Source organism: Semicossyphus pulcher, unplaced genomic scaffold (assembly GCF_022749685.1).
Source record: "Semicossyphus pulcher isolate SPU_LCO1_2020_fin unplaced genomic scaffold, fSemPul1.0.p SCAF_28, whole genome shotgun sequence".
In the NCBI taxonomy this organism is placed as follows: Eukaryota; Metazoa; Chordata; class Actinopteri; order Labriformes; family Labridae; genus Semicossyphus; species Semicossyphus pulcher.
The window spans coordinates 3,903,746-3,975,684 of record NW_027211702.1 but is presented as its reverse complement, the minus strand read 5'-3'; the positions used below and the strand labels follow the sequence as shown (position 1 = coordinate 3,975,684).

At 41.0% G+C, this 71,939-nt stretch overlaps 3 protein-coding genes across 4 annotated transcripts; 2 read left to right on the top strand and 1 right to left on the bottom strand.

Annotated features, from left to right (window-relative positions):
* Positions 1-22,518: 22,518 nt before the first annotated feature.
* LOC138605167 (oocyte zinc finger protein XlCOF6-like) lies at positions 22,519-27,677 on the bottom strand. The gene is made up of 5 exons (XM_069677282.1): positions 27,405-27,677; positions 26,613-26,799; positions 26,430-26,510; positions 26,206-26,250; positions 22,519-24,849 (listed from the first exon to the last, which is right to left on the bottom strand). The coding sequence occupies exons 1-5, from the start codon at positions 27,633-27,635 to the stop codon at positions 23,546-23,548; spliced, it is 1,848 nt and encodes a 615-aa protein (XP_069533383.1). The 5' UTR covers positions 27,636-27,677; the 3' UTR covers positions 22,519-23,545.
* Positions 27,678-42,450: 14,773 nt separating this feature from the next.
* LOC138605033 (angiopoietin-related protein 3-like) lies at positions 42,451-46,548 on the top strand. The gene is made up of 4 exons (XM_069677101.1): positions 42,451-42,732; positions 44,305-44,505; positions 44,745-44,855; positions 46,335-46,548. The coding sequence occupies exons 1-4, from the start codon at positions 42,451-42,453 to the stop codon at positions 46,389-46,391; spliced, it is 651 nt and encodes a 216-aa protein (XP_069533202.1). The 3' UTR covers positions 46,392-46,548.
* A 7,093-nt stretch (positions 46,549-53,641) lies between these two features.
* Positions 53,642-70,146, top strand: pip5k1ba (phosphatidylinositol-4-phosphate 5-kinase, type I, beta a). Of its 2 annotated transcripts, none has more exons than XM_069677174.1 (14): positions 53,642-53,732; positions 56,539-56,774; positions 57,462-57,592; positions 58,289-58,406; positions 58,517-58,669; positions 60,793-61,089; positions 63,811-63,995; positions 64,400-64,480; positions 65,057-65,105; positions 65,226-65,310; positions 65,398-65,538; positions 65,641-65,731; positions 66,357-66,453; positions 69,187-70,146. In XM_069677174.1, exons 2-14 carry the CDS (start codon positions 56,700-56,702, stop codon positions 69,223-69,225), a joined length of 1,542 nt encoding a protein of 513 aa, XP_069533275.1. In that variant the 5' UTR covers positions 53,642-53,732; positions 56,539-56,699; the 3' UTR covers positions 69,226-70,146. The 2 variants fall into 2 exon arrangements, with proteins under 2 accessions (XP_069533275.1, XP_069533276.1); XM_069677175.1 differs by lacking the exon at positions 69,187-70,146 and adding an exon at positions 67,036-67,164.
* Positions 70,147-71,939: the final 1,793 nt, after the last annotated feature.

The following is a 71,939-nucleotide window of genomic DNA, read 5'->3' as shown; positions in this document are numbered from 1 at the left end:
CATGTGCATTAATGCTTTTCAATATTAGGCTATATTATGCTCATTTCCATGTGCAATATCTCCATCAATATCAGGGGCTTTATTTATACTGTATTCATAAGATGCACTATTATGTGCAATACCACCACTTATTTATTAGTACTTCAACTTTCACATTTCTTGTGCAATATAACTTTTCATAATGATCATGTACTATTACTTTTTGGCTGACCATCGGGGTCAACCATACACATGTGTCTGTATATGACTGATTGAGTAACTGAGTGAGTGAGTGAGTGTGCGAGTGAGTGAGGGTACTTTCAAACTGTAGAGAGAGAGAGTTGTGACCTCCACTGACGCGACTCTCTGCCTATACGGCTCTGGATACTTTGTTCGGGGAGTAGGCGGGGCTGCTCCTCCGTCCCGTCCACTGTCCTCACCTACGTCCACAGCGCGCAATTGCTTCCAAACACGTTGTCATCGGCCTCATAAGGGCAGTCCTTGTAACACAAAAGCGCACATTGACCTGATGCTGTCAGCCACATACTAGGTCTTTGTCATCATCTCATGTAATATAAGGTTTTATGACTATCTTAAAATCACTGCAAATACAACTGTCAATGTAACTGCTACCATTACTTTTTACCAAGCTTAATTCTGTAAGTATCTGATTGTACTATTGTTATTATATTAGGCACTGTCTCTTTGCATTTAACCCATGTACACTTTATATATTTCACTTATGTTTGAGCTATTTTGTATTCCTCGTATTTTGTACTGTAACTCTGGAGCAATTTGGCACAAGAAGTGTCTATGTAGCAAAAGGACATTTCGAACTGTGAGTTAAGTTTTTATACTGCCCCCTCCTGGTCATTGTTAAGCACTAGCTTTGAGGAGAGGATTTCACTCCGTATCAGTTCAGCGCGGTAGAGGACGGGCTGCTTCTGCTTCTCCTGTTGCATTATGAGTTCTCCATTGTTGCCTTGGACGCTATTTGTCCATTAGCAGTATAGTTTTGATTTCTTTGATGTAAATAAGATTCTTTGAGTTGGTTATTGTGAACGTAGTCATTAAGTAGCAGGCAAAGCTGTAAGCTAGCAGTGTGTCTCAGCATTTTTAGTTCTGAAGATTTGTGGCCTTTCATTGTGCCTTATTGTTTGTCATTTATACTTTTATCAATTAAGTATGCATTGTGTTTTGTTGCAGTTTTACAAAGTGTGAATTCTTCATTAAAATATGAAGAAAAGTTACGCCATGTGCTTTTTGGAGGACTCACAGCTGTTGGCTAACTGTCTCGCTTTGAATACCAGCAACTCAAACGCAAGGACAGTATAACAAGTTCTATCTTATCTGATTTCCAAATATGTTAAATTATTCTTTACAGTAATGTGAAACTTTACATTTCACAATATAGGAGACTATCAGGAAGTTAGGGTGTGTTCATGTCACACACTGATATCAGCAACATAACAGTTTGAATCTCTTCCTTTACGTTATGACAAACTTAACACATTAAAGTCAATCAAGGATGTAAATCTAATCTAATTTACTGTACAGACTAATCTTCTCTATTAAGTATAAACATAATTGATGTGTGGGAAAGCAAATAAATCTAACCACTAATTAGTTCATACTGATACATGCTGTCATTATGATATAATAATACAAATCACAGTCAGTAAACAAATTAATTCCATTAACCACTAGGCTATATGTCATTACTTTATCGCTTCATTAGAGTGACAGTCAGCAATCAGAGTTATTTATAGCATCCATCATTAACAAGTGTTTTACATTGAGTATATTACAGGGAAGAATTAAACGTAATGCAAAAAGTATTTGGAGGACAAAGTAAAGGATGAGGTTCAGATTTATAGCCTAGTCATTTTCTGGACTTCCGAAATGTATTAGTTGGACATTGAAAAGCTGCTCCAACACTTAATTTTGGCAAACGGTTCTCCTGATGAATCAGCAGAGAGACATGAAGTAATAAATATACTCCGCAGCAATCTGTGAGGTGGCCGCTGTGTCCTCTGCTGCTGCTGTGATTCAGATTTTGGCAGATTTTCTAAAATAGGTGAAACATTCATCACAATATTACGAGGAAGGCTGCTAGTAGATAAAACGAGCATCTGTTTTCTTGCTCATTAAGGTATATGTTTGGAAGCATGCACGGCTGAATAACAGAGAAATTACACTTCTGTGTACTCTATATTAAACTATTATTTTCAGTAGGCGTGCTATTTCTTTCTCAGTGTTACAGAGGTGGAGAACAGACTCTGAGTTTACCTGGGCTGGAATAACAGTCTGCAGTTCACATAACAAAACAAAGCCTTAGAAATTAGCAACAATTTAGCTACGTGTCTGTGACAGTTCTCAGTCATCCAGGTCATGGTGATTCTAAGCTTTAATAAAATCATACTCTAGTTTTAAGGTAAGTGTTTTTTTCAGGTATAGCCAGTCAGTGCATTCAATTTCAGTAGTTACCTCTTTAGGTAATTCCATTCCTCTGTACTGCTTATCCTGTTCAGGGCCGCGGGGGGCTTGAGCCTATACCACCCTGGACTTTTCTGGTAGGGTTGGACTTCACCCTTCCCGTGCTAGATTGAAGCCCCTTTTACACTGCCAGTACAAGGCTGGATCATTACTGCTCTGTTACACCTTGTCTTTAAAGTAAAACTCATGGAGACGGTATGGTGGAGTGAAGCCAGTAACAGAGGTAGTAATGGAGACTGGCATCAGTGTCAACGGTGGAGCCAGCAGGGCGGAACAGTGCCAGGTCTGTGTATCTAACACTTGTGCTGTTTTTAAATCTCTTGCGCCCCTTTTGCTTCCATAATACCGGAACACCATGTAAAAATACACACTGCATTGGCTTTAAAGTAATAATCTCGAAGATTTTCATGTAAATGTTAAGTCTGTTAAGTCACTATCAATCGCAGAATGAGGTAACGTAATGTAGATTGAGCCTATGGCCCACTGATGAAAGCCTTTGTATTTGCAGTATTATGGACTGGGTGTCTGTGGCGACTTGCGCAGAAAAAATCACAAGCGGCGCCCAGTTAGTGACGCGTTTTCCATCACCCAGCAGTGGTTGGTCTGCTAGAGAGGGTAGGCGGAGCTAAGCGGCTGCTTTTCCGGTCTCTGCAAGTGTTGCGAGTAAACAGTAATCTACTATGGCTGAACAAACAAAGAAAAGGTCGATGACTACAGATACAACTTCAACAGTAAGTGAAAATCGAAAGAAAAAGAGACAAACTCGACGCTCAGATGAAGCAAACAGTCTTAAAAGGAAAGCGACCGTCAGCCAGGAAAATCAAGAGTTACAACCAGACCCAACTGTGGACGTCACACATGCAACACTGTATGTAAGAAGTGTGCTCCCGCAATTACCGTTTATCACCATAGGTGCCGCCAAAGACAATGAAACAGAGATCTTCAAGATTCCCACTTTAAGCAGGCGTTGCTTGGGTCCATTATAAAATGGCAAAGGGGGCATAATGGCGGAGCTTTGTTACGGCGCTGTGGTGGAATCACAATGTAAAAATGGTTTAAGGTTGCCCACCAGTAAACGGGAATTTCCAGAAAAATTATGCATGCATGTAATCCAGCACAATTTAAATTTCGATGATCATGGTCTCAGTGTCATGGGAATGCCCAAAAACATTCGGCCAAAAGACTGAGGTTTTGCAGGATGTGTGAAGTTGCAAGAAACAAAACTCCATATGTATTTTTATTAACTAAAGATTGTAAACAAATTTTAAGTTGTTCTATATGCTTACAATTAGGTGGTGAGATTTAATTTTGTGGTTAAGGCAAAGATAACAAACATCTTTTTAGGTAGATTGGTCCTGAAGTTTAGAATAACAAGTAGCTACAAAGGTGTGACTGTGTGTGTAAAAATGAATCAATTATGTGCTTGATGTGATTATTTAATTGCAGGAATTATATAAACCATTTTTATGGTTTGAATGAATAGTCGCTCCAGAAGATCACCGAATGTTGAACAAGTTTACAATTATACATATGTTATATACCTGCAATATATCTTTATATTTGGTATTTAAAAGATGACAGAGGCATTAAAGGTTGTTTTGTGTGGCTGAAGTGCACTCCACAGAAGAAACCTGGATAAATACAGTGCAAACTCAGAAATCTATCTGTCTCTAACTGCGGGTCCCTGTGCTGCTCACCACGACTCAAGGCTGCTGACAGCTTCGGCCCACAGTCTAAATCAATACAACAGGTTCTTTGAGCAGCGCGCACACACACACACACACACACACCTGCAGTTAAAGGATAACCTTGAGACAGATCCCACAATGGTGTAGAATGAATGGAAAGTGTGAGGAAAAGAGAGAAACTGTGTGTGTCTGAGTAAGAGGTAGAGGAAAACACAAGAGAGTAGGAGAGAGTACGGCTTCTCTCCAGGCTACACACAGCTTTATAGAACAGCTGGTCGATTGTGACTGTGAAGGATCCAGCAGATACTAATGAAGCAGAGGAGGATAACTGATAAAGAGTCCACAGCAATGTTAGCTGCTCTTTCAGGCTGTACACAGTGATGCTATAAACAGAACGCTAACATCCGCATGCTAACTGCTGATATTAAGGAGACCCTAACAAGCATGTCTTTGGACTGTGGGAGGAAGCTGGAGTACCCAAGGAAACTCACACATGCACGGGAAGAAAATGTACTGCACCACCTTGTAGCCCATGCATTGACATTACTTTAATTTTGAAAACCAATCTTTGAAAAAGTGTTTTTACACATGGTAGCTATTCAGGTATATACAACGGGTGAGTGCGTGGTGTTAAACCTTGTTTAGGTTGTTTATGTCCAACAGTGAGAGCGCGGGCTGTTGATTTTCTATTTTCGGCAGCAGATGTTGAGCGTTGGCCACAGGTGGTTATTAAGGGCTGCAGGTGTTCAGTTCAGAGGCATTCTTTACCATTTCAGTTATAACTTTGAGAAAAAGTACAGGCATCTCAGCTAACGTTGCATATATGCTAATTATTCTACTCACAAGCTGTGTCCCAATCCAGGGGCTGCAGCCCCAGGTTGTATTTTAAGGCAGATTGTGTCAGCGTCCTTCGTTTCCCTGGCCACGAAGGATCACGTGCATCCTTCATATCCTGAGATGCTGAAGAAGAAAAAATTAAGGGAGTGCTGCAGTGGGTCAAAAAACTGGTGTAGATGATCTTGTAGTGACAAATAAAAAACCAGGTGCTCTTCAAGGATAGGGCGGGTAGCGAATAGAAACAAAGAAAAATGACTGTCCAGCTATCTCACGGTAAAAAAATCCTAGGTGTGGAGAGGCAGTCAACAGGCACCCGAGGCATTCTGATGTTGAATAAAAATCCTTTAGTTAATCTTAATGGATTTATTTTATCCATGATTAAATAAAGGATTTAACGAAAGCCGTTCAGGGTTCAGATTTCCTCAAATGCATCAGATTGATCCGACCTCCGTTCAACAAACGAGCATTTTAAAAGTAGCTTCTCCTCTTGAGGACAGATCTGACAAACCTTCATTTTTACTTTTTACTAATTTCAGCAAAGGTAAGACCCGTTTATTAAAGTCAGTCGCAAGAAAAATTTCGTCCTCATTTCGGTTCGGCTTTAATGGTCTACGCAGGCTACGAATGGAGTATCCTCCGTGGACCGCCTCCTTTGAAGGCTGCAGCCCGGGGATTGTGACACAGCTACAGACTGTATAAAAAGATGGACAATAACAGCTGCAGTATAGGTCCGCCTCCTCCATGTTAACAGATGGGACATGAGTCAAACTATAAAATCAAAATACACATCAAATCAATTTTTCTCAAACAAGGTTTCTGTTGTTATAGTTAGTTCTTATCATGCTGATTTATGTCCAAGTGTTCATTTTTCTGACAACTTTACTTTAATTAGTTATTTGATGCTATAAAAAGGGGGTGTGACCTCATAATTGACAGCTCTGTTGACAAATCCGGCTCCTGCAGCCGATCTGTTCCCGAGTAGCAGAATAGAGGAGGAAACTGCGACAGGAGACATAAGTAACACTAACACTACAGTTATTGAACTTTCCAATAATGATCTTTAGCTGGAGGTGCCGACACGCCCCTGAGAGTTCACTTCTCTCCTGAAGCTTTTATTTACACAGACTTGCACGTCTGACACTCTTTAGGATTAGATATTTCCAAACGCAGTTGTTAACCTTCTGTACTGATGGTTCAACCTGAAGAGTTTTATATCAAGTCAAGCCACAGTACTTTATCTGTCAGCTAAGACTCCTTTGAGAACATAAACATGGCTTTAACTTCCTTTATTCTCTGTGCGCTGCTTTATTTCATAAGTACAGTCCAAATCCTACAATTTCACCTTTTACCCAAAGACAAACACTATTTGGGTATTGCACTGACAACAAGACATTGAGTACAAAAACCCAAACGGATACATTCATAGTAGCAGATCACAATCGTAATGTTAAGAATAAGTGGAAAACATGAAAAAAAAGATTGTAATTGATTTTCCACACGGGATTAAAAAGCAAAGAAAGAACAAAACACTTAAATATTTTAATTTTCTTTGCTAAATATCATATTCTGATTCTCAGAAGCAGCCCTAAGAGATGATTTTAGAGAGAGGAAAAAGAGAGACAGAGATATCCTGCGTGCTGAAAGTGAGGGTTCTGGTTGACCATGAATAGAGTCTTAATTGTTTCCTTGGAGACGGGCAGAAAGTGCCCGAGAGTTCAAGCTCTGACATCCACGCTTTTCTCATTAACGGAGTACCTGACATTCTGAGCAGGGAAGAGGAAAAAAACAGCACTCTCTGGTGACTCTCTTTCACCTCTAAAACTGGTCCACAGTCAGACTGACGGACAGAAAAACAGCTTCTTCATTATCCTTCTGTATTTCTTTGTTCATCAGCTTAGTGAACAGTAATAATCCACTTGTGTATGTCTGAGAGAACAAAGACTTCTCTGGCCAATAAATTGTGCATTTGTTGATACTGAAAAAAAAACTTTGACAAAGAATTCAACAGTAATTCTCAGTTGCTGCAGCATTGACCGTATACATGTATATTTCACCCATTTGTTACAAAGAAATACAGAAGTGTTGATACCCAGTGTTTTCCTTTTGTCGCCACAAAAAAAGAAAATCCTCAAAGCACTGTTTCTAGCTCTGTCTCAATCCAGGGGCTGCATCCTTCAAAGGACACGGTCTACGAAGGATAGATGTAAAGCAGGCTACACGCCATCCTGACAATATAACTGACATGCGCAACAAGTCGCAAAAGGGGGATCATTTTTGGTAACGCAAAAGTAATCTTGTCTTGTGTTACTTTTTAATGGCAGTAATCTCGTAACTTAACATGTTCCTTTAAACTAACAAAAACCAACACTAGTTACATTACTTAAATATATTGATATTAAACCAAAGGAAAATGTCTTACAAAACCTGGGAAGTACCGTAAAATCCAAAATATAAGTTGCATCTGAATATAAGATGCAGTCTGTTTTTGGCCGTATCCTGGAGGGAAAAAGGTTTTCTGTAGGTGTTAAAAGTTATTTCATCACTATTTATATTGATTTTCATTTAAAAGACATTCAAAACACACACAAATTACAGCCTACTATCTTTTTTCACCATGTCGAGTTTGCAAGTCTATGGTAATGTTGTGCGGGTGGCGGCCGCAATGGCGATCATGACAGTGCATGTCCGTGATGAAGCGTCAGCAACAATCAAGTTAGTTTTCCTCACTTATAACAGCGAGGAAAACCGCACTGCGGCATTTTGTAAATAGGAGACGTTGTAGCGGCTTGGACCTGGAAACAGTTTAATGCGGAGATGTGGAGTCACCACTTCACAACCTGATAGTTGTCTGGGTAAACTACCGTAACACAATAACATACCTCTCTCTGCATTTTGTATATTGGTCGCACCGGTATATAGGACCAAGCCCACTTTTTAGATTTAAAAAAATGTATTAAAAGTATGGCTTATACACTGAATTTTATGGTAATTTTGGTGCCTGAAACAAACCAATCCACATCATTAACCAATGTTCCCTCGTGTTTGTCCTCCACGTGTTTTTATCGTACTGTCTGTACTCTGGAAATGAATCAAATATGTCCTTTTGGGACTCACTGACAAACTGCCTTTTACGTGGTTAAGGGAAGAAGATGTGTTGGTCAAATTTAATTAGAATACTTAGTACTTTTGTGAAGTTCTGCTCGCTAACTATTCGCAAAAAGACTTAGCGGAGGTAACCACACTTTTACTTTGAAAACACAGGCAGATCTGGTTCTCCTGATAAGCCCACATAAGTAAATTATTTTTACACTTAAAGGTCGGCCATTTTTCTTGTTCCATCGCTAAAGATAAAATCAAGCAACACTCAACCTCAGTGTTCCCTAATATTTCAGACCAGCGGCGCCTCCCCACTCTCCTCCGCTACCTTCCACGTGTCCATGGCAACATTTCAGTTTAGTATTGATTTTACCATTTGAACACTTTGCAGATCTTGTTATGCCTTATTATTGCTGGAGCGAAATGTCCTTCTCCAGCCATCGGACTGTGCTTTGGGTTTGGAGCCGCGCAGGCTCCATTAAGAGGAGGCTTCAGCCTATTTGGACCCCAATGAAACACTCTAATGGTGCCATTAGAGCAGGTATATTAGTCACACACGTAGGCACACTCGCACAGGCTCGCACTGAGGTACACGTTCAAGCTGAGAAGAAACAGAAGAAGAAAAAAGAAAATGTGAATTTCAAAGAAAGGCCTGACAGGTTCACAGAAAACAATCTTTACATGTTCTCTTGCCTTAAAATGGCTTATTTATAGTGAACCTGAAAGCCTGAATAATGAAGATAAGCTTTGATACTAACTGAGTCTGAGGTTATCGAACAGGAGAGGCAGAGCAAACAAAGAACGACAGGAGGAAACGAGAAGAAGAGACAGACAAAGAACCTGTATTAACAACAGTGGACATAGAAACATAATTAAATAAATGCAGCCTTAAGAAGTGATTTAGAAGATGATGGTGATTGTGCTGCACAGGAGCAGGCGAACTGAGGGCGAAAAGCCTGCAAGGATGATGATTACAGTACAGTGTAATTGTGGCAATTTTAAAAAGGTGGCATTTACATGAAGTCAGGTAATTAAGTGTATGTTTGGTTGAAAAACATTTATGTGAAAAAGAATGGATCTCTTCCTTTGTGATGAACAAACAAGTTATACACAGTAGAATTCATAGAATATGTTATGTACTCTTTTTTTATGTCCTTCAGCCAAGCAGATTTCCACTGTTGGTACTAAAACAAAATGATTATTTATTCTAATTCAATTTTCTTGCAAAACTCTGTCTGTCCAGTGTATAAACCTATTGTGTTCTCTGAAGTAATTATAGAGTAATTATAGAGTGGAGTGAGCAAATCACATTCATCTCTCTTGGATTAATCAAGGCGTTGAAATGCTAAATCATTCTCTCAAATGAATTAATTAAACCCCTCAAATGAATAGTTTTTATAGTGTTTCCCCTTTCCCCATAACACTTGTGCTGTGGACTGATGGATAAAGTGCAGTTTAAAGACGTGTGGATATACTTAGTGTTTGGTTAAGTATTTGGAGGAGGAGGAAACAAATAAATGAACAGAGAAAGTGTTTGAGCAACTGACAAATTAGCATTATGATGTCATGCTTATCATTATTATTATTACTGTCCTTTAGTGGTTAGTAGTACTGTATATAATTATATTGTTTTCATGACAGCTCTAAAGGAGCTGATGTCAGTCTGTTGGTCCACCACATAGATTGCCATGACATTTAGAAGATGCATTCATGTCCCACTCAGGATGAACATTAAAAGGTTTGATGCTTTTTTGTCTTCCGCCAAGTGTTACCACCAGCCAAGTTCTTTGTGCTAATTAGCTAATGTTGCATGCCAACACAATAAACTATGGAGTTTATTGGTAAAAGGAGAACATTAGGAACATTATGTTTTTCCCGATAACTGTATATATAGATGGACGACACGTCTCCACCTCCTCGCGTTGTACGAAAGTGAAGCTAAAATACCCCCCCGGAGCGGGCGTTTGTATCCAGAGTGTGTGCAGTAGAGATCAGTTGGTTGAAGCTGCAGTATGGACGCCCCACCCCTTCTGCTCCCCATAACACACATTGAACGTTGACGTGTTGGAGCCCTCAGGTGGGCTCAATCTGCAGCAGAACAGCTTCTCGTGTTGGTCTGAAGCAGATATTCACGGTTATGGAAAGTTCAATGACTGTAGTGTTAGTTACGTCTCCTCTCGCCTTTCCTCCTCTACTCTGCTACTTGGGAACAGAATGCTGCAGTAGCCCTCTGTCAACAGAGCTGTCAATCATGAGGTCACACCCCCTTTCTGTAGCATCAAATAACTAAACTAGTCAGAAAAATGAACACTTGGACATAAATCAGCATGATAAGAACTAACTATAATGATGTATTTGTCGAGTATTTGGATTTTATAGTTTGATGCATGTCCCATCTGTTAACATGGAGGAGGCGGGCTTTATGACCTATACTGCAGCCAGTCAGCAGGGGGCGATAGAGAGGGTTTGGCTTTACTTTTAGGGAGCTGTCATGTCATCCATCTTTCTATATAGTCTATGCTTTAGCCTAATAGAGTAAGCCCTAGTGATTCTGTGCTGTGACTGGCTAGTGCCGCTGTGTTATTATTGGCTAGGAAAGTCTTCAAGCCAAACACAGGAATGTAAACAAAGAGACTGCTGCTTGCCCTAACCATATTCAGTTGCTACTTTTGGTGCTTTATAATGTTTATAATGTTGGGAATCAGTTCCAGTTTACCAGCTTTGTTTGACAGAAATTGCTGAAGACAAACTCTGAGGTAAGGAGTACCAGCTGACGACAGCACATTACTGCTAGCCAATACAAACACTGTAGGGCATGTTATGTCAGTAATCTATTTGAACAAAAAACTACAACAACAAAAAAACCGCTAATACATGCCAGCAGATATTAGCATTTGGCTCTGAGCACTACTTTGCAGCTTCACAGAACAGAAAGATTTTTGACTCTGACTTAAATAGAATATGTATTTTTCACTCTTGCAAAAAAAAAAACTAAAGTAAATGCAAGATTATAAAGTATTTTATAATCATCTTCTTTTGCTAAAGTATTTATCATTTGTTTTGTCTATTTTGCATTCCTTGAGACTTTGCAGGCCATGTCCTCCTCACTACATATTTATGCCTTTATAACATTTCAAACAGCAATCATTTTTATGTGCAATGATCTTTCAGTCAATATTAATATACAGTCAATGTTAATATTATTTGCCTGCATGAAATATGAAATGTCTTCCGCAGGTAGAAGGAAATATGACCCAAGAGGGAAATCAGCTTAAATGACAGTCAGAATGTCAGCGCTGATCCCTGTGAGGCTCTCGTCTCTGAGCACGCTCCTTCATTTTTCCCTCCTCTCCTGTCAATAGTGCAGCTGGGTCTCCGTTCCCCATTGGCTGCATTTAGAGGCCCTGTTTTGATTTCTTCACACGAAATATCACTCCATCTTTAAAGGCCCACGGGTGGCGTTCCCCCACTCTGACCTTTCCCTGCCAGTCAATAAAATGAACCTTCCTTTCATCAGGAGGACCCACAGGAAAAATTAATGCTTCATTTGCTGCTGCATTTGCTATCAAACCATTGATTCTGGACATCTTCATCACTAATATGCCTTCATCACTAATATGCTGCTGGTATTGGTTTAACTGCTGAGCACTGACAATATGGTTTTATTAAATATTCCCTCAGTAAGCTCTGCTCCAGATTCTGTTGGCTTCTTTCCTATCAAATTCTTGCATTTCGTATGTGACAATAAAGCACATTTTGTGATGTAATATCCAGATAAGCAGTGCCTTTCTTTTTTTGTTCTTTCTATAGATCCTGTCTTTTTATTTTATTCTAATTATTTTTTACATTCTCTATCAATCCTTTCTCTCCTTCTCCAACCAATGAGGAAGCTCGAGACCCAACCCAGGATCTGTACGAGTTCAGCTTCAGGTTTTGTTGTGGTAAATCAATCCAAGAACAAGGATCAGCACGGATCATGAGAGAAACATGTGAGCGCTGGATGTGTGACTGTGTGTAGATTAGGCTGATTTAGGATCAGGTTACAAAAGCAGAAGTAAGGGTTAGGTCAGGTTTGAGACAGCCGAGTGAAGGAAAGATGGATACTGATGGCACTGTAGCACAAATTACCTAGCTGTACCTCTTCTGTCAGGGTCTCCTTCATGAAAACTGTGAAAGACGACAAAAAAGTAGAGTAAATGTAAATGTAAGTAAAATACTTACAAAACGCTTTTCTTCTTCTACAGACCACTAAAAGCGCTTCAACACTACATCTCACATTCCCTCAGGAGAAATTCGGGGTTCGGAGTCTTGCCCAAGGTCACTTTGACAGGTTGTAGCAGTTAGGGATCAAACTGAAAACCTTCAGATTGGGAGATGACCAACTCTCCCACTGAGCCACAGTCGCCTCTATAGACGCTGTATAAGGGCGTTTTCACATTAGGTAAATTGCTTCGTACCGTACCTGAGTACGGTGGCCCCCCGCTCCTCTGCCCTGCCGGTCAGCTTTCACAGTAATAGTTTCGTTCCGCACCCGAGTACACTTACAGTAGGACTCCGAAGCAGAAGGGACGGTAATGCACCTCAAAAACAAGGAGGAGAAGAAGAGTATTATCAACTACGTAACATTGTTTATGTTGTTGTTCCAGTGTAGTAAAGCTTGCGAATTGCATGATCCCAAGCCCATACAATGGAGCCGACCTTCGCACTATGCCGACTACTATTCATATTTTGGAGAAAATCTCAAGAACGATCCTCTCACCTACATTCCTACAGTATCAGCCATGGCTGTGCAGTTCAGAGGAGGAGATGTGCGGTGCTGCGCGCATACGCGGATTTCGGAGGAGTCATTATAAAAAGTAGTCCACTTCCGTGGTTGGGTACGGTACGCATCAGATGTGAAAGCTACCACCTTTTCGAGTGGACCCGGGCATGATTCGTTGATCTGTGCCCGCGTCCGGTACACAGTGTTCACACTGATCAAATGAACCGGACTTTGGGGTCAAGTGTACTCTGATCCGGGCCCCGGGTCCCTAATGCGAAAGCCCCCGAAGTGTACATTGAGTTGCAGACTGAAATTAATCCCCGAGCGTGGAAATCAAATCATTCACAACAACGAAATAAATGACACTAGAATACAAAGATAGATAGCCATCTGGAACAAAATGATCCATTGTTTAACACTATTTATAGTAAGAAGGGAAAGCGTGTTTTCAACATGATTGAAAGCTTTTCACTGTAGATCTATAGTGTTAAATACCTGGTTTATCAGGTCCACAAAATAAAGCTGTGTCTCTCTGGTCTCTGCATTGTTTGGGGTAAAAACATTTTTCTAAATTATCTGGTCCAATTGGATCTTGGATCAAATTTCTTGGTCCATTAAGGTAAGGGTCTGTCCTTTTGGACTGATGAAGACAAAGACCTCTACAATAGACACTAATTAACAACAGATTCAGGTTAGCTTATAGCATCAGAGCCCCTTGGTTTATCTATGTCCCCACATTAATCATATTCACGCAACTTCAGGTTCACTTAACATTCTTTCCTTTGACCGTCCATGTCAGAGTTCAAGAACCTTCGTGAGCAAACGCAAGTCCTAAATTTGATATGTTTGAAAGTGTCACGGCAAACAAGACCCTGGGAAAAGGAATACCAGCTCTCGTCTTCGGCTTCCAGAACCCTATTGGCTGTGCATATGAATCCTTGGTGTTACACATTTGGCTGCCAGACTAAAGGTGAGTGAAATGGGCCCACCTGTTGTTGACTCCCTGCCAGACGCCTCTCTGATGCTCTTCACTTGGCTAGCTCGCGCTCCGTGCTCCGACACGTCCTCGCATCAGTGCACAGTAACAAAGGGTAAAACTCAAAGGTTTGTCCTCTCTTGCGGTACGCACAAACATTTCCTTACGTGGTAACTCCCTCATCTGTTTCAGTAATATCTTAATGGTGCCTGTAGAATTGTGTCTTATGTTTTTGACTTGTTTAAACTTCATGGATTTTTTTCTCTGCATAAACTTGAGCCATGGGTGGAAAATCATCCTGGATTGTAGTTTCACTTCCTGTAGACTCAGCTCTGGTTTAATGTGTGTGATTAATGAGTCCACATCATCACCAACACAGTTTCAGCTCTGAGCTCAGCCTGATGTTTACAGTAGGACCAGCATATGTTAGATAATGTTGCTAAATGCAGTGATGTAAGCACCCTGAATGCTCACATTATCTGCTCTCTGCTGACAGCCGGCTGCTGCCGCTGACTGATGGGCCGTCCTCATGAGGGGACGTGGGGGGGGGGGGGGCAGTGAATGATAAAGAGCTCGACAGAGTTTTAATTAATGGTGTCTATCCAAGGTCAGAGTCATCGTGTCAGTGAGCTGTGGCCCCGCGTGTGATTGATCACTTTCTGCTCTCACACTCACACAGTCACATGCCGGTCAGCTGACACTCATTGATCTGACTCTGTGGCCTGTGACAACACTCAGATACTACAGCCAGTCTGCCATCAATCCATTCACTCACTCATTATGATTCTATGTTCATCAGCATCCAATTCATCCATCCATTCCCATACTATCATCCATGCACCCAATTATTTTCAATTAATCCACCCAATTATGCTCTTTTAATTAGTTCATTATCTAATCATTCATTCATCTGTTCTTCTACCCATCCTACCAGTGACACACCCATCCATTATTCTATATATTGATCCATTCTTGTATAAAGTCTGCATCCATCCATCCATCACTTACATACAATATCAATTCATTCATTCATTATACATCCACAGATAATGAAACAAAGATCATTTTTCCATCCTACATTTTATGACTCATCCCTCCACCCTAATCCTTTCATTTACCCATTCATCCATCCATCCATTTTCTATACCGCTTATCCTGTTCAGGGTCGTGTGGGGGGGGCTGGAGTCTATCCCAGCTGTGATTGGGCGAGAGGCGGGGTTACACCTGGACTGATCACCAGTCAATCACATGCTGACATGTAGAGATAGACAAACTTTCACACCCAAGAAATTTGGTTAATTTATTACTCCTTATAGTAAGAAGGGTAAGCACAGTATGTGGCATTCAACATGATGAAATAAACAAAAAAAAGCTGGGTCTCGATTGCTCTGGTCTCTCTTCACATATATTTTTAAATATATGTGGTCCAATGGGATTTTGGATCAACTTTCTTGGTCCATTCAGGATTGGATCTGTCATTTTGGATGGATGGAGACCTCTGATGGACGGTAATTCACAACAGATTCAGGTTAGCTTATAGCATCAGAGCACTTTGGGTTCGAACTAGGAACCCTCTAGCTGTGAGGCGACCTCACTGATCGCCAGTCAATCACTGCACCACCGTGCAGCCCCCAATCATAATAGTACAGGGGTCCGTTTCACAAAGCAGGTTTATTGAAAACTCTGAGTCTGTTAACCCTGAAATGAGGGAAACTCTGAGTTTTCCGTTTCACAAAGGGAGGTAATTTAAGCTCTCGGTCAGTTACCGTAGTAACAGACTCTATGAACCTAACCTGGTCGCGAGCAGGTTTTCTTCAGGAAACTCAGAGTTTCGCTCTGTCTCCTCCCTCTAGAATATAAAACCGATTCGGTTTTATATTCTCTTATATTCTATCAATTCGACTTCCTCATTCATTCAGCCCGTCTCACGCGTGTGTTTAAACGGTTACCGAATTAAAAGAAGAAACGTTGCGTCTCTGTGCTGCTCTGACCGCATTGCAAAAGTCTTTTATAATTATGATAAAAAAATCAAAAGACAATTCTGTGTCAAAGTCATCATTTTTAGATTTTCCACCACCACTGCCGAGAGCACTCAAATAAGACACCTTAAATTATTGGATTTCTTTTTTTTAAACTAACACATTCAGTTTAATCAACAAAAATTATAATGTATGTGAAGTCAGCATCATGTTAGGGATAAAGCTAATGCACATTAAAACAGCCACCGAATGATATTTCATCAGTTTCATATTTAGAATATGATTGAAGTGCTTCCATGTATGTTTTTTTCTCCCACTGCATTGCTCCTAAATTAATATACATTTTAGCTTCCAGTCGTGATCAAGTATTAAATAAATAGAGCAGTTTAAACTTGCGCATTAATTCGAGCAGCAGTTTCTTCCCACGCCGCTTCTCTCTCTTTTGCAGCTGCAGCCGTGTTACTTTATGTTTCTAAAAACATGCTCGTATTCGCTGAACGTCCGCATGAGGATTTCGAGCTCCACTGGTGTGACGTAGGAGGACCTCTTTTTGTGTACCGTTGCCATGGTGAATCGTGGTGTCGGGGCTCCATTAATGCTGACTTTTTACAGTCAGCGAGCACGCACTTAACTCCGGCTGAACCTACTCAGAGTTGATTGAACTAACTCTGATCAGCTGTTCTGGAACCGAAAACTCAGAGTTTCCTATCTCAGAGTAGATCGACTCAGAGTTCAGGGTTAGACTCAGAGTTTGTTGAACCTTCTTTGTGAAACGGACCCCAGGTATTTTATATTATTTGGAATGACACTGGGTCACTGGTGTTGATTGACTAAATGAGAGAAGACAGAGGAGGTGGTTGAAATCTGTATTGTTTGTGTCTGTAGAGCTAAATTCAGCAAAGTTGATTGAATGGTTCTTCATGGAACCAATGGACAATGACCCATCCTGCAGAAGTCACATGATCTCAACCCGAGTGAGCATGCATTTCACTTGCTGAAGACAAAACTGAAGGAGGAAACCAAGCATGTGGTGATGTTCATGGGTCCCAGACATCAGGTAATCCATGACCGCCACGAGTTCTTGACTTTAAAAAACAACATCGAATTTATTATTATGTTAATTTGTCCAATGCCATTTTACCCATAGCAATTCCATTTGACGCAAAAATCAAATCCATCGTGGTGTCATATAAATCCAAATATTTCCAGAACTGGATGTTTTTAATTTGCTTATTATAGATGATCTACTTCTGAAAGTGATTGTATATCACTTTTCAGGTTTCTTCAGACTTGAGACGCTCTTTGAATGAGGGTATGATCACATGTGTCACTTTATCTGGACCTTGGATCAAACGATCAGGAGGAAAGCGTCTCTGCATGCTGATTGCCTGCTCTCTGTCCCTACAGTTCATCACTCTGCAGTCAGTGACACTCTGTCACCACACGGCTCCAGCTGACCGTCGGGGTAGTGACCCCTGAAACTGTCTTCCATTAATCACAGTTAGACGACACGCAGGGAGCCGCGGTGGACGAGAAATGAAAGTAGCTGGAGGTCGATCGGCCAGCAGCAGCAGCAGCAGCAGGTTCATCTGGAGGTATTGATGCGGCTGCAGCTTCTGAAATGAACTGAGGCAATAACTTCTACACATCTGTATGCAAAAAGATCAATGGTGCAATATGATCGATTATAGGGATCGAGGCCACAGGATCACCTCGTAATGTGGAACACTAATGAACACGCGATTGCATGCCACAAACCGTAACAAACAGAATTTCATTCATTAGGTCCAATGAAATTTTAAATATCCAGAGGAGCTGCAACAGGAAATTATTCCCATGCCAATTAATTATTAATATGTGTAACAAGACGTCAATAAATCCATGCTACAGATTGGGTGCTATTTGAAATGTTGGTTATGGTAAAGACCATTAAACTATTTTCAAAGCCTTTAGGATACAAAGTCCTAAATCATTAACAGCTGCAGACTCAACTAACATCGCCAAGCTAACGCAAGCTTGTTGGCAAACAATTCCCTATAACTTCAAGCAACTTTGTCACTCATTTGTGATGGTTTGAAGGACCTGTCAAATCAAATTCCAATATTCATTCTGCTTTTAGCTCTGTTTTGGTCCCCACCAACCTCTGAGGAACATGTGGTATCTGTTTTTTGAGCTACAAAATACAAAATATGCGAGATGCTTACTTTGTCTGCAGGTAGTGTACAGCTTCCTGCTTTAATTGAAAAAATTACTTTGGCTCGCAATGGTGTGACATTCCCAATGTGATGAGACTTTTTATGGAGTCAACGTGATATTTAGTCAAAAAACGAATATATGTAAACTGGCCATTGTAGGAACAGTGGTCAGATAACCTTCAAAACGGCTCAAAACATACATGTGCATGCATGAATTAAATACATAAATAAATAGTAATAATAATGGATTTTTTACAATTGAAAGTACATTTTTGTTATTGCAAAGAGAGTAAAGTACCAAAAAAAAAGGTACCGTTGGATACCAGTACCGACTTCCAGCTCAAGGTAATGTAATATTTGTTCAAATGTGAACAGTACCTGACCCCAGTCATGAACATAAATTACCTTCTCTGCATTGAGACGTAACACTTCGATTCGATTTCTGTAGAGCATTGAGCAAAGAGATTTTATTGTTTTATTGTACACCGCAACTTGTTCGCTTACTCGTGGTAGCTCCAATGAACGTGAACGTATAGTTTATTCTTCATAAAAAGCAGTTATATCAAGAGTGATATTTTTGACTCGCACACAAAGGAACTAATTTATTCCTGTGAAAAACACGGGAGGTTGTTCTTCTAATGTTTAAGCTTCCTGAAATCGTTAGCAAAGATACTAACCTTTAGACAAAATGTTGGCATCAGTTGATGAATTCTAGCTAATTACAATTTGGTGAGGAGATGTTGCATCGTGATTCTCACGCACAATTCACAATGTTCTTCATGTGCTTCACATACACAGTACGTTGCTGTTATGGAACCACTCACTGCAAACTCCATTAAAAACGCAGCAAGCTCGGATTAGGAAAACCAACACCAGGGTTTTCTCAGCTTCTTTTGCACATTTGTTTGCCCTCCTTTCTTTACATGATTATATTAACTTGTTTTGATATTATGAATGAAGCACTGTGTCTGTGTGTGTAACAGGGTTATTTTACACTAATACTTCCTGTAAAGTGATTTTCACCTCGCTGTCAGCAGGAGTATAATCTCCGTCTAAACACTGAATTCTTAGCAGCATTAAGCACAGCTGGCCTGGAGGTTCTACTGAATGCAATAAACTGGTATTACAATGAGGGAGGCAAAGGGAAACAATCTGTGCTGCTGCAGCAACAAGTAACACGGAGCAGGTTTCATGTAAGGATAAATGTTTCATTTCTTTATGCAGCAGCTTGTGAGAAAGAGATGGGTAATGACCATTGATCTGGTTGTTTGAAAATGTTTCTTTTTATTGATTTTGATAACTGCTTGTTGCTGTCTCTGTTTTGGTGCATCATCTTTGTCTTATTTCACTTCTGTTTTGATATTTTTTTGTTTCCTTTACTTTCAACTTGAAAAGATGGAGATTGTAATTGACAACTGGATGATTGAATCTTGTTACTTTTCTATAAATTCTCACATTCATATCTTCCTGTATCCTCAAGGAATAAAGTCTCTGTTGACTCTCATCCTGAAAATGAATCTCAAAGCAGGAGGCTGTTTTATACGTTTCTCAAAAGGACTTTTTGTTAAAATACTATAAATATATAGGATGACTGTCAGTGTCCTTACCTGTTGATGGTGTGTCTCTCTGAGGCATCATCCTGTTGCACAAACAGCCGCTGAGCTCAATCTTGATCCTCAAACACCATCTAGTGGAGAGACAGAACAAAACACAGGAACTTTATACTTCTGATCAGTTTTACAAAGAATTAACCATTTCTGATATTTTTCTTACCTGTAACTTATCAAAGTGATGGTTGTCCATGATCATGAGGTGGTCTAAAGTTCATTGTTCAGTGTTTCGATGAAGAATCGAGGGGAAACAGTTGCCTCCCTGCAGTGTTTTCATCCTCGTTTTGATTTCTCTGGCTCTTAAAGTGGTAGTTTGGATCTTTGGACAATAAGTTGTATGAAATACTTGCTAGTAGTGTGGTGGATGCAAAGCTAAGGGCACGATCCGTGTCAGATAAATAATGAAACACGTGGTGGAATTTTTTTTATTACTGCAGCCAGGAAAATCACAAATTGGCACCATTTCGACATGTATTTTCCTCTGTGACAACAAACGTCGTCTCAAATGATCAATTCCAGCATGTTCTCTTAGAAACAGCTGATGGATCACGTCACCTGAGAAACCGGCCTGCAGCAGGCGTAGTGATACTCGATTGTTCAAGAGAGAAGGTGCAGTCTATGAAATCCTAGGACGATGATTTTGTGTTGAAAATGGATCACCATCGCCTGCGTGTTGTTTTTGTAGGGTACAACTTTTTGGTTTTATGACCCTGGCATCTTTGAACTACTTGTTCTACATTCGGAATCGGCCAGATTTCCGACCACAGGACTCGGTGATTGAGCTAAGCTTTGCATCCACAACACTACTAGCAATTATTTCATACAACTTGGTGTCCAAAAATCCAAACTATCACTTTAAGATTTCCCTTGTGATCACTCCCTGACTCCAAACTTATATTTAACGACTGGACTGATAAGAAAGCGGTATCAATGTTTGTCATCTAACTCTCTACAAGGGGAGCAATAAGCATTTTCACAAAATGTCAAACTATTCTTTTAGATTAGGATTTGAGAATTTTGGGGATTTTTTCAGCAAAAGCCACCAAGTACATTAAATATTTCCTCTCAGCTAACGGGTGATGTTTTGTATTTTGCCTGTATCTGCTTATGAACCATCAAGTTAGCAATTGGCAGAGAAATATGTTCATTCCACTAAAGGAGAGACTTCATGCTTTCTACAATCACTTGAAAAATATGAATTAAAAATGATGGGCATATCAGATATCGGCAAAGATCCAGCATCGTGGGGTGCTAGTTTAGCTCAGTTGGTAGAGCAGGTTCGACTCCCGGTCTGTGACCATTTGGTGCGTGTCATGCCCACTCTCTCCCCCCCACATTTCCAGTCTCTCTTCATCTGTCCTCCATCCACCCATCCATTATCTATACCGCTTATCCTGTTCAGGGTTGCGTGGGGGCTGGAGCCTATCCCAGCTGTCATTGGGCTGACACAAAGAGACAGACCTTCAGCTGTCCTATCTAATGAAAAAGAAAACAAATTTGTGTCTAAGTTTACAGTTAGCTTCATTAATGTATTATTTCAGTCTTTGGAAAGACAAACATGACACATTTAGCAACTGCTCCTCCTAAAACTAGGACAAGCTGAGCTGCACTTGTCGGCGACCCGCTGTGTCTGCCTAGTACTTTAATTCAAGGTCTCAGACACGATGAAGTGTTAATTAGCCGAGGTTATCTGCTTTCTTTATTGACCTCATTTACCCCCTCAGTCCTCTTCCTTTGTTTAATGACACAGGAAATGACCCACATGTAAGTTGTTTGTGTGATTCCACTTAAAGCAACCAAGTGAAAAATACAAACAAAATTAAACTGAGCGAGAAACTGCCGAAGAACGAGAGGACGCATCAACACTGTCAATGAAGAGAGATCAAACTTCTGAGGCGGGGGAAATATTGACAATTTTGTCAGTGGAAATCATTTAAACATGTCTAATAAAAATATCAATAAAACCTTGAACTGGCTTTACACTACATCACCAAAAGTATGTGAACACTCCAGACCACAAACATGTTTGGACTCTGGTGCTGTGTGATGGTTTTGGGTCCTTCGTTCTAACCTTAGACTATAAAAAGATGGACGACATGACAGCTCCCTAAAAGAGAAGCCAAACCCTCTCTATCGCCCCCTGCTGACTGGCTGCAGTATAGGTCATAAAGCCCGCCTCCTCCATGTTAACAGATGGGACATGAGTCAAACTATAAAATTAATTCTGTCATTAGAGGTAGCTCTCATCAGGCTGATTTACGTCGAAGTGTTCATTTCTCTGGCAAGTTTATTTTTAATTAGTTATTTGATGCTGTAAAAAGGATGATGACAGCTCTGTTGACAAATACGGCTCCTGCAGCCGATCTGTTAGCAGAGTGGAGGACGATCGGCGAGAGGAAACGTAACAACAAGAATCACCTCAGACCAAATCAAAGAAGCTGTTGTGCTGTTAAACACGCCGGCGTGCGGGATCCTTGTTTTTTCGGTAAGTTGAGTGTGTGTTTGGGTAAGCGGAAGGGGCTACGGCTTCTTCACCTGCCGATCTCTACTGCGCAGACTCTGGCTCCAAATGACGTCACCATCACAAGATGGCAGCGCCTATCAGAGGGAAGACGCGTCGTCCATCTATATATACAGCCATTGGTTCCAACCAAGGGAAAACTTAATGCAACCTCATATGATATTTTTGACAGGTGTTTCTTTGGGGAAACATTTTGGGGAAGACATCATACTTTTCTCTGTAAACATCAACCTCAACACATTTGGGATGAACTAGAAGAGCGACTGTGAGCCAGGCCTCATCACCCAACACCAGAGTAGACCTCACTAATGGCACTTCGAACATCATGTTAACAATCAGACATTAGCGAATCAGAATTTTGATCATGTAGTGTATTTTATTGTTATTTTACTTTGTGATATAAAACATTTTCTGGAAACTCTTTTAAGAGACTAATTACAGTCCATCCATCCATTGTCTATATCACACTTATCCTGTTCACGGTCACAAAGGGTGCTGGATCCTATCCAAGCTGCCATTGGACAAGAGGCGGGGTGCACCCTGGACAGGTCAATCACAGGGCTGACACATTGAAACAGACGACCTTTCACCCTCACACCCACACCTATTGGCAAATTTAAAGCCACCAATGAACCTAACGAGCATGTCTTTGGACTGTGGGACAAAGCCTGAGTACCTGAAGGGAACCCACGCATGCATGGAGTTCAGACTAGTAACCTTGTAGCTGTGAAGCAACGAGGCTAACCACTGCACCACCGTGCAGCCCCAAATTACAGTGAATAAATGTGAAGGGATCACTAATATCTAAAAGCACCAACCCAATAAACCGCCATAATTTGGTGGCCAAAGTACATTTTTGTTGGCTCAAATTTTAACTGAAGAAATGGCAATTTTATGGATGTTAATATAGTAAATGTTCATATTATTAACTCACGTTATTAGTACATTTTTGGAACAGATATTCTCTTACAGACTCTTACTCCACAGTTTAAAGTTCCACCCAAACCAAACCAGAGTAGCAACAGAACTTGAGGACGCAGTGTTGAGTTGCTGTACATGAGTGTCTGCTTCACCTCGGCTCTGTTGCCACTGGAGTTGTATAAAAGCCTGAGCATCGGCCTATAATCATGCCCGTGCCAAGGAACAGAGATCTGTAAGGCTGTGCTGGAAAAGGCACAAAGTATCGGATAAAAGTCAGTGGCCACAAGGGGCCACCTACATGTGATATTTGGTGGACACGGAGTAATAACAAGATTATCATGAAGATCACAGTTGTGTTAATGCTGAACCCTGATGTGCAAAGGTTCGATTGTGTTTGGTCAATCTAGTGATTTTTAAACTTGCATGAAGCCTGCAATGGGATTTGCAGGATAAAAAAACCTCTGATCATACAGCATTGAAACGTTTCAGAGTTTCCCTGCAGTTCTTTCAGACTGTCCCCCTCCTGCCTCCGTAGGCAGGTGACCCCTCTGATGCTTCCTGAAGTCTCCGCTGTTGATGAATCCTTTCCCGCAGACCTCGCAGCTGTACGGCCTCTCTCCTGTGTGGATCCATCTGTGCTGCTTCAGGCTGCTGGCCTGAGTGAACCTCCTGCCGCACACGTTGCAGCCGTACATCTTCTCCCCCGTGTGAATCACCGTGTGTAACTTCAGATTGCTGGGGGTGCTGAACTTCTTATCGCACTGATCGCAGGCGTAAGGCTTCTCCCCCGTGTGGACGCTCATGTGGTATTTAAGGTTGACCGTGCAGCGGAATTTTTTCCCGCACACATCGCAGACTGGCTGCTGGCCCGGTTTCCTCCCGGTGTGGACCCGCATGTGGTTCTGGAGCGCGCTGGCGTGGCCGCAGCGTTTGCCGCAGGTTTCGCAGACATACGGCGTCTCTCCCGTGTGGGTCAGCATGTGGTGCTTCAGGGCGCTCTGGTGACTGCAACCTTTACCACAAACTTCGCAGGTGAAGAGTTTTTCTCCGGTGTGTTTGCTCAGGTGGTTTTTGAGGACGCTCACATCGCTGCATCCGAGGCCGAGCACTTCGCAGCATTTTTCCTTTTGCATGTGAGTCACGCGGTGAGTGTACAAGGACGAGGATGAGAAGAAACTGTCGCTGCACATTTCACAGACAAAATCTCTGTCTCCTGAATGTAGATTCTCATGATCGGCCAAACTCTGCCTGCACTCAAAGGTCTCCGGGCAAAGCGAGCAGACAAACGTCTTTCCTAAGGCCAAACATCTGTGACGTTGAAGAGCCAACAGGCCGTTGAACTGACCCTCACACAGCGTGCACACGTAGGTGTCCGGTTTCTTCAGACTGTGTCGGCGCATGTGTCTGACGAAGGTGGACCTGTGAGCGAACTCCGTCTCACACTCTGAGCATTTGTAAAGCTTCTCTCCGGTGTGACGTCTTGAATGTGCGTTAAGTCCCCGCAGTCCAGAGAAACGTTTGCCGCACTCGGAGCAAAGGTGAGGTTTAGAGTGAGTCAGGTAGTGTCTGTCCATCAAACACTTCAGAGTGAACGATTTGTCACAAGAAGGACATTTGAACGGTCCTGTGGTCTTATTTCTACTCTTGGATGTGTTAGCTGAAGTCTCCGTATCATCATGGACGACATCTTCTGCTCTTTCATTGGAGTCCCGCTCTGAGGTGCGATCTGTTAGCAGAGCTTCAGGTTCAGGAGGGGACCCAGAGTTACACTCCTCTGAGGCTGCATCAGCTGAAACAGAGAACAAAGGTTAATTAGGTGACTTGACACAGAGTGGGAAGCACACAGCTTACACAGACGAACACACACAAGAAAGAATGTTTCAAAGGAACAGAAACATTTTTTCCCACTTTTAAAAAAACAAGAAATCTTTGCAACCAATTAAAAACGTTTCACTGTCACACATTTTTTCAGTAACTGACAAACTGCAAAAGTAAACAAGTATTTTTTAATAACGTGACTTCAAAGAGAAAAGCAACAAGTGCAAATGGCAAAAATAAACCCAGTATTCTGTATGCATGCATCAGACTAACTGCTGTCTAGGTTTGATACTGCACATTAGGGATGGGTACAGAACCCGGTATTAAAAAGGCCCGGGCTGAATTATGAAAGACCGTAGTATTGATAATCTGACGTTATCGGTTCTGCTTTTGGTACTGGAGAAATTAAGAAAATACATGTCCTGGGTATTATTGCTGCAAAAACGTGATCTTGCACATTTAATCTCACCAACTGTTTCTAGTTTGCAATAGGATTAAGACATTTGTCTGTGATGCATATTCCCAATCCAGAAGAGAGATCTCTCTTGCAGAGCATGTGTGCGAGGGGCGGGGGCAGCTCTCTCTCACACACACTGGGACACAAGAGATCCTGCTCGTGACGTTAGCGGAGAGAAATAAACGTTTAAAAAGGTGTGGTTGCACTTCACCCAGAGTCGATGCCGACAACGCTCGTTACCACAAGTGCAACAACACTTTTGATTGTAAGGGCGGAAACACAAGCGATCTGTCCAAACATCTGTCTTAAGTGCATCATATACAGGAAGAGAAATGCACTGCTTGTATGCTAGCAGCCTACATGCATGCCCCACCCGTGTTGCTCTATACCACTGTATTTTCTTTAGCAGGAAATAATTTTTATTTTTATTTCATTTGTTTTATATTTCCATCATTACAACATGAATTGTTTTTCTCTTAAAAAATAACAAAAAGAACCAGTACGAATACTGTTAAAGTACCGGATTATTAGGCAATATCACTAAGAGTAGTAATACAGTTAAAATCTTAACGATACCATCCCTACTGCACATTATTCATTTCTGTCATACACTGTAGACATTTTTGAATAGACAGGCCACAGTTAAAGATTCATTTTGTAAGCCATTCTCAGTAAAGAATTGTTTTAACTTCTAAACGTCTTTCTTTAATGTCTCTCAGGTCCTATCAAATACATATATTTATCTTACTGTAGTCCGTTAACGAAAAGGTTTAAAATATTCTTACAATTCATCCAGGTGTCCCTTGCAAAGAGATAATGTATTACACTGAAATGATTCATTCTGCTGGTGTGTGAAGAAGCTGTAGTTACCAGGTTCAATCTCTGAGTCATCTGAGTCATCAGCAGTTGCTCGCACTGAAAAAAAAACAACAGGAAATTAACATATTAAAACTTTTAAATGGTGCAGTATTTTATAGTTCCTATAGTGTGAACATGTAGCAACATATGCTTGAAATAATTTCATACAACAGTGTGACTAAAGCTGAAGCTGATCTAAGTATTCGTTATGGATCACATAGCAGCTGGCGAGATACCATTGTGATATACATGGTCATTCTCTTGTATTAATGCAGGGTTGAGTCCTCCCTTTCTCTTCTGATTAGAGTCTCCATATCCTGTAATTTAACAACAGGAATATAAAAACATTGGTTATCACACAAACAAATGCCACTGTGTGAATATAGAAAGCCTAACTACAGTCACTCAAGCTGACTTACGCTTTTTGGGCCCGGCCCCTCGCCCTGCTTTCGGCTTCATTCTCCTCTGTTTCTTCTCGACATTGGGTGCAGCCCTCTGCTGTGAAGGCGCACCAAACTCAGCCTCACACACAAACACTTTCAGCATCATCATGATTTTTTCTACTGCACCTTTGGTCCATGATGCCATGAGGGACGCAAACTGGTTCTGTAAAGTCGAGGGTAAGAAATAATAGAGAGAAAAGGGGAATTTATTAGGGAAGAATGTCATATGTTTGGGTTTAGGGTTTCCGGTTCTAAAATGTGATGTTATGCTTCTTCTCTGTTTTCTTTGGGGTTTGGACTGATTGTTAGAGAAATTTGTCAAGTTTCAAGACATCTTAAAGTGTGTACAAATATTATACAACACAATCTTAATTATCTGTTGGTTTTATCGACAGGCTAATCGACACAATAATCCTGATTTTGCAGTCCTACTTAGACCCTTTACTACAATAAAAAACTTAGTACCATGGAGTGAGCTTGAATGAAGGGTTGTTGCACCGTATCAACTTTCCCTTTTTTTTTTTATTGGTAATGATTATGTTGTGAGCCCGTAGTTTCTGTCAGCAACACCAAAAACATTACAGATTTCATTATTGTTATTGTTGTTATTATTATTACTATCATCATCATTTATATATAACGGTGGCAGGATGTTAGAAGATCTTTCAAAATAATGCACCCCAGTTCCTGTTAAATGCACAATCAAAGAACAACCCGAATCTAACTAGCTATCTGTCCATTCTTACGTTGGACTAGTATGTGTGTTACCGCTTTGTGAAACTGCTGTTGGTCCTCCAGAGGACTCGCGTCGTTCTCGTCCTCTTCGTTCTTCACGCTCGTAAACGTTAGCGTTCCTGGAGCCGGAGCAGAGCGCTGCTGGGCGGCGTTAACGTTAGCCGAGCTCTGGTCCAGAAGTTTGCGGAGCTCTGTCACGGCCGCTTCCACCACAGAGTCCATGACAGCGGATATCTGAATCTCTAATGTCTCCAGCCGCGACATGTTAGTGAGTATCTTGACCTCCTAAATGTAAATCTTTCTTTCTGCACCATGCACGTTGTAAAACTATCGTGTTGTTGTTTTTCTAGCTTCTTCTTCGTGGCTTTTTTTCTCTTCTTCTTTGGTTTTATTGGCGGGCTAGTAACCAATGATAAAAGTGCCTAGCTCCACCTAGCGTATCGGAGTGTATGACACCCTGACTTTACAGTCCGATTCAGAATCGCTTTATAAGCTTTAATTAGCTCTCAGTTTACATTCACAGAAAGGACAGATCAAGAAGTTATATCCTCAATATGAATCGTCAAAGAACCTATATTTGTTTTGTCTCTAACAGACATTTAGTGCTTCACCACCTTGTCCTATAAACTGTCTCTTTCTACAACTTATTGCCAAATATTTCCAACAGATACCTCACAGTCACAACATATCTATCTGACACTGTCTTTTTAATGTTGTGTAAAGTAACAACACTCTAACACAGGGGACTTAGGTGATTCCAAATAAGAGCCAAACGTTTAAGATGGTTGGATATGAACATTTGCACATTTAGGGTCTAGTTTTATGGGCTACTCACTTGTGTTTTTCTTGACAAATAAAAAAATATATAAATTAATATTTATTATCAAGAAAAAGAATGCATGGTTTTGGCCCAGCTTTAACATATTCTTTTTATTTTGTAATCATCACTAAACTTAGTGTCATTATACTTCATGTGACTTACAGGAGGAAGTTGCATTTTAGGAGGATTTTGAACATAAAAACAGTTATAATATATCATAATAATCAAATCACATTCTAACATTTAGATTTTTGACTTTTACTCCCTAAATAATATGATTATTCCCCAATAATGTAGATAAAATAACCAGCAGAGCTCTTATCCGTACAGTTGTTGCTGTCATATTAATGTGCTGTTGTAGTTCCTCACTGCAACCACTAGAGGGCAGTGAAAACCTATTATTCTGAATACACCCACTGCACCATGTTTAAAGCAGACACATTGTAACTTATAATACAGAAATGAAAATGCTCTTGTATGGACAACATCTTACATTACAGTCCTTGTACATATATTTTAATTCAGTAATACCAAACATATAAAGCTTTTACAACTTGTGGGAAAAACTCCTCTGTTAGCTTATCTGAAAATGTTACTGATACAAAGGCAGCATCAGACTCAATGACCAGCCAGCCATTATCCACACAAACACACTTTTCTTCCTGTTGTTGGTATTCATGACACAATGTTGTGCGTTGACTGAACTCCTGTTCCTGCTGAACTGAGCCAGTGTGTTTGAACGAACTGCTGTCAGCTCAGAAGGCACAGGAGGAAGGTCAGGCGTCTGCAGGATAATGTCAAGACGGGGGTGAAGAGATTCAGAGTGAGCACAGTTTTGCGGTTTGATTTAATCCTGTAACTTCAGCAGGTCATTTTATTCCTCAGGGATGATTTCAGTGGGCAAAACTTCAAACTGTCAGTCATTCTCTAAAACAAAGGAGAGCAGTTACAAACACTCAGACATCTGAAGAACATGTAGTATTTATCAATGCTTGAGCTCAGTCACATTTTTGTTCTTTTGCAGGAAGTTGGAAACCGAAGCATGCAGGTTGTTAATTGGTTTAATGTATATTACTAAGATAACTTTTTTCTTACACAACTGTTTGGGCGTTGATGCTCCATTATGTATACTGTAAAGATGAACATTAAAAAAATTATATTAATCACATGTACAAATGGTTTTCATCTTCAGAGCATTAAGAGCTTTAAAAGAAATATGACATTAAGGAAGAAAAACACATTAAAGTACAAAATATATTCAAATATAAATACTCGTCAGTTATAATTTTCTGTAGTTTGTACAATTTCCAAAATTCTTTCCCCCTGAAGTCCCCGTCTCCTTTATTCCTCAACACTTATAACGTTGAAAGCAGCGTTGGGACCACGTCATCTTTGCTGAAGTCTCAAGCAAGTCTCGAGTCATTTAAGTCAATTTAATTCGAGTCCTTAGTTAAGGCGAGTCAAGTCCCGAGTCAAGTCACTTTTTTTCCACCCAAGATCCAGCACTCTGACCTGTAGTATTCGGTCTTTATAAAGAGAAAAGACAAGGTGTTAGCAGCTTGTCTAATAATTATATTATTGGCCAATTTATATAACCTGTTCAAAAAGTATGACAATAAATTGTATCTGTATTATCTTGGCACAGACGCAGCCATGATGATGGTCTGCTCTGAGGCCGTATTGAGGAGTAACGAGTACGACTGATGAGGCTTCTCTTTGGGGTAAAACATCAGGTAGTGGGGGTCTTTGATGTTGTGTGTTGCCATAGCGAGGAGTTTGACTGACAGCCAGCCATCCAGTCATGACAATCACATACCGGGGAGCTTTTTGAGTCGTCCAATCATGATTCCCAGTTTGTTCTCCAGACATACTTGATAGCTAGAGAGAAACTTGACAACATTGAATTATATTGTTATACGTACAAATATAACATTTAATTTTTAAAATGCCTCAGGGCTGCAGTTTGTAGAAACCATAAGGGAGTAAATACTGCAGGGGGCACTATTTTCAGTCGTGGATTGACAGGTGTAGGTGTGGATTGAGTAGGATAACCTATGTTTGTGTGTGTGTGTGTGTGTGTGTGTGTGTGTGTGTGTTTATGTTTATAATAATGAGGGGGCATAGACACAACAGTGTGGCTCACTGATTATTGTTTTTAACAGTTTGTACACAACAGGAGCTCTACGGCTCAGAGGAAGAAGTTATGTCAGGGGTTGGACACATAATGCTTCGAGGGATCAGTTAATTATTGTTTTTTGTCTTTTTAAATACTTGCCAATGAAAACATGAGCCTAAAAGCAAATTAATTTAGATTTTATAGAGATTAAAGAAAGTAAAGAAAACTCCCCAGTGAGCACAGAATCAGATTTTCTTACTTGTTCCACCTGAATAACAAAATCTTTTTGTAAATCTCTTCAGTGATTAAAGTACTACAGATTTTTAGTCATTCATGCACCCCCATCATCTCTGTGCAAGTGAAGAACTTAGCCACTGTGAACAAACTGCTAAGACTCTGTTCAGCAGTCGACTAAGCTCTGCACCTGATCAGACGCAGCAGATACACACAACACAAACTCACTCAGCCATGTATCTTGCCTCAGAGGAGTCATTCTGTCAGAGAGATCCACAACCTGGAAGAACTCCTCTCTTTGAAGTGTGTCAAAAAAGTGTTGCCCTCTTGTATAAAGCAGGCATGTGTCCTCCAGGCAGCAGCAGATGCCGTAGCGGTGTAGTAATCCCTGGCAATGTGATTTTCAGTTTCTGTCCCAAATCATCATGCCAGAGACCCACATAGCCACGGCACAGTCCCGTCTCCGTCCTCCTCACATCTCTCCTCTTTCTCCTGCTCCTCGTTCCCGTCCCGTCCAGTCCTCCCTCCCCCACTCTCTCCCCTCTCTCTCTCTCAGGCTCCCATGCTCGGTTTAACTTTGGGTATTTCCCTCATTAACTGCTACGTCTATATCAGGAGCTCCAGAGAGGCCCGAGGAAGTCTGCCTCTGAGATGGAATGACAGCGTGCTCTGCTGATAGTAACTCATGATAATCACCCCCCGCGCTCTGCTGGGTGGGCCGCTCTCAGGGCAGGTGTGAGGGCATTCTGGGACGTGAGCTTTAACAGGCATTGATTGGACAGAATGATAAAACTCCGTCTGCTACCATCTGTTGAGTCTGTAATCTTTACTCCAGCCCAGTGTAGTATTTTAAAGCAGGAAGGGATTAATGTTTTATTTCATACAATCCAAAGTCAGTGAGAGGGTCGTCTTTAGCTTCAGCCTACAACTTTCTGGTCACTAATTATGGCTTGTAATTTTTACTTAACCCCTCAAGGTGTTTTATTTGTTTTTTTTAAGTGTGGTTTTTGGTGGGGAGAAATTATTAATTACTTACCAGAATTAATTAAACTAAGATAAATGCCTTAATAAAATTGTTAAAAGATCAGTTCCTTAAAAACCGATGTTTTAAGTATCAAACATTAATCTCAAGAAGGCTTAAAACGTTGCTCTGAAAAGTTGATGTTATGCAAAAAAAGTTATTTGTTCTTTTTTTTTCGCTATCGTGGCCAAATTGTACTGCCTGTACAGCTCCTTTTGTTTAACTCCAGTCCAATTGGTGGCTGTAATGCGCATCTAAGCTGGTTTGGTAACCACCAAAAGACACTATAAGAGGGGAAAAAGAAGAAGAAATCCACTTTCATTTACATTCACAGGGAGAACCAGAGGTAGATGTGTTTGGAAGAAATATGACGAAATAATAAATATATGAAAAACATGCAGCAGAAAAGAATATAAGAAAACAAACAAACAGAAAAGTCATTATTCTGAACGACTCTGACACAATATTGAGGCTTAATTTATTTTTCAGAGAGCTGTGATTGCAGTTTTTCAGAAAGGTCAGCAGCAGTTTTGAAAAAACACGTTACATTAAGGGTACAATTTATATGCTTAAGTAATGCTGAATAATGCTTAACTAATGAATGACTCATGATGATTTAATGCATGAATTAATGCAGGATGTATCATGAGTTCCTGTTGCTCACCATTAAGAAATGATGAAGTCGCTGTGACTTTATGTCATTAGTTTACACTTAATAGATCATTAATTAAGGTATGTTAATTCACAGTTACTTCATACATTGATTGATATGCGGCCATTTACAAATTAGTATTACGACGTCACTTTACTTTGGGGGGGACACAAGTCAAGGAAGTAATGGGGAACTCGTGTGAAGTGATGATTTAGTAATGATGAACTCAATCAGCAAATACTCCCTTTTAGTGATGTTCATGAAGTTCATCGTTTACAAATGAGTATTAAGACGTGAGCAATGCAACAGCATCCAGTATTACGTTTTGAGGTCTGTTATTTCAAGCATTATAACCTTCCACATGAAGTCATGTTTATGCCCACCTGATCATTTTGTATCCACTATTAACTCATTTGGCATCATCAGCTCAGCAGGCTGAAGTTCAGACTGTTCTGGTCTTATTTTGTCTGTGATGTAAAAATGATTGTAGTAGTATGATGCCAGCAGATAAATGCTCCTCAGCACATCAGTGATGATTTATGGTTCAGTAAACTATGTTCTTTTACAGTCTGTCCCAGGTCTTATATCAACATTGCACATGTGATGGTGATGGATGCATGCCCGTCTTACTGAATAAGAATATTGATATATTGAACCACATGTCCTGTGTTGGCAGGTGCAGTGCTGGCTGCATGTGAGGACCTGCAGGGCTGATGGGAAACTCCCAGGTCGTGATCATATTATCAGTTTAAGCCTGAAGCTGAATATGAGAAGTTTTACACGATCGGCTCAGCAGGTTCAGCTTGTTGTTGGGATTGAATAAATGATCTCCTCAGCCAATCGGTGATGATTTATGGTTGGATCGTGGCTGCTCTCCACCGCCGCCTCTTTAACCCGTCACTCCTCCCTGTCTCTCATGTCACATAAATGATTTTCACAATAACTTCTTCGTTCTTACTCAATCCCAGAGAAACCTTGTGAGTTCCTGAGCTAAAATGAACACAGGCTAAAGCTAAACTATAACACGATCCTGCTGCGTGCCCCGTGTTAGCGCTGCGTGTGACTGCTGGAGCTCGCTTAATGGGAATCACACTACAACAACACGCTCGGTCCTGCTCGCTGCGGTTTCACTTTTTACATGTTTGATCCACCGAAGCATGACCCAACATGCGTGATCTTGGCATGTGACCCCCGCCAGCTGTTCAGCCACCCTACCCCCTGACCCCCAGAGCCCTCAGTCAAAGTCAAATCATGCTTGACTTGGTGGGGCCTTTTCTAAAGGTGGAGGCCTGGTGACTGAGGGTTGTTTTAGAGGCATTAGAGCAGCGTGATGGAAGAGCAGGTTCAGATTCCTGGTTGCCACGGCACATGTCATTAATAATAATGGGTAAAAGGTGTTGCTGCAATAGAAACAAGAGATATTCCCGCATTCCTAAGAGTGTTTATGAGAAAATCAGTATTTGAATACTATCTTTACCACCTTTACCATCTCTATTTGCTAGATTTGTTTAAGTGCCTGTTTGTCTTTCCCATCCATCCTTTATTTTAACCAGTTCTCCTGTTGAGGGTCGCAGGGTGCTGGAGCCTGTACTAGCTGTCCGGGATTCAACCGGGATTCAAACCAGGAACCTTCTAGATGTGAGGTGACAGCTTTCCCAAATGACATTAGGTTTTAAATTTTAAATTTATTTCTAAAATGTTAAAATGTTATATTGAGGTTTAAAGTTTACTCGTTACCTGAGAAACACCAGTTTACATTCAAACTAACAAACCTTTCCAATTTCAAACCTGTTGTTAAAGATCATGTTAGATGATTGAAAGCACATTTACACATTAGTGCTCACACCTCACAGCTAGAAGGTCCATGGTTTACCAGGTCGGACGTAATAGGCCTTTCTGTGTGGAGTTTGCATGTCCTTCCCACGCATGCCAGGTACTCCGTCTTCCTCCCACAGTCCAAAGATATGCTCACACACACACGGCGCTGTTCCACCCTGCCGGCTCCGCAGTTTACACAGACGCCATTTCTCCAGTTACGCCTCTTTTCCTATCTCTGTTAAGCCACTGTTACCTCTGTTACTACCTCTGTTACGCCTCTGTTACTACTCTGTTACTACCTCTGTTACGCCTCTGTTACTACCTCTGTTACGCCTCTGTTACTACCTCTGTCACTACCTCTGTTACGCCTCTGTTACTACCTCTGTTACGCCTCTGTTACTACCTCTGTCACTACCTCTGTTACGCCTCTGTTACTACCTCTGTTACGCCTCTGTTACTACCTCTGTCACTACCTCTGTTACGCCTCTGTTACTACCTCTGTTACACCTCTGTTACTACCTCTGTTACGCCTCTGTTACGCCTCTGTTAGTACCTCTGTTGCTATCTCTGTTACGCCTCTGTTACTACCTATGTTACGCCTCTGTTGCTACCCCTGTTACGCCTCTGTTAGTGCCTCCGATGCCGGCTCAGAGGTGGAATGACCTCGTCCCACCATTCCTACCTCACTACCTCTGTTACGCCTCTGTTGCTACCTCTGTTACTACCTCTGTTACGCCCCTGTTACTACCTCTGTTACTACCGCTGTTACGCCCCTGTTACTACCTCTGTTACTACCTCTGTTACGCCCCTGTTACTACCTCTGTTACGCCCCTGTTACTACCGCCGTTGCTACCTCTGTTACGCCTCTGTTACTACCTCTGTTACGCCTCTGTTACTACCTATGTTACGCATCTGTTAGTACCTCTGTGAGTACCTCTGTGACGCCTCTGTTACTACCTTTGTTATGCCCCTGTTACTACCTCTGTTACGCCCCTGTTACTACCTCTGTTGCTACCTCTGTTACGCCTCTGTTACTACCTATGTTACGCCTCTGTTAGAACCTCTGTGAGTACCTCTGTGACGCCTCTGTTACTACCTCTGTTATGCCTCTGTTACTACCTCCATGTGTTTTACATAGAAGTAAGTAACAGAGGCGTAATAATCCCACCTTGAACTGGCAGTGTAAAAAGCCCTTATGTGTCCCCCCTGTGATTGACTGGTGATCAGTCCAGGGCGTACCCCGCCTCTCGGCCGATGACAGCTGGGATAGGCTTCAGCCCCCCCGGGACCCTGAACAGGATAAGCCGTGTAGATAATGGATGAATGGATGGATATTCAAATTTTAATATTTGTGTTTTTATTAGATAAAATGTGTCAGGGACCAAGTACGTAAAAGCATTAAAGGAATAGTTTGACATTTTTTCTTTCAAAAAGTCCTTCAACTCAAAGGCTACAACGGCTACAACGTGTTGCACACCACAGCAGTGATGGAGGACGACATGTGCTCGTACCAATTCTGCACAGGGCAAACAGTTGGAACACATGATTAACGTTGTGAAACGGTTGTAGTTTAGGTACGTTTAGGCACCAAAGTCAAAGTAAGCATGTACCCCTCTAATCACAAATTGAACTGCCTTCATTTGATCTACTGAACTTTTACTCTTTTATACAAAATCATTAGACTCTCAGATGTCCAGACAGTGTGAGAGTACAGGTGCGACGGACATGTGATGAAGGTTTTTAACTGCAGGTGCAATAATACAAGAAGCATAAAGAAAGGATGCTGACTGTCTGTTGTGGGTTTAAAGGACAATGACAGAGATCATCATCAGCTCAGGTTACTTTCAGGTGAGCCAGACTGATACAAAGCATCAAAGAAACATTAATATAGGATTCCTTTGTTACTGCTGACAGCCACCTTATAGATCTCTGACCACATGGCCACACCATGAGAGCATCAGGTTTAACAGAAACTCATTTACTCAGCATGCACAGTGTTAGCTTTCTTTCTATAGAGCAAGGGTGGCCAACCCTGCTCCTGGAGCGCTACCTTCCTGCATGTTTTAGGTTTCTCCATACTCCATATTGATAATGAGCAAAACATTCGAATAAGGTTTGTTAGAGCACGGAGAAACCTAAAACATGCAGGAAGGTGCAGGGTTGGCCAGCCCGGCTATAGAGTGTCAAATGATGCACACCTGACCAAAGACTGTATAAGAGTGGGCTAACCTCTTGTTTTCATAAGTGAAGCCAGTGCTGAAGTGCTTTAAACCTGCATCTGTCTAATGGCCAGCAGGGGGCGACTCAACTGCTTGAAAAATAAGACTGATTGTAATCAGGTACCAGGGTTCTCACCCGTACCAAGCCCTTGCAGCACATCGCCCTCATTCACTGGCTCCCTGCATCACCTATAAAATCCTCCTCCTCACCTATGAGTCTCTCTATTCCCTCGCCCCCCCCACTATCTAAAGGGCCTCCTCCATCCCCACACCCAGTCCCGGAGTCTGTGGTCCTCAGATACAGGCCTGCTCTCCATCCCTCACTCTCGCCTCCGAACTGTTGGGAACCAAGCTTTCGGTATTGGTAAATGGACTGTACTTATATAGTCTTTGCGACCACTCAAAGCTGCTTTTTACACTACATATCACATTCACCCATTCACACACTGATGGCAGAGGCTGCTACGTAAAGTGCCCAACTGTCAATCAGATATCACATTCATACCCGTTGGCTATGCCACCGGGAGCAATTTGGGGTTCAGTGTCTTGCCCAAGGACACTTCGACATGTAGCCTGACGGAGCTGGGAATCGAACCTCCGACCTTCTGATTGAAGGACGACCGACTCTACCACTGAGCCACAGCCGCCCCACACCCTCTGGAACTCTCTGCCTGCAGAGGTCCGCAACGCTGCCTCCCTGGACATTTTCAAAAACACCTTCAAAACACATCTGTTCACTATAATTCACCACCTTTCCCTGTTTTCAGTGCTACCTCTTTCTGCCTATGTGTTTGCTTTTTTTGTTCTGTTGTCTGTTCATTATTTACTCTGTAAAGCGGCCTTGGGTCCCTTGAAAGTCTAAGTTATTATTGTTATTATTAAAATTACCAAAGTAAACATTATTAAAATGAGTTCAGGGTCTTATTGGCTAGTTTCAATACAGCCTAATGTTCATTTTCTTAATTATGTTCCCATTTAGAGTCACTAAGTGGATTATGCTTTAGGGCGTGGCTACCTTTGATAGACAAGATGCTGCCACAGTGCCCTGAAAAAGGCCTTACTTGGGGTTTGGTTGTTAAAATACACTCTAATGTTTAGGCTGAGTACATGTAGTTAAATGTTATTTTTCACTTGAGAAAATGTGCAACTTTGCTAAACAAGCTAAAACTACTGTTAGCAAAAAGCTCCTCTCCAGCTCCTCGCTATCAGAAAATAATAGTCAAGAAATCCAAAATGGTGACAAATGCCAAACTCAAGGGTTCAAAGCTGCAGGCCACACACCATCACACTGACTGCATCCACTCTGTTATATTAAGTCTATTGTCCAACCTGAACCCGAGCAGCCCTGCAGTCATTAGCAGCTCCAGTGGGCTCCGTGACACCATGTGACATGGCTTTGATCAGCACATACATGCCTGCATGTCTCTCTGCTAGTGTTCAACACACCAGTTACAAACAAACACACTCACTGATGGATGTTTATATATTAAGAGATCAGGATGTTAACATGTTAAGCCCAAGTTTAGCCCCAAAAACTGCAGTATTGATTCCTATGTGTCCACACCTTCTAAATAATCCACTTCACTCCAGCTCTCGATAATTCAATGATTCCTTAAACATCGCTAATACAAACTAAACAGCTGTTTTTTGTGTGTGTGGTGAAAATCAAGTGCAAACTGTCGGCAAAAGTTTGATCTAAAAGTTTAGCAGGTTTTCTGGTTCCTCTTATGTGGTTAACATGATGCACCGATGATGGGAAAAAGCTTTCGTCACCTTTGTTTAAAGCTTCACATCCGACAGAGAAAAACAAGACTTCTCAGAAATGCAGCATCATTCATTTCCTGACATTCATGAAGCAAAACATGAACTGTGGTACTAAAAGATTTGGTTCTCCAGAATGATATTTCTTTGCAATTTCAGAATCTGAAGTTAGCCTGGTTGAAAAGTTGATGGTACAGTCTGTGCCAGTTCAGCTGTGGTGGTGCATCATTATTAAAACAAGTTCATTTTTGTGAGGGGCACTCACACTCGCCACTCACTGAGTTTGGTGAGGTAATCAGCTCAGTGCAGGGTCAGGTGTGTGTGTGTGTGTCTGATTGCCCCTGATTAAAATAAGGTGTGACAAGCCTATACTTATTGTTGGGTTCCAGAGCTCTGAGCTGACTCATTATCTCACCATCAGAGGTCGTGAGAGGTTCTCTCAGGTGATTTCCCTTTCTCTGTGAATTGCTACCATTTCTCAAGTTGTTTGTTAGTGCTGGGCAGGCTGTGCTCAGGTTAGAGGTGTTTCGTTTCTTGTCAGCTGCTCGGCAGCCGTGGTTTAGTTTGTTTTTTGCTTGCCATCATGTTGGTTTTTCCTCTCTCCCATTTAGTCGCTTGCGATTTTGTGGTTATCCCTCAGGGATACTTTAAGACAGCCCTGATGTGTAATTGTGTCCCATCCTCCATCATCCTGACAATTTGAACTAAAATCTCCCATTTGAGTTTTTTCCCAGATGAAGCAAATTTTAAAGGAATTTCAGCAAACCATTGAGAGTTTCCAACCCTAGTTTGTATTTGCAGCTTTTAATAAAGACTCATTCTGTTTAAAAAGGCATTTTACTTGGTGAGCTTTAGAAGTACTGAGAGCATTTTTTTAACTTGTAATGTTGCTTGTATCTTTATGTTAAGCTATGCTAACCGCATGCTCCAGCATTGTACGATATGCACAAACATGAAAGTGGTATTTATCTTGAAGGTAAGTGCATTTTCCAAAATGTACAACTTATAAATTAAAGATACGGTTTTCTCTTTTTCAGCGCACATGAACAGAACAGCAGACAGTGAGGAGAAATTTTATTACAACTTTAACTTCCTTGTCTCTTTTCGCTATCTGTATTCGTATAGTTTTACTTTTGTCATGAGGTCTATTGTTTAGTTCTGTATTTAATATATTCTGTGTTTTTGTTTTGTTTAGTGATTTAATTCACTTGTTTCATCGTTTAGAGATGATCTCATGGAGTTCTGCTGTCAACGAGTTTGTTTTCAGTGTTTCCTGTTTTATTTTGTAGTTCCTGCCCATGTATGTCTTGTCTTGTTTTACTTTCCCACCTGTTGGATTATGTGCCCTGCCCTTATTGTTTTCACCTGGTCCCTTGATTGTCTCACCTGGGCCCGATTAGTCTCACCTTCCAGGTGTATTTAGCCTTTGTCTTCCCATGTCCCTGTGCTGGTTCATTGTTGTGTTTACCTGTGGAACTACAGTCTTTTCGTCGTGTAACCTTTGTGATACCTTCTTGAAGTTTCCTGTGTTTCCCCCTGTGAGTTTTGGTTAAGATTTATTTTATGTGCTTGTCTCTTGTTGTTGGATTTCTATTTGGACCCTTTCCTTTGCATTATTTCTTTTTCTCTGGATCCCTCACAGTAAGCCTTAGGTATCTGCCTTTTGCTTTTTTGTGTCTAAATAAAATCACCTTAGTCTGCACCTCGGTAATTTCAAACCCTGACAACTTTTCAATTAACATGCAACATAGAAAACAATGCAGAGGCAAATAAAGTACATTTCACAGTATTCTTAGCCTTTTCATCAAACAGTGAGTCTTGAATATCAAAAGATTTGTATTAATTTACTTAAAATCTTAAATCCCTAAAGGGTTAGATCAAACTGACTGACTTACTGTATATTATGGTCTGTAGTCTCAGTTTCCCAGGGACACGTCGTCCCTGCAGCTTTCTGTGCATCCTGAATGTCAGGAGGAAGGAGTGGGCTGAGACTGACGCCGTCCTCTCCTTTATAAATCAGGCTTTATGAGTTCACATAGTGTCGTTTGTGCGTTACGCCTGCCCCGACTCAAAACAATTCAAAGGACAGTTTGTTGGTCTGTCCCTCGTTTCCACAAAGCCGCTCATTCAGCCTCAGTCTGAGTGTAGGAAGTGCTGTTCTGTCTCGATCCAGTTCAATACAACAAAGCTTTACTGGTATGACAGAAAACACGCTGATAAAATGAATTCATAAGAACTAATATATAGAATAACAACTAATGTAGATGTATCAACAGTTATTGATTAAATACAGTATAATTGCACAGTAGAATAGGAAAGCTGCAGGTTTAAGTAGCATTTTACCGTACTTGTGCTCTTTGATGGCACATTCAGTGAATGGCTACAAGCTCCAATAAAACAGTCTGATTTCTAATGATGATGGAGAGTGCAGGTCAAATTCTCACATAGGTGATCAATTTGTTCACTTCATTTTCAAACTATTAAACCATCCAATGGCCCCTTGTGCCCGATGGATGGGGCTATTGTCGTCCTGGTAGAGCCCACTCCACCAAGGACAGAAACTGATACAATAATCCTGCTACAAAATGAGAATCAACTGGGCCCGCTGAGCATTTCTAACAGCCCACAGAGGATAACTGGGTAACTGTGTGGAAGCATCTGCTTTAGTTATGTTTCTCTGCAGGTTTATTCAAGTTGGCCCTTAATTTGTGAGCTGCCAGTAACTATATCTGAGGCGCTGAGCAGGTTACAGATTGAGGTTTTGTCAGGGATTTGTTGTTGAAAAAAGCTGCCTGCTTTTCATGACAACAACAAACATCAAAAAATAGCGATGAGACTGCTGGGAGGGAAAGCAAAGCAACAAGCTGAAAAGATGCTCGATGATGAAGCTCATCAGAGTGATACATCCAGCCTTTAAAAATGTTCTGAGTAACCTGAACACAAAGCATAAAAGCATGTAGTAATCACTGGCTTAGCTTGGGGGAGGACTGAATTTAAAGGTGTTTTTTCGGGGTGTTTATTGTTCACACTGAAAAAGTGAAAACTGCATAATTCTGTGTTGGTCAAGAATTACATTTTTACAGCTGCAGGTTTCTACGTAGAACTTTGCTTTCGCTGAAATCGACTAATCGCCATTTGCTGTCATTCACCTCAGGCTGCCAACTTAACATTCCGATACCTCCTGAGAGCACCTGGGTTGCCGCACTTGCTCTTGTGTATTGTCCTCCCACTCAGGTTCCAGCTCAACACATGGACACATGGCTCGCTCGCTGGCTACTGGACTGCACTACCAGGAGCTGCTAACTCAGTCCTGCAGCTACTAGACTGAAGCCGACTCACAGGCACCTGGAACTGAGCAACATTACTCTTAAACCAGAATCAGCTCAGACTGTCCATCAGCAGGAGCAGAGCAGGAGTGAGAGCAGCGACAGCAATCCTTCTCTACTTTTCTTTCGTTTCTATAAGCAGTTTTATAATTAGACTCGGGAAGCTGAACATTTGTTTCTTAGCAGGGAAAATTTCAAGTGAAGTGATAATGTAGATCTGTATAAAAAAAATTTTTGATCATATTTATCTTCAAACTGATGACATGCTTGGACATGAGACCCTGTCTTGAAGCGGCAGTGGTAATGAGATAAAACTCAGTAATTTTGAGCTAATAATTAATCACCTGACTCTGGGGCTACGCGTTCACTCCAAATACTGTCAGCCAATCGTGGCTAAGGTCTAACCTTTGAATGGTAACACGGCTTGTTCGTTTCAGGAGGAAGGAGAGGCTCTGAAAGAAATCAAAATATGTATACAATTTTAAAAACGCAACAACATGATTCCAAAACACATTAGAATAATGGAAAATTGATTATGTAGCTAAAATATGTCCCCTTTAAAAATCCTGGTTGCAGCCCCTCAAACAGCCAGCAGATGTCACTCTTGCTTCACTTTCAGGTGTCCATCCATCACAGGCTCATTTGCCTGAGCTGACAAGTGTTCAGCAAGTGACATGCAGCCGACACATGCAGCTTTTACTTTAAATTCTACTCTTCAGTAGCATTTTTACCAACAGAGAATTTTGTAAATCTCTCATACAGGAATCCTTAAACTCATTTTGTGTGCATACATCATAGAGGACAGAATCTGGTTATGGTTTATGGCATATAAAATACACAGCTGTGGTATGAATTAGCCTATTCTATAGTTCATGTGTCAGTCTGGGAACACCCCTCTGTCTCCGCCTCCCTCTCCTCATCCCTCTGCCCTCCACCAGCCCTGAGCTGCAGACCTCCTCAGGGAACCTCTGAGGGACACTTCAGAGGCCGTGCAGATGTGGATTCACCTTCTGATGACTCCTGAGCTTTTGAGCAACCACTGCATGAAGCCGCAGATCTGGTATGTTGATCAAGATTTAGGATCTAGATTTTAATCTGATGAAATCGTGGAAATGAGGATGAGCCGAGTTCTGCAGCTTTCCGTTTTGCTGCTGGGCCTCTGTCAGGCCCACAGTGCCCCCTCCACCTCCACATCTCAGGAGGCAGGTGCGGTCCCCATAGCCCAGCTGAAGATGCTCTCTCTGGGTCTGACTCACTTGCTGCAAGGGGTGAAGGACAACGCCAAGTGGCTGGAGGAGCAGGGGCAGCAGGTGGAAGCAGAGCTGGACGGGGCCACAGAGGGTCTGGAGAGCCTTCAAAAGCAGCACTTGCAGGCAGGACGGACTCGCAGGCAGGTGAGGAAGAGCCACGTTTTACAGAGCAGCTCAGACTTAAGTGTCATTCTTACCCACAGGCCCAAATGCCAAATTGGCCAAATCTAAAGAGTTTATAAGCCCGTAATAAAGAATACAAGCGATGGATTTTCCAAATAGTTGCTTGTTATTTTTATGTTGATCCACTAGCTGACTTCGACCCACTTCTTTTCGAATTCAGGCCGATTTTCACACGATTTCGTCATAGACGACAAATTTCCAGTGTCTGGCCTGATTATGAATGTCAGGAACGTTGAATGGACGAACAGCGACACCCCAACCAGAAGTCTAGCATGTCCGAATTTTTGTATTTTGTATTTTTTCAGTTCCTCTACTATCCCTTCACACATTGGCAATATAAAATGATTAATGCATGTAAAATCTTACACAATGCACCTTTTAAGTTGGTAATTTTTTCTCCAATAGGTTTTTCCAAGTTTTTTCTTTAAACCAAGAAGTTCAAAGTGACAAGAAGAAAATCTTTCACATGACAATGTGACAAACAACATGCTGTATTCTGTAACCTCTTTATAAAGTCGTCATTTAAAGTTAGATATTCATATAACCTTTTGATTTATGAATGTTTATCTTAAACTAAAAACCTTTACCTAAACCTTTTAGTTCATTTTGCTTGATTAACAATTATTATGTTTTTGAATTGTTTAAATCATTCATCTTGTTATCTTTACTTTTATTCTTTACATTCACATATGAATCTCTATATTTTCTTGGGTGCATTATTCTCTGGTTGGTTGTACTGTGTTTAATGTATTTAATATTTGGCAGAAGTCATCCACCCAAACTCATCAGCTCGTTCTCTGAGGTCGTACACACTTCACCTGCTGTCTGTTCCACAGATGTGATTGTGCTTTTGAGGCCGTAGCACCAAACGTCTGATCGCCCTGCCTGTATCTTTACACTCTACTGACTCCAGTTAAAGTTCCAGTTACTGAAACCAGTTAAAACATATTAAAACATATCTGTTTGTGCAGGGATTTGGGTTCATATGTTTCCCCTGGTCTGTTTTGTGTATTTCATTGTGCTGCTTATTGTACCTTGTTATTGCATTGTCTGTGTTGTATTTGCATGTCTGTGACAGCACTGAGCTGATATAAAAGGTGCAGCATGGCGGAAGTTTGATTGCTTGATTTTTGAGATTGATAGGATTTTGTGGCTGATCGATCACATGTCATTGTTTTTAATTCGACGTCTGCTTGTTTAAAGAAGTCTTTCTAATATGCATTTCTAAATAATGAGCCCACTGAACACAGTGATGATCCTCAGTGTCTCATGTTGCACCGTTTCCTTGTTTCACTAAATGCTGATCTGGGTAAGGACACAATCAAACAAAACTTACAAAGGGAGCACAAAGAGGGCACAAAATAATTGGAATAAGGGAAATAAAAGGCAAAAATGAATGAGTAAAAGGATGTGTATCTGATTGTATATTTGGAACAAGAAATCCGGGCCATTTTATTAAAGCTGATCAAATAAATTTTAATAATAATAAATATTATTGCTATGACTAATGTGATATGATGTTGTGTTGTTCAGGTGAGGAAGGACCTGCAGATACTGAGAGCCAGGGGGGACCGGCTGTGGAGGACGGTCAAAGATCTGCAGAAGGGTCTGGAGGATCTGGAGACGGAGCAGGGAGCCACGCAGCAGCGCATGAACGGGATCCTGCAGAGAGTGGAGAGCCTGTCCGAGCCGAGGTCGGGGGGTCAAACCGGGCTAGACATCGCCTCTGTGAAGGTGAGAAAAAAGCCACTTATAGGTAGGTATGATAAGTAGGAGGCAATCTATGGTTGAAGCCTGTTTGCTGCAGCAGCAGGATTTCTCAGGGGCCTAACCATGAAAATAACAAGGAACAATTGTCCATGTGCTTTTTAAAACAAGACTATTAACACAACTTGTTAAATATATTATCTATCTTATATATGTTTTTGATTATTATTATTTTACAGTATGAGTTGTGTTGTGTTGTGTTGTAGGTTATCATGGATAAACAGGCCCAGCGGCTCGCCAGTCTGACTTCTGTGGTTTCAGTCCAGGACAGAATGATTGACAGACGCCAGCAGCACATTGAACACCTGGAGAAACAGGTACGTTACACTGATTTGTCACAGTTACAGAACCACTGGGGTCAGCCCTACACATGGTTCTGTATACTGACTGAGTGAGTTAGTGACGGTACTTTCAGAGCCAAATACGACGACAACAACGGCCCGGGAAACACTTCAGAATAAAAGCATTGTGCACAAACGAGGGGAGTCAGAATTCCAGATCGGGCTTTTACTTTGAAAAAGCATACCGGAAGTGTTGATCTACTTTACTCTCCATGCCTGTGACTTTTACAATAGGAAGCGATGTTAATATTGCTGTCAGAGATCAATAGGGCTCATCACAATTCAATTCCACTGTGTATTTTGAACGAGAACCGCTCGCGGTAAAAATAGGCGAGCCTCCTATTCTCTACATTTTTGTGAGTCGCGCGAGATACGAGTCTTGTGAAGACTCTCAACTGTTTTCATGCATTTAAAATGAAATTGAACACGTCCCACAGTCGTCACGCACACGCCACGCTTCCAGTGTTGCCCACAAAAGCACATTGACCTGAAGCGGTCAGCCATATTCTTGGTTTTTGACCTAGTCTTGTTGAAAGAAAGGTCAGAGCTTGAGAGCAGAGGGGTTGGCAATTGTTAAATTATCATACTTACACAGGATTATATTCTATATCCAAAGCTTGTTCATTAACAGTCCATAAGCTAGTTAAAGAGCTAACGAGCCTGGTATGTCGAGCGTAGTTTCTGGCACTGCTTTGGCTTCATTTTCCAGCACTGGAGGTTGCTGCTTGGTACGATCTCCCAGAAGAAGTGCATAAGGCTTCATGGCAGAAAGCCCTGAAGGCCAACTTTTCCCATCACTGGTCGCAGCTCAAAATTCTCACTAAAGACATGATGACAAAGGATAAATATAAAGAAGATGATGGGGAAGCTAGGAAGAGGAAAAGAGTGATTGATAACGTAAAGGGCCGGAGAAGTAAAGAGTCCGGACTGGCTGTAGCTGCAGTATCTGTTTTTAAGTAAGCTAATCAAGTGGGGCTAGTGAGTCATGTCATAATGACATATATGAAATTTAATTTATCACACATAATTTACCTGAAACAATGGAATACAATGTATTTGAGATAAGATGACTCATAGATTAAGAAGTCTTGTAGGGGGCTGCACGGTGCAGGTGTTAGCGCTGTCGCCTCACAGCTAGAGGGTTTTGAATCATGCCTGTCCATGTGGAGTCTGCATGTTCCCCCAGTGCCTGTGTGGGTTCTTCCTCCCACAGTCCAAAGACATGCTCGTAAGGTTAATCGGTGACTCTAACTTGGTTGTCTGTCTCTATATGTGTCAGCCCTGTGATTGACTGGCGATCAGTGCAGGGTGTACCCGCCTCTCGTCCAATGACAGCTGGGATAGGCTCTAGCCCCTCGCGACCATGAGCAGGATAAGCGGTGTAGATCGATGTAGGTCTTAGGTGTCTATGGTTGAACAAAGCTTTTCTTTCCCATCTGTCTGTGTTTGTTTCAGGTGTCTAAAAGGCTTCCAGCAGCACTGAGGGCAGATTCTGACTCTGACCGCGTCTGACGATCGCAGCTGCATCAACACGGCAGCTCTGAACCAGTCAGCTCTTAGCTCAGCCGTGAGAATGACTCTGTACGGCTGACGAAATGACCTGCCCTGAAACAGGAAGTGTCACAATCAACATTTCTAATCTCAATAAATACACACGTGTTAACTTCCAACTCTGACTCTAAATAACAATAGAAAGTGTGTTATAGGTTGTGTTGAAAACTGTTATCACGACACGTTTTGTCCTTAAACTGGTTCAGAAATAAAACGTTCCTGTTTCTGAGTCATGGTGTTGTGGCTCCGACTTCCAAACACGTGGTGACGATGGTGGTGAAACGCCACACACACCCAAATAAACAGCCGCACACTGAAGTCAGAAAAACCTTCACACAGAAGCCAGATAAGAATAAATTATAAAAGGGAAGAAATGTCACCTGTGTACACTGCTGGTTTCCACACAGTTCTGAAAGAATGTAGAGAACTGGTGAAATGCCGTCAGAGGTTTGGTCACAGTCTGGGTTAGTTCAGCCTTAAATGCACCCAGAACCTGTATGTAAATAGGAAGTTCAGGCTTTGAACCCCCTGTTGTGTATCTTGTGTTACACAACTGCACTTCCTTATTAAATGACCAAGGATTACAGACACGCTGCAGCTGAGAACTTAGCTCATAGCGTGTTACACACAGATGGTGTGTAACATGGAAACCTGTTTGACAATAGTTATTGTTACTTTGGTCGTTTCTTACCCTCTGAGCACATATCTTTATATATTAAATATCTTCTCATACTGGATGCACATTTTGTTCTTGCTTATGTTTTTTTTACTTTGACTTTACCCCAGGGGATAAATAGTGTTTCTGATTATGCGCCTGTTACCGGAGAAAAACGATGCAGATCATTTTCATATTGAACGTGCCACCGATCAACTGCTGAAGTGATTTCACTTAAAGCACTTTATTTTGAAAACTACAAAATGAAAATAAGGAGATTTTTTGTTTTTTCCATCAGCCAGCAGTGGTTGGTCTGCCAGAGAGGGTAGGCGGAGCTAAGCGGCTGCTTTTCCGGTCTCTGCGAGTGTTGCGAGTAAACAGTAATCTACTCTGGCTGAACAAACAAAGAAAAGATGGATGACTACAGATACAACTTCCAAAATAAGTGAAAATCCCAAAAAAAAGAAACAAACTCAACGCTCAGATGAAGGCAAAAGGAAAGCGACCGTCAGCGAGGCAGAGTTACAACTCAGCTCAGTTTTCTTTGTCCTTGTTATGTCTGTAGCAGCATGATGCTAAATGAGCTACAGTCGCTTGGGATTGCTGCTTTGTTATTAATTTGACTTGATTCTATAGAAAGTGCAGATATATTAGGAAATGATCAAAGATAGAATTAAAATGCTTTTTGTTCGTACACAGTATCAGCCGGACATCCCGCTTTTAACAATTACTTTTTGGTTGAACTAAAAGATCCAGAGCCGTGGCTTTACATTATGACCCATGCTTACATTCTTTCAGCACTTGGGGGTCTTCACCGACAAACTCTGAGAAACTGAAAGCATCCAACCAGCAGCTCTGCAGCCTCCCAGCTGTCTCTCAGCCAAATGTGACAAAGGTCGAGCGTTGAATCCTGGAGCTGATATCTGATGGCCTCAAGTCACAGTCTTGATGGCCGCCCCGCAGGCAGCCAGTCCCCTCTGGTGTTCCCAAACAACCCTCCAACAACTCGAACTCTGGCCCACTTCACAGGGAAAAACAGCAACAAAGAGGTGAGGAGAAAAAAAAGGGGAAGATAGTAAGAGAGCAGGGAGAAATAGAGAATTGTTCTTACAAAATAAAAGCGCAATAAGGAACTAAAGTGGGATAAGATAAGATAATTATTTATTGATCCTCAGACGGGAAATTCAGGTGTTGCAACAGCACAAGATAAAATAGCAGGAAGGTAAATAAGAATAGATTAAAAAAAAGAGGTATATACAACAAAGGAAACAAAGTGAGGGAAGAAAAAAGAAAAATGTTAATATGTGAATTTTTTGAGTGATCCTTTTTGAACTGAAAGGTTTGTAGTGGCACAGCTGCAACAGCGACCTCTGGAGGTCAAAGAGAGACACTGACTTCTTGCTTTTATAAAGATGGTGAAAATGTCTGAAAGTCATTTTTATTTATCTATTTATATTTATATTGTTCTCAGGGCTTTTAAGTGTATAAATACACCATGGTGTGTTACTGGAACTGAACATTTAAAGACCTTGTTTAATAAACCCACAAAATACCCTGTAACCTCTGATGATTGATCATTTAAAGGGCCAGTTCGCCAATTTTCAACCTCAGTCCTATCATGCTATTATGGGGAGCTAATGCCATTATGGTGGGAAAAATGCAATTTCTCTCTGTGCATTTGGAGGACGCTATCCTCTTCTCCAGTGGGCCCTGGAAAACCTCCACCAGACTACGTAAAACACGTCATCTGGCGGAGGCCAGGGAGCTCGCTAAACTACACTTCCTCAATGTAGGACGCCCGTCTCCGATGTCATGTCTTGTTCAAAATCGTCAGGTTTGAAATGTAGACTGCAGACTGAAGATTTTTTAGACGAGCCACCGGTATATTCTTGTCGTATTTTGGATTCTGTACCGCTCTGAGCCATTGCCAGCGGTGATCAATGTCCTTATCTGGAAAACAGTAGTATTTTACTAAAGTGTCTCTTTATTATTGCTTCTATTGATTACAGAGAACACCAGCTGTGACTGACAGGGTTTGAATTTATCCTTTAATAACAGCATAAACATTTATTTTACTTAATGAGTGTTGTATTAAACAAGAAAAGCCTGTTATGTTATAATGGTGTTTGTGTGAGCTTGGTGCTTATTTTGCAGTGAATGAAAAATTGCATCATAGCTGATTTAATGTGTCACCACTGATCACAGGTGTGTGGTTAAAGCTGTTTACAGTAAGTATGGGTTAAAGTCTATCTCTTTTCCAGGCCACACCTTTCTGCACTCACAATATGCAACATGTTAATGAAGTTATTGATGTATATCTGAATTCAAATGACATACAGGGAGAGAGATACACAGAGAAACATGATGGTTAAAAGAACAAAAAAAAAATCAGGAAAATATTATTTTAATATGGAAAGTTAAAGTTCTCGTTCGACATAAACATGTCTGACATATTATTATGTGTTATATGTTACTAGTCAATACTAAAACATAAAAAGCAGCACTTTACTGTTGTAGCGCCTCAAGGTGGAGCTAGTGATAACTACTTGTAAACAGTTAGCCGGTCCTGTGGTTCCCAACCTAAGGGTCAGGTCCCCTCCAGAGGGTAAGAAAGTGTATCTGTGTCATGGGGTGTGGTTGGTCTTAAATGCAGCACACTTCAGAGCAGGGACTTTACTCAGATGCAGCAGGTACAGGAAAGACAGGCAGTAAATATGAACCAGGAAATAGGTGTGTGACACAAATGTGCATAAGTGCTGTGGAGGAGCAGGCAGGAGACGTGCTCGAGGGAGCAGCGGGTCCAGAACCAGGATAGCACTCAGTTGAAGCCGGCGAGCCAATGGGGAGCAGGCTGAAGGTAAGTCAGGGGCAGGCGGAGATTCAGGGAGCAAGCAGGTAAGTACACACAGGAGGCACACACAGTGCAAAGTGTGGCGACACGGTGAGAGTCTCTGAGCCAAAGTAAACCACAAGTAGGTAAACAGGAACACTCCCACTGTAGCGTAGTCTCTGAGAAATGCCAAACAGCCAAGAGGAGAGGCAGACAGAAAGCAGCAACGCTGAAGCACAAGTCGTCGATTTCAGGGATTACAACAAGGCAGCAGGGAATCAGTCCAAAAATGAGTGCTGGAGAGAGAGTGATTGCAGATGAGGAGCAGCTGTGTGCCCAGGTGAGCTGAGTGACTTGTTGAAGTGGGCGTGGCAGGCAGACAGAGGGGAGCAGAGGAGGGGTAAGTGTCAAAATGACATGCGGGCAGGTGAGCAGTGGAGCAGAACTGGGACAATCTGACAGGATGAAAGGGGAAAGAAGGAAGAAAGATAAACTAACAGTATATTGTAATGTTAGTATCATCTTGTATATTGTATATAAGTTACCATGTGTTTGCTTTTATTTAAAGCCTCAACCCTAAAAGCAGTAACCACAGGTGTGAATATTCCTCTTAAGTGGAACATCCCGAATGAAAATACTGCAGAAAAGAACAAGAATAGTTATTGTATGTTAACTTTGTTCAAGGCCAGCTGAGGAACTGCTGCATGCCATTTCTTATCTTATTCCTCCTCATTTCCTGCCATCGTTCTTCTGTCCTTTATCTGTTAAAGGCATATAATGCTCCCCTCCATCCATTATATACCACGTATATCCTGTTCAGGGTCAAGGGGTGGCTAGAGCCTATCCCAGCTGTCATAGGGCGAGAGGCGGGGTTACAACCAGGACTGATCGCCAGTCAGTCGCAGGGCTGACACCCAGGCTAAGTTTACACTGCAAGACATAGTGCTTAATTCTATTGCTCAGGTGCATTTTTTTTCTTTGGCTGTTTTAAAATGTGGCCACTATCAGATTGCAGCGTGAACTGGTCACGTCCTGAACTGACCCGCATGCGCAAAAGAAGAATAACAACGTGCGGCACGCTGTCGTACGTAAACACACATAGGTGCCATGGAAGTCGGCGTTTACAGTTTCATGTATAAATTGATGTGCCGTGGAAGCCAGCAAATTCGACAGCAGATGAAAACGAGGACGAGGAGAAAGACAGACAACATTTTTGTGGAGCAATGGTGTGTACGGAGGTGTGTGTGGGCGCGGAGTCTGAGCCTTCCTCCATGTTTATATTTACAGTTTGACTCCCACCAGTGCAGAATTGTGGGATTCAATCGAGAGTGGCGTAAAAGTCGCATTTATTCCAAGGTCCAATGCAAAAAATAAGACATGTATCTGATTTAGGACCACATTTGAAAGTGTCCCAACTCAGATTTGTAAAGATTAGATCCCGTGTGATTTGTGCTGCTCACACCGTCATGAAAGAAACAGACCTGAGGCACATATGAGCAAAAAAAAAATTCAGATTTGGGCCACATTTGCCTGCAGTCTGAACGTAACCTTTCACGCTCACACCTATGGGACATTTAGAGTCTCCAATGAACCTAACAAGCATGTCTTTGGACTGTGGGCGGAAGCTGAGAACCCTCATGCACAGGGAGAACATGCAGACTCCAACAGAGAGGCCCTCTTCGTCCAAACTTGGACTCAAACAAGGAACCTTACCTGTGAAGCAACAGCGCTAACCACTGCACTGCCGTGCAGTCCATAAAATGCCCTCAAAACATATATTAGAAAGTGTGGCTAAATGTGTCGTAGCTATACATTTTTCCTTTATCCAAATTCATAGTTCTTTAATTGCTTTACAAATTAGTAATTAAAATATGATATCAATTACAGGACTTATAATTGACCAGTATGAAGATACAATAAAGGTACAAACTACAAAAAAGTTAGTATAACATTTAAGACTGCACTGAAAGCATCTTTTGTATTTATAGATGTAAGCACAGGTGACAGGCTACCTGCTGGGCATTGCCTGCTGGGCATCGCCTTCGACGGTGCCATTGGGACAGCTGCAGGGTCATCAGCCGGGGGCAACCCTTCATTGATGTTTCACTCCATTAACCCTGGAACATCTCGTGGTGGTGGAGCAACGGTAGGGACGTCCTCCCACCGCCCCCTGCAGCTGTCCCTAGGACCCTTGCCTTCCCCACACCTGATCCTTCCTCCTTAGCCAGAGCCAAAAGCTCCTCTGCTCTGCCTCCTCGGTCAGATCTTTGAGGGCCTTCTTGAGTTAAGGACCAAACACTCCCACGCTCCTCAAGAAGCACTGGGTGGAAAGCCTTGCTGCCGAAGTCCACGGGGTTGATTACAGCCGACCACCCTGCTTCTCTGCATTCAGCTGTCAGCTCCGTGTGTTTGTCCTTCTTCCACTCAAAGGCTGCCTCCATCCCTCTCCCCCATGGGACAGTAAGCTCTGCCATGATCACTGTCCGGGCTGTGGTGGACCGTAGGACAATCTCTTTCAGGAGATGTTCAGGGTCTTTAATCGGTCAGAGGTCAAAACACAGGTCATCAAAACTGGATCAGGCAACAGGATCAAAAACGGCAGGCAAAAGGCCGGGCAAAAAGGCTAAACTGGTCATACACAAAACACTGGGAAACACGAGGAAAGAATGCTGGCTATATCTCACTGAGTAGCTCGACAATCAGGCACAGGGGAACAGACACGAGGGGTTTAAAACGGGAGAGACACAGACGCTAACAAGACGCAGGTGAAACACATAAAGGCAGGGGCAGGAGAGGGAACTTGACAGGACATTACAGAACGGACAAGGGACTTTCAAAATAAAACAGGAAACACAAAAACTGACACTGACAAGATTTTGACTAAACAAGACATGACACATTCAAGGGTCTGACCTTTGAATGACAAAACGGCTTGTTGGTTTCAGGAGGAAGGAGAGGCTCCCAAAAATTATTAAATTAAAATATGTTTACAATTTTAAAAATGAAACAAACGTTACCAACGTGATTCAAACACACATTAGAGTAATATAAAATTGATTGCACGGCTAAAATATGTCAACTTAAAAGCTCCTGTGAGGAACTTTCAGTTTGTGTTGATTTTGGCGCCCCCTGTGGACAAAACCGTACCTCTTATCTCTGTGCTCTTTGTCCTGTACGTGCTTAAGTGATGTTTTTTAACAAAACATCTCATGCTGCTTTCTGTAACAGTCTTATGTATCAGTCACTTTTTCCCTTGAAAATGTAAACAAAGGCAGCATGCAGTTAATCGCTTCGTCTGACACCTACCCCCCGGCAGCGGTTTAAGGCATCAAAAATAACTATATGGAAATAATCAGTGTTGTTGCTGATTGTCTGGTTTGCTTTTTTAGGTCATATGGAGACATCAGAATTAACTTCAATCAAATTAGAATGTTAAAAAAACATCAAAGCAGGTAACATTAAAAATTAAAACTAAATAAATTCAAATATAACTCATAAACATTTATATAACATTTAAACAAAGTAGCCAATAAGAAGTAGAAAATCTTATAAAGTCTCTGCTCTTACTCGATTTTTTCCCCTCACAACTCTGAGTAGTTGTGAAGAATATTACAACAGGTAGGTGGAGTGAAAAAGTGTGTGAGAGAGAGCGGGAGAGAGAGAGAGGGAGGAAGTGGTGAGGATGCTCGACAATTGTTGCAGCAGTTTATTCCTCATCTCATCAGAGTCAGTCAGACTTTATGTCACTTAACATCAGCGAGTCAGCCGTGTTAAACTGTCCTGCATTCATCAGCTTCATACGACCATGTCTGATAAGGTAAGAACACAGAGACAGTAATTTCTATTGAACGCTTCATTCGTTTATAACTTGAGGAAGGAGCTATTTGTCTACTTTTAATGTCAGTTTCTGCATGAATGACTTTCAGCTGTAAGGGTAGTTTTTTTTAATCTCCTGTAATGAATAATCAGTAAGAATAATGATAACGTAGTTAAACAGCCTGTACAGGTTGTCTGTGTGGCTGTCAGGAGGGAGATGATCTGGTGATGGTATCTTAAGAGGAAACCAGCTGCACTTCCCTTCACTCAGACAGAAAGTAAAATGTCTGCACTGAGCTGGGAAGGCTTGTTTCATCATTTACATGTATTCAAAACAGCTGCAGAGTGGATGTCGTATCGAGTGTGACGATTTAAATATCCACCTGAGCCTGACAGCTTACATCACTCTCTCGATAGCAAAAAAAGCCCTGTAATATATCCTCAAGAAGGTTGTTGAGTTGTTGTAGTTTGAGGTGCTGCTAAATTATACTATATTATACCAGGAGGTGTCTCTAATATTCAGCGTATCATCATTTATTGAACGGCTGAAATTCATATAAGCTCTATTAACATGATGGAAACCCATGGAAGCTGTTGTGATAATAAGAAAGATCCTGTTAGTCATCATAACTGAACGTGTTGGAGCTCTCAGGTGGGCTCAGTCTGCAGCAGAGCAGCTTCTTGTGTCGGTCTGAAGCTGATATTCACTCTTATGGAAAGTTCAATGACTGTCGTGTCAGTGTTAGTTACGTCTCCTCTCGCCGTTCCTCCTCCACTCTGCTACTCGGGAGCAGAACGCTGCAGGAGCCCGATTTGTCAACAGAGCTGTCAATCAAGAGGTCACACCCCCTTTTTATAGCATCAAATAGCTAATTAAAAGTAAACTTGTCAGAAAAATGAACACTTAAACAGCATGATAATAACTAACTATAATGACAGTGTTGCCGTCATGCCGTGTTTTGATTTTATAGTTTGACTCATGTCCCATCTGTTAACATGGAGGAGGCGGGCTTTATGACCTATACTGCAGCCAGTCAGCAGGGGGCGATAGAGAGGGTGTGGCTTCACTTTTGGGGTGCTGCATGTCGTCCATCTTTTTATACAGTCTATGCTTACTCAGTATTCTAGATACTTCCTCATTATTTAAAGATATTAAAGCAATAACCTCGAAGGTTTTCATTAAGATAAGTCGATCTATTGCTGAATGAGGTAACACAATGGTGACTGAGCCTTTGGCCCACTGATGAAAGCCTTTGCATTTGCAGAATTATGGACCAAAAAAAATCACAAGCAGCGCCCAGTTAGTGACGCGTTTTCCATCAGCCAGCAGTGGTTGGTCTGCCAGAGAGGGTAGGCGGAGCTAAGCGGCTGCTTTTCTGGTCTCTGCGAGTGTTGCGAGTAACCAGCAATCTACTATGGCTGAACAAACCAAGAAAAGATCGCTCTACAGATACAACTTCAAAAATAAGTGAAAATCCAAACAACAAAACAACAAATTTGACACTCAGATGAAGGCAAAACACGAGGAAAATCTAGAGTTACAACTGGAGATCTTCGAGATTACAACCTTAAGTTGTTATTTACAGATAGTAATACTTAATTATATATCACAAAAACTTGCAGTTCTATGTTTAAAACAGTTGCTCCAGGTGGGAACAGAACCTCCAACTCACTAGTTTTACTATTGCTTGTATTTTATTTATCACGATTGATCAGTTAGGCAAACCGAGAAGTTATCATTGTTTTGACAGAAAGGATTCCATCTAATCCGTCCAACTATGTACAATACAAACTAATGCCTTAAGAGTGCTTAAAATACTCTGTTATGTCACTGTTTGTTTTCAATTTGTAAAGAGCTGCAGTAGAGACCGGAAATAAACTGTTAAAGACTTCACTTTCTCTAAACATAACTGTCCCGACTCACTCCTGTAACCACTAATGACCTTCTGTGTATGAGAAGAAATCATCTTTAGCTGGTTTATCGAGCTCCTCAGCCTCTAATTCACACACACAAGCACCCTTGAGAACTGTGAAACAGATTCTTGAGAAACAAGCTTTCTCATCGTGACGCTCATGAAAATTGTTTCATTTTCTCAAGTCAAACCACAAAACCACATCCTGGAGCAGCTCTTAAAATAAACAGGGGGTTTGTTTGTGAGGATCTTGCAAGTTTGCCCCCTTAGGTTCAGTAGCTACTTGGCAGATAGTTTAAATATGTTTAGATGAATAATCATAATTACAAATGATTAAACGTTACTTGTGGAGTTCCTCAAGACTCGGTAATTAGCCTACTTGTGATTTACATTGGTTTACATTGACTTATGTTAAATCAAGCTTGCTGCAACTGTTTGTGATTCAGTTTAATGAACACGTGGATTTAATTTGTCTTCTCTGTCTTTGTTTTGGGTTCCGCTCTCGTCTTTTTTGAGAGATAACGGTCGCACATGTTCAAGGCACAAGTCTACGTGTTGTGTTATAAAACAGGGGAATTTGGTCCGTAATCGCTCTCCAATCCTTCTTAATTAGGATCAAGGGTCGCTGTGAGGGATTGTGGAGCTAAAGACTCAAAACACAAACACTGGTGGTCCCTCAGAACTGAGCTGTGCCTCATGCTGAAAGGTCTGCTTACTTTAAGGCTCTGTAAGGACTGAAACTAGACAGACTAACTTTAAGGGATTTTTTAAGGTTGCAAATTCTAATGTAATTGTGTAGTTAGTCTTAGTTGTGCAGCTGAAGTGTGCTTTGCATCGCCATCCATGCAAATGCCACACGTTGTGTAACTTCACTTTCTTCTTCCTCATCTACAGGAGCAGAGTACCTGGAAATTGTGCTTTCAGTAGAGCTCATTGAAGGTAAATCACTGCGTCAGGTCATTCATCACTGAGGGGAAACAAGGAACTAACTCACCTTAACAGTCTGAGGAGGAACGTCCGAGCTTCCCTCTGATCGAGTTCCCTCTGTCTGAAAGATGTCGACCTCTTCCACCGACGACAGCGTAGGAAGAGGAACCAAAGCCTCCAAAGTTTTAAAGGATCATAAAAAGGTAAGCAGAAGTTATTACTAATTATTATGGAAGGAAAGATTTCAAACATCTTCTCTTTGGCAGACAATGATATTGAATATTTCCTGATATAAAAGTAATTGTGTTAAGTTGTGTACGTTTTTTAAATATACAAGTGCTGTAAAAAAAACAAAAAAGACAAGACTAGGTCAAAACTTTGCATGTGGCTGACCGCATCAGGTTAGTGTGCACTTTTGTGGGCAATGTGTTACAAGGACTGTCCTTATGAGGCCGATGACAACGTGTTTGAAAGCAGGTGCGCGCTGCGGACGTAGGTGAGGACAGCAGGCGAGCAGCGGAGGAGCAGACCCCGAACAAAGTATCCAGAGCTGTAAAGACAGAGAGTCGCGTCAGTGGAGGTCCAATATGCTCCATGATCCGCCATTGCGATGTCGCAACTCTCTCTCTCTACAGCTGTGAAAGTCTGTCACACTTTATTAGACCGGACACATTTACCCCTTTAAAAGACTGACTATGCATTTTAAGCAGACTTTAGGTGTCAGCAAAGTCAAAAGGATTCATCCTCAGGGGACTCAAATGTCCAATTTCATGAAAATCCGTCCAAAAGTATTTGAGATCCGTCTTTCTGAATTAGTTTGACAGTTGTCAATAAAGGACATTTCTTTTTCTAAACAATACATTTTCTTCTTCCCTGCCATCGTGTGTCAGCCCACTCCAGCGGCCCTGAAAGGAGCCATCCAGCTGGGCATCGGTTACGCTGTGGGAAACCTTAGCTCCAAACCAGACCGAGATGTCCTCATGCAGGACTTCTCTGTGGTGGAGAGCGTTTACCTGCCCAGGTAAGCACTTATTTCTACACATGTCTACATGGTTTTTACTGTTTACTAATGTCCATATTCAAAGACACTTTTAGATAGATAAAGGATCTATTCACACAAATTTTAAGATTTTTTCACCAACTTTCTGTGGTGTGTGTTCATGCAGATAGTTGGGTTTGAGTTCATGTCTGACGCATTATCTTATATGTAGCCTGTAATAAAAATATCTGCTCCATAAACGATCGTTAAACTTACAAAAGAGATTTCTTATACTTACTACTTTAAATATCCCTTCCCTGGAAAATTCTAGGAAATTATGGGACCAAAAAATATTAAGTAAACAGTTATTTCATATTCACATTTAAAAGTGAAGTTGTGGCAGCATGACGATTTGTAGCTAATGTTCAGAAAAAAAAGGAAGTCACTGTTGGAAGTGTACAAGCTGATTACTTACAGTTCAGTAGAAAACCACAAATTTCAACAACAGTGCTTTTTCTCAGTAGATGTGTAGGAAAAGTACGAGTGATACTAAACAGTGACGATAGCTCTGTGTTATTAAACTGTCACTGTTACTTGTGACAGAGGCAGCACCTGAAGCAGCTACATGGAATTCAACCACCATTCATTTTAATATTTACACTGTAAAACGTCCACATAGGCCTACAGCTTCTGCTTTGTTGTCGTACATTGATACGTTTCTGTTCTTCTGCTCTCCAGTGAGGGCAGCAGCCTGACCCCAGCCCATCACTACCCAGACTTCCGTCTGAAGACGTACGCCCCGCTGGCCTTTCGCTACTTCAGAGAGCTGTTTGGCATCAAACCAGACGACTATCTGGTGCGTTTAGATTTACGTCATTCTGATTCAGCACGACGTGAGGGAAGTTTCAGCTGATTTGATTTCAACACTTGTTATTGCTAAGACTGTTGCATCGTTCTGCATTTCAGTACTCCATGATCAACGAGCCTCTGATCGAGCTGTCGAACCCCGGTGCCAGCAGCTCCTGGTTCTACCTCACCAGCGATGACGAGTTCATCATTAAGACGGTGCAGCACAAAGAGGCCGAGTTCCTGCAGAAGCTGCTTCCTGGTTACTACATGGTGAGCTCCGTCCTCAAACATCAACTCTAACTATGTTTACATAAACACCATTGCACTTATTAATCAAACTAGTAAAAAAAAAAACTTGTGTTATTTTCTGTTGAACAATTTAGCCATCATCCCAGTCAGTGATATTTTTCAGAACACGATGTTAGTATTCCTAAAGTCTAACAACAAGTAGGTTTTATCAAATATTTGAAATCTAGTTATGTTTATCTTTGCTAGCTTGCACTCTTCTTCATCCTGGGTCCTAATTTTGGTAATCTGGAGTGCCTGTTGTCATAGATTTCAGCAACATTGCAAATTAAAGTCGAGTTTCATACCTTATAACCTTATTAATTACCGGTAATTTATTTCATGCATTGTTTACAACCTTGCTTGCTAGCTTGAACTCTTCTTTCCAGTATTTGTTGTATTTCCACGTTCCTTTGTGCACTGGAGCAGCGTAAATAATGCATCAAGTTGACTGTGTTCTAGTGCATGCGCTTCCTCTTGCACGGTACAAACAAAACAAGGATATTCTCTCTGTGATACCGTAAAATGCTTAAAAATGAGTGAAGAAGAAAGTGAAAGATTCAGGAAGAAATTTCTCACCTTTACGTAAAATGAAACCTATTTACATCAATTGACTTAAATGTTCTCTGTAATGTAAAGAAGCTCTGGAGGTCCCTGAAGTTGTTTTAAGTAGGGTGGAAGGGTGTAAGATGGCTACAAAACTGACACTAGGACAAGCAACTTTTGGTATAATTTTGGCCTCAAACTTTTAGTATTGTACTGTAGGATTTTCTACCTGCAGCAGCATTTTGTCCCTGTTTTAGTTCAATTTGTACAAGAGTTCTTTTATTTTATCCCTATCTTTACTTAAAGATCTAATCTTAAAGATTTCAGCTTCCTCTTTGGCAGCACCTTCTGGCGTTAAATGGTAATTGAGGGATCAAACTTCCTACATATCCAGACGTCCACAGTTGACTCCCTTTGTAACGGTTGTAACAACTGATTTTCCTCGCTGACGGTCGCTTTCCTTTTCAGACTGTTTGCTTCATCTGAGTGTTGAATTTGTTTCTTTTTCTTTGGATTTTCACTTCTTGTTAAAGTTGTATCTGTAGTCATCGATCTTTTCTTTGTTTGTTCAGCCATAGTAGATTACTGTTTACTCACAACACTTGCAGAGACCGGAAAAGCAGCCGCTTAGCTCCGCCTACCCTCTCTGGCAGACCAATCACTGCTGGCTGATGGAAAACGCGTCACTAACTGGGCGCCGCTTGGGATCTTTTCCATGAAAGTCGCACCAGACACCCAGTCTGTAATACTGCAAATGCAAAGGCTTTCATCAGCGGGCCATAGGCTCAAACACCATTGTGTTACCTCATTCGGCGATAGATAGTGACTTAACAGACATTTATTTATATGAAAATCTTCAAGATTATATCTTTAGCCAAATCAAAAGGAAGTTACTTTTTTGAAGAACACAGAAATAATAAAAACAATAATATCATCATAAGAACATTTTCTTTAAAGGATGATCAGTGGGACAGATGTTGGTTTGTTAGCTGGGATATTCCCTCTCTGAGTATACATGAGTCATGTGATCACTTTCAAGTTCAACTCGTGTGAAATGCTCTATGGTTTCTAAAAAGCCAGAAGTGAGTTTAATGACGCATGTTCTCCAAGTTCTTTCACTTTTCACAAAAAAAACCCCAAACGCATCGGTGTATCTCTAATAATCTCTATCTATACATCACTCTTATGAAGCGATTTATATGGTTAAACCAGGATAAATCAGGCCCAGGTAACCGAGAACCATCTGCATGTGGCCATATACCAGAGAACAGATTTGAATTTACAGCAGAGACAACTTTAAAGCTCGCATTTATATTCTGCTGGTTGGTTTCTCCTCTAACCAACACCTCATGCGTGGTGGTGACTGGTGAGATAGCACTCACACTGCATGTGTATGTGTTGTTTTAACTTTACAAATAATGTCCCTTTTTGGAATTGAATGGGAAAGAATACAAGTTTCCCTTTTAACACTTGTTTGATTGTCTGATTCAACAAGCTAATCAATAGTATCAGAGGTGTCTCCATGTCTTTATTGAACATTTTTATCCTGTTTTTTATTGTAGAATCTGAATCAGAACCCGAGGACGTTGCTGCCAAAGTTCTACGGCCTTTACTGCATCCAGTGTGGCGGCACCACCGTCCGCGTGGTGGTGATGAACAACGTGCTTCCTCGTGCCATTAAGATGCACTACAAGTACGACTTGAAGGGTTCCTCGTACAAACGGCGTGCCTCACGCAAAGAGCGAGCCAAAGCATGTCCCACATTTAAAGACCTGGACTTCCAGGAGATGCACGAGGGCCTGCTCTTTGACCACGACACCTACAACGCCCTGATAAAGACCCTGCAGAGGGACTGTCGGGTATGTCCACACAAACATCTGTCAGTAGTGGGTCATTCTGTTAGAAATGTTGTCATACTCATCAAAAGAGCTTACATAGCATTAAAGGCAACAGGTACTGCAACACACACATGCTGCTCAGGTGTGCAGTGTGAAGCAAGCAACACTGTAGCTAACGTTAGCTAGCTTAGGAGAGGTGTAGCTAGCCCACTCTAAGCCTAAACTTGGAGTTTGTAGCACCAGGAGAGTGTTAGTGTTTATCACACCTATGCTCTTAGAGAGTGATGGAGGCCAGTTTGACAACAGGAAACACACTCTTGAGGTAGTTTTCTGTTTGGGTTTTGCTCCTGACACCATGGAGCTAACCGCAATGTGGCCGCTAAATGATGCCTGACCTTTTTAACGCTCTCCAGAGTCACAGTTCTGGCTTTCAGTCACCTCATTTCAGCCAGACAACTCACATTTGTAACAGTTTGAAATGTTTATTTGCAGCAGCAGAACATAGCTTGTGTTTGGCGTCTACACTCCGACCTCAACACTCCTTGCAGATTTATTTACATGCAGAAATTTGAGGAGTGATGAGATCATGTCTTTAAATTTAGCAGCTTAAATAGACCGCCACATTGGGAGGAAGTGTTTGACAGGTGATTGTGGAGAATGACGCACGTCAAGTAAGAAATTAGCGTAGCTGGAGTTGCCTACGCAGGTGTTGCTCCATTCCTGTAACTTTTCTCTTTGGTTTGGGCCAGCTCAAACCATTTATACTTTTTATTAACGTATTAACTTTAACTTTTTATTTGTTGTATGTATGGCCTGTCACTCAGCAACAAGTATTACACATCACATTATAGCTTCATGTTGCCTGCTTCTATTTAAAATCACTTGTAGCCTGATGCTAAGGGACTGACACTGACAAGGAAAATGTGCAGGTAGTATACTGAGCTAAGGGACTGTTTTAAGGTATTTGATTCGAGATGCTAATGTTTAAATTGTTGTCATTATTTCAATTGGAATAAAACTGGGCCTGCAAATATATTCATCATTTAAATGATCAAATTATAGTCTAATTCATTAATTATTTTTCAATAGAAATAATAAAATTGTCAATCACAGATTACCAGAGTCTAAGGTTGTGATTTCGAATGTCTTGTTTTGGCTGCCCAACAGTCTAAAACCCGGAGATATTCAATATAAAATGATATAAAACAGAGAAATGTAACTTAATCTCACATTTGACAATTAAACAAGTGAATATAACTTAAGTCTTTTATCAAAATTACTGTTGGTTATTTGTCCCTCTGGTGTTTAAATCTCCACTCGACACATCCTGTACTGAATCCAGCCCATCATCACCGCACCACTCGGCCTCTTGGATAACATTATGCAACCATGACAGCATACAGTATTTCTATAAGCTACGCTCCCTGCGCTCAGCCTCGAGTTGTTATGATGACCTCATTAGCGCCTGCCTGTTATTTCATTAGACTGAAACAACAGTGGCCACTTGATGGAGGATTAAAACTGAAGCACCTGACTCATATCATCAGGCTCAGGAGCTGGACTCTGGAGCACAAACTGGCCTGTGTGGGTGCAATGTGCTCCTATTAGGCCTCTGTGTAATACCTTTGTTTTTGTATTTGGTAACACAGTGCATCAAGGCCTCATTGTTTATAGGAGTTTCTGACATCAGTGTCAGAGGGATTCAGGTTTATAATGTACTGTACTTTTGGTTAGCAGGTCTTAGCCCAGAGGTCAGCTACAGCTTGTTATAAAAGGACATTTATTTGTTATATTACCATAAAAGTCTTGTTTTAATACATACATCTGATACTTATGTTTAAATTGAAGATTTGCACAAATACCTAGACTGGCAATTCAATTAAGTTTTATCCATATGGCTTTAATTAAACAGCAGAAAAAGCATATTTAAAGCTAACTGTTAGCATTAATTAGTATCTGTTCTCACCATTCCTGTTTTGTGCTGAGCTTGTTAACTTGCTAACTAGCCATCTAATGAACGCAAGAGGCTATTCATTAGATGGCTAGTTAGCTAGTTAATGAGCTAAGCTAACGAGCCTGTGTACCTAGACTCTACAACTGTATAACTGATAACTAAACGTATGCTAGCCGCTAGCTGCTCTCTAACTCCACACAGTTTTCAAAACATGATCACTTGAGGCTCCAAAAAATCAAGTCAGATGTGACTAAAATGCCAAACTTGATGCTCCTAAACTTTATTACATAAAGCGATGGGTAAAGCACATGATTTAAAGTAGCCTACCGGCAATGCAACAGAGTTGGCTAGCAGCTAATAGCATTAGTTGTTACCTCGGGAGGTTGACAACAAACAGCCAAAGACATAATACAACACAATAGTTTCAAATCCGTCATAGTTAGATAATAAATAGAATCAGTAATGAAAATGAAATAAAAATAAAGGTTTTTTTTGTTGCAAGGGAGGCATGCTAAAAATCATCGTCACACAGGCATGTTTAACCTACTACAAATGTGTGTTTTAGGTGTTAATGTCAATGCAAAAATGATGCCCTCATTATAAATTGCAACATTGTTCTTGCCACATAGTACAGTATTAAATTGTTGTCATGTTGTCCTTTTCAGCACGCTATCATGCTAACCATGACTTTGGCCCCGAAAGAGGATACAGCTGTTATCCATGTTTTACTTTATTCTGTAGATTTTGCTCTTTTAGTTAAACTGTACTTTATTTCTGACTCCCATCAGGTCCTGGAGAGCTTTAAGATCATGGACTACAGCCTCCTTTTGGGGATTCACGTTTTGGACAGGAAGCCGCTGAGCAGAGGAAGCCGGTGCGACAGCAGGAAAGGACAGAAAGTCCTCTACTCAACCGCCTTAGAGTCCATCCAGGGGAACGTGAAGGACCCCGAACCTGTGGCTGATGATGACACGTGAGACAAGTTCACATTTCATAGCTTGGCACAGCCTGCTGTACACATTTAAATATAAATTGAATAGACCCGACATGTGGCCAAAACTTTTTTTATTGTTGAAGTTTTTATAAAGTTTGTTTTTGCTCTTTTCTTTCTACTCTGCTCTTTTTACTTTGAAAGTCTTTTCTTCTGCTTTTTCTGGCATCGTTTTACACAAACTGCTTTTATGAAAACTGTTGCGAAAAATGTGCACAATAGTTTGATCCTGTCTGATCAACACATTACAAAAACAATAGATTTCGTCAGCCGTATTGAATGTGCTATAACTGCTTAAATATGTAGGACCAACTGTAGGATATTATAAGGTCCATCACTCTTTTAATCTACAACTGCAAGATTCATAAAAACATTTTTTTTAATAGGCTGGGAGGAATTCCTGCCAAACATAAAGATGAGCACCTCCTCATCTTCTTAGGAATCATCGACATCCTTCAGTCCTACAGGTGAGATCTAAAGTCACACACACTTTCAGTCTTCTTCTCTAACGTGTAAAAATTTAGAGAGGGAGAGATCATTTCCATATAGTTTTGAATTATAATCCATTAATAATGTATTTTTTTATAACACATTTCAACCAAACATTGTCAATAAAACGACATTCAAAGACATTCTATTTTGCTCAATTCAGCATTGGGACTTGATTAGAGATAACATTTTAAAACTTGTAGAGCTTTTAATAATTAATAATAATAATAATAATTAATAAAAACAAATGATCACCCACACCCAACAACCCAAACCGGGGAAACGCTATCATGTGTTTGTAATGAGGAAACACAGTCAGGAATAATAAAGGAATAATAAAATAGAATAAATCAATACATACAAAACAATAAAACAGAGTAAAATATGAAATAAATAAAGTGACGTGATAAAATAAAGTTTAATTAAAAGCCAGACTAAACAAGTATATAGTTTAAACACAATAAACTCAATAAATATTCTGTTGGCTCTATAGAAATTCAGTATTTATATTATTACAAGGTGATCACGAGTGTATTTTTATTTGTTATTTCCAGGTTCATTAAGAAGGTGGAGCACTCCTGGAAAGCTCTTGTACATGATGGGGTATGTAACTTCACATCCTCCTCTTTGCCTGCAGGTCTAACTACATGCAAATCTACTGTATATCTGCACTAGTGTTCAGTGTGTGTTTGTGTGTCTATGACAGCTTTCTTTGTCTTCCAGGACACCGTGTCGGTTCACAGGCCCAGTTTTTACGCAGACAGATTTCTGAACTTCATGGGCTCGACTGTATTTAAAAAGCTACATCGTAAGTTGTTGCACAAACATAACTTAGAAGTATGTTCTGTTTTTGGGATGTTTTATTATTAATACTTTATTATTTTACATTTGTCAGCTTTAAGAGGGACGTCATCAAAGAGGAAGAGGAGTTCCTTCTACGCAGTGAGGTCAGCCTCGCAGGAGTTACTGTCCACACGGAGGGAGGAGAAGAAGGACGAGAAGAAGGCACAGAGCATGGACAACCTGGATGGAAAATGTAAGCCTAAAATCCTTCCTTTAACAATATAGAAGCCAACATTTGGTCATTCGAGGAGAGGTCATTTCTGATTCCTGATTCGGGATCTTCTTTCTGCAACAGTTTACACTTCCTCCAAACAACCGGATCTTCTGCCAAGACCTGCCGTTTCTTTTGAGTCCACTGGAAATGACGACAAGGACCTTGAAAGCAGGTATGTTACGTGTCATATCTAAGCTCAGTATGTTAAAAAAGTTCAAAGTGTTTGATCACATCACATCCAAAAGTTAGTGCTGGGTATCGCTGTTAGGGTCATGATACTTAAATCATGATACTATGTTACTGCAATTTTTTTTTTATTACAATTTGCTGAGTATCTTGTTAAACATATATTGCAACCTTTAAATTAACTGCAAACAATATCTCAAAAGGAATAGCTTGTCAACAAATGTTTTATTTAATAAGATTATTTTTTCAGCCTGTTCATCTAAAACTCAGCACCATCTAGTGACCTGAAAGAGCATTTGTTTTTATTATTATTATTATTACACCATTATTATTTCAGAATTGCAATATTGTGGCAATAATAGTAAAAGAGTTATACTTGGCCTTCACTTATTGCAAAATATGTACGGATGTTTGATAGTAAAAGATATTAGTTATTTATTAGTTTATATTCAGGAGGAGACGTTTAGTTTACCTTGAAAAAGTACAATTGAGACACACCTGAAAAATGGACAGCATTAATTAATTGTTCAAACAGCGAAGCCACAAGAAGCAAAACGAAATCATGTATTTGCTCATTATCATCTTTAACCATGTTTTATTTTATGTGACAGTGAAGACCGACGAGCCTCCAGTTCAACGATCGCTCTGGATGATCCTCTGCCGTCTCTCGGCATGAGCCAATCAGACTCGGATCTGGACGACTACTTGGTAAGAAATGTGTCATTTTAAACAGTCTGCATGTTTTTAATTACAGGGTGTTAAAGGATAGAGAGCATGGTTTAATATGTTTACCTAATACCAGTGAAATGACCACAACTAACAATGTCAGTCATATAACCTCCTTTATGTTCAGAAGTTTGCACAAGCATAGCCCTCTATAAGCTTTGATGTCTCAAATTTAACAGTTAAGTCTTGTGAGAAAATATTTTGACTTGTGTTTTAAGAGATACATTTGGACTTTTCTAGGATCAGTGGGGGGACTGCATGTTAAGATGCTTCCACACTGGTTTTGAAGAAAAAAGACTGAATCACTGGGACTTGTCACTAACAGCAGCAATCGCAAAATTGGCAACTGACAAACAGCTTTTGCCTGTGTTCTGACTCTGCCATTCTTAGGTTAAACTCAACATATTAAGACTCTTTTCCAAGAAGTCACTGCAACACAACATCTGTTTTTTTAATTGTAAACAGTACTCCCAGCCTGTTCAATCACTTCTTATCATTTGGTGTATTTTGGGAACATCATTCATGATGAATCCAGGGGGTCACTGGGTGTTTCTGCATTCACAGCGTCACACAGTCTCACCCAGACGACTCAGCTGGAGTTGATCAGTCATTTTTCATCCCAGCATCCCTACACTGTAAGCAGCAAATAACATTTACTGTTTCTTCTATTGGTTTAATCATTGAGCTTCTGTTACTGCCGGTTAGCACCATCAGTCATTTATTCAACTTTTCACATAACGATGACTGTTTTGCAGCATAAAACACTGAGGAACCGAAACAGAAACATAAGACCATACATCACATGCTTACGCCTTCTGCCTGCGATCTGCCTCAATCCCAGCATGCAATCTCTCATGTCTTACTGGATCTTTCTTCTTTGGCGAGGGGGAGGCCCCACTTGTGTCCTATGACGTTTTTACTGTATGACTCAGCAGAGTCCCTATGCTCCCCCTTTTCAGTCTTTACGTTCGTGTCAGCCTGAGAAAACCTCCACAGATCCCCTTTTCTGCGGTACTTTTCTTACATAACCAACAAATCCCCATTCAGGCTTATGTGGAGCTTTTCTTCAGCCCCCATTAAGCAGTTCTGCTCCGGCTCTGCAGACGTCTGACTTAATCTAATCTTAAAGCCTCTGAGAAAAAAACAGTTGGATTCAAAAGCTAAAATTCAGTGCGAGTGAGAGGAAGTATGTAGGCCTTAGACTGCTCAGAGATCATCTGCATTTTACCAGCTGTTTTTAACCTTTGACCCCTGGAATGGATAAAGTCCAGTTTATGATTATGAGGACAAAGGCGTTCTGTCCTCTTTTATTTTTGTTTGTTAGCATTTATATGAGGGATCATAACTGTCTTCTTGCATGTTTTATCCTATTCACGACTATTTCCATACACATAACATTACCTTCCACTGGTTTTCAGTCATTTCAGTAAGGTTTGAAATTTGAGCTTTTAACTATTTGGTAGGTGGGAATTTTTCAGGGAATTTTTTGCCAATTCAGTATAAGACGTGTCCTTTAATGGAAAAATTTAATCTTTATGGAAACCGGTCCGCAGTAATGTCACGCAAACTGGCAAAGGAAACAGTGAGGTCCTCCGCACAGTGAATTTAATGAACTTCCAAAACTTTCTTTATTTATTATTTTATTTTTATTTTTTCTATTACAATATATACGTGGGGCGCGCTGTAACCGCTGAGCCAAAAACCGGCACCCCTCAAGCATCATTTTTGCCTTACCTTGAGACCAATAGTGAATAAATCTAAATCTATATAAGGGCCATTACGTTAAATGTTAAATTATTTTGGACTTCTTAAGGCCCGATCAGACAGAGCACATTTTGCAGGCTGTAAAGCGCAAGGTGCACAGCACCGCCTTTTTTGTTGAAGCCTACGGTTAAAAAAAGAGCAAAGAGTTTTTTTCTACTGTTGTCAAGGCAACCACCGAATCTTAGCTGTCATTAACATAACCATTATATTGTAAACTGACCGAAGGCCCACCTCTCCTTTCATCCAATTAGACAATCAGAAAAAACACCAATGATGTCAGGCACTTTTCTGCTTTGAGCTGAAGTTTTTTCAACGCGAGGTGCTCTGCAACGCAAAAGCAGCGCGCAAAAAACATCTGTCTCATTGAAAACAATGACAAAAAAGCCCCCCGCTGCTAAAACGCGGTCTGTCTGATCGGGCCCTAACTCTGCTTAAATCCCGCTCCTTATTCTATTATATTTCATTACCACAAAGGCCCTAAGAAGCCCAATTGCTCTATTTTTATTTCATCTATTATAACAATTAGCTTGTCAGGTTAATGCTGAACATTCTCTCTTTGGCTTTTCCCGCGTGGCGCTGCATGTCTACCTGCAACACTTGTCACTTTCCTTTGCATGCTACGTTTTCTCTCTCTGCACCTGAACCCACCTGCATAAATAACTGGGCCACTAAATCATGCAATATCACTTGTGTGATCCTTTTAAATTATACAACAGAACACACACAACACAGCCACACTAATGTCTACACTCACAAATAATGTGTTTGAAGCATTATTTGAGCTATGCAGAATGTTTTTAATGAGTAATAAAGAAACTAACAATATAGAATGATAAATGGATAATAGAACAATGGGCCCCCGGGCACTCCATCCATGATAAGATGGTAAATGTTCATCAGTTCTAACAACCTCTAACATGACCGCTCTCCCTTGTTTCCTGAATGACAAAGGGAAATGTATCCTTTCTGTTTTCTAGTGAGGAGAAATGAGCGATGGGACCTCTCCGGCCACCTGGACGTGGGTCTGACCTTTGACCTCCCAGTCACACGGTGTCGAGACGTGAGGACCTCAGAGCAGTGTTAATGTGACACAAACTACAAGCAGTTACAGTTTCTCTGCTGTGAGCATCACTCTGTGCCTGTGTGACTCTCCTTCCTGAACCTGCATGTGTGAAATCACTGGTTCTTTTGTAGAGAGCTGTTATAAACAGATGTGGATACAGTCTGTGTTTATGTATGTTAATATAAAACACTATTTCTCCTGTTATTGAACTCTTTGCTGCTAAAAGTTTTACTGAGTTTTATCGTCTGATCTTCTGGAAAAATGTTCAAAATCTCCTCAGAGGCTGGATCTCTGAGGGAACGAAGTGTTTTGTGACTTAATCAGCTGCAGGAGGAATAATAATAATAATTGTCCTTTATAAACAATATTTCAAATTTATGCTACATCATCATTCATTTGTTCTTCATCCAGAATCTGCTGTTTTATTTTTTTGCTTTAGTCACATACTTGCAGTCCTCAACATTTCTGCATCACTGTGCCATTTCTCGACATAGTGTTGAAGTTTTATTAAAACAAACGGCTGTTATAGTCAGGCTTGAATCCTTGCGGTACATATTGCAATACTGTATTTTATGTCTTCTTTTTGTCCACGTGCCTTAAGAACTTTGAAAAAATCAGTGCTTTGAAGAGATGTGTGTTGAGTGCATACCAGCAATACTTTGGAGTTGTATCTGTGCAATAAATGTACCATGTTGTTTTAAAGAATTAAAATTAAAATTTTGGTCAGTGTGTATCCAAGATTTTGATCATAAAAAACAACTGCAGAACTTACTGTGTATTTAGACATCAAACGTGATTTTCTTTAAATAAATGAAAAATGCTGTTTCATAATTAAATAAGTTAAAGAAATGTTTTACAAGAAAAAAGACTGTTACTGTTGATTTTGGCGCCCCCTGTGGACAAAGCAGTACCTCTTATCTCTTTGCTGATTTTGTCTTGTACATGCTTAAGTGGTGTTTTTTAACAAAACATCTAATGCTGCTTTCTTTTGTTTTTTTTATTGCCATATGACAGACATTACATTAACAAACAACAACAAACAAAACAAAAACAAGGAAATACTATCAGGGCAGGGAACACAGAACGCAGGCCATTTAACTTTATATAATACAAATTATGTTATTGTGTTATTGTGTGTTCATTTGTTGTGTGCGTGTGTAAGTGTGTAATGCATGCATGCATGTGTGCCTGTGAACAGTGGCCTACAGTCAGGTCGGGGAGGGTGAGAGGATCAGTGATAATTAGTAGTGGGATTGATAGTGATGATGCTAGTAACGATTGTCAAAAAAAAAAAAGTGACAAGTTGAAATAACGATGGTGATGTAAGTAAAGATCAATCAATATCGGTGATAATTCTAGTACAAATCTAGTCATAATGGAAGAAAAAGGAAGAAATATATAAATAAATACGAATAAATGAATAAAATAAATTAACAGATAAAAAAAAAATCAGGGAAAGAAAAAAAAAGAAACGGAATAAATAAGGTGCTGCTTTCTTTAAGTCACATTCATCACTCACTTTAAATTTTTTCCCCTTTTATAATGTAAACAAAGGCAGCGTGCACTTAATCACTTCATCTGACACCTACCCCCCCGAACCTGCAGAATGTGCAGTTATTGTTTTGATAAAGTGAACAATATTTACATCTTTCTCTTCAAACTTTATTTAAAAAAATCAACTGTTAACATTGTTAAAGTTATATGTGTACAGTTTATTATCTTTGTACTCATATAAGGAGATATGTTGCTGATGAACAATACTGAACAAGAGACAGGTCTGATGCTGTGTTCGAAATGCCATACTATACTAGCAGTACTGATGTGGCTAAAATGTAGTATGCAAACAAAAGCAAAATGTGCAGTATGCAAATACCAGCACGTCATTCTGATTCGGAAAAAATCAGTCTACCAAAGACGCAACAACCGTCCAACAGAAACAATCTGTGAGCTTTAACAGCAGCATTTCTTCAACGGATTCTACCAGACGAAGAAAATGCAGCCAGCAAGAAACCCCAGAAGGAACAAGAACACCTTCAGACAGCAGGTCAAAGGAAGAGCTGAGTAGAGCATCTCAATGGAGACCGAAACTCTCCATCAGGATGTGAGCCAGCATAACGGCCTGCTGAACAGAGAGAGGGCTCACGACAGCAGTCAGAAGAATGAGCGGATGATAACCACAGAGTTTGGGGAAACAAAGATGCAGCTCGCTGAACAAAAGACCCGTAAAGAAATGTTCATTAACAGGGGCAATGAAACCAAGAGTGGACAGGACAGGCTGCAATATTACAGCACTGAGGAAGCTCTCTGCGTGAGTAAGATCACAACACAGGTGAGGAACACCAATCAGCGTAAGAAGAAGCAACAAGTTCATGCCTATTATGAGGAGGTGCAAGTGACTAACGTTATTAGTAATGACAAGTTTGCAGCAGAGCTCCAGGAAGAGAGGGAGAAGAACCAACATCTCCTAGAGGAGCTGGACATCATCATCAGGCTCAGTCGAAACTGATGTCCTACGAGCCAGACAGCAGGCTGAGACCCTTCACCATGAGCGGCAGCATCAAGGACCAGGACCAGCAATTAATGATGTCCATGAGAGCCGAACAGGATGCCCTCCATCAGAGGATGGCTGAGGAGGTGGCAG

Excerpts from the sequence above, each read along its gene's own strand:
- LOC138605167 (XM_069677282.1), bottom strand. The coding sequence starts at position 27,635 with ATGTCGCGGCTGGAGACATTAGAGATTCAGATATCCGCTGTCATGGAC. Across the intron at positions 26,511-26,612 it reads AGGGGCCGGGCCCAAAAAGC|GATATGGAGACTCTAATCAG; the intron begins GTAAGTCAGCTT and ends GTTAAATTACAG. Across the intron at positions 26,251-26,429 it reads TGACCATGTATATCACAATG|TGCGAGCAACTGCTGATGAC; the intron begins GTATCTCGCCAG and ends TTTTTTTTTCAG.
- pip5k1ba (XM_069677174.1), top strand. The coding sequence starts at position 56,700 with ATGTCGACCTCTTCCACCGACGACAGCGTAGGAAGAGGAACCAAAGCC. Across the intron at positions 57,593-58,288 it reads GAGAGCGTTTACCTGCCCAG|TGAGGGCAGCAGCCTGACCC; the intron begins GTAAGCACTTAT and ends TCTGCTCTCCAG. Across the intron at positions 66,454-69,186 it reads CGGATCTGGACGACTACTTG|GGAAATGTATCCTTTCTGTT; the intron begins GTAAGAAATGTG and ends TGAATGACAAAG.
- LOC138605033 (XM_069677101.1), top strand. The coding sequence starts at position 42,451 with ATGAGGATGAGCCGAGTTCTGCAGCTTTCCGTTTTGCTGCTGGGCCTC. Across the intron at positions 42,733-44,304 it reads CAGGACGGACTCGCAGGCAG|GTGAGGAAGGACCTGCAGAT; the intron begins GTGAGGAAGAGC and ends TGTGTTGTTCAG. Across the intron at positions 44,856-46,334 it reads TTGAACACCTGGAGAAACAG|GTGTCTAAAAGGCTTCCAGC; the intron begins GTACGTTACACT and ends TGTTTGTTTCAG.